This window comes from Solea solea, chromosome 13, assembly GCF_958295425.1.
Source record: "Solea solea chromosome 13, fSolSol10.1, whole genome shotgun sequence".
NCBI classification, from domain to species: Eukaryota; Metazoa; Chordata; class Actinopteri; order Pleuronectiformes; family Soleidae; genus Solea; species Solea solea.
The window spans coordinates 8,048,626-8,120,714 of record NC_081146.1 but is presented as its reverse complement, the minus strand read 5'-3'; the positions used below and the strand labels follow the sequence as shown (position 1 = coordinate 8,120,714).

Sequence of the window (72,089 nt, the reverse complement as noted above, 5' to 3'; positions counted from 1 at the left end):
TTCACTACATGTTATTATGGATTTAATGTTTTGATTCTATGGCTGTTTTATATATTGAATCATAAGCGTGTTCTTTCTTTTGTGAACAAACCCAGACTACTACTTTGAAATGGTGTGCAATATCATCCTGAATATGTTTAACTTGAACATTGAAGTGTTGGACTTGAATAAAACAGACGAGAAGTTCACTGTTCCCCTGGTCAATGGTGTCCAAACTAATATGCCTAAATCACATGACACATGGTGCACTGGGCACGCTGGTGTAAACAGTTGAAGTTCAGTTTCACCTCCACAGATGTTTGCTTAGTTTCAGAGAGTGTTACTGAAAAGGTCTCAATTTTTGCTCATCTATACTAACATTTAAAATGAAAATGGAGCCAGCAGCATTTTCTTTTAAAGTTCTTCTCTAAACTTCTTTTAGACTCTAAAACCCTGGGGAAATACGAACAAGAGGCATATTGTTGTTTCATATGTTTTTGTGTTTTTGAAAACAGAAGAGCTTGTATGTTTCCTCAGTTTCCCACCACATCAATTCAGTCCTTTATCTCTCAAGGTCAATTGTTTTGGGGTTTAAAAAAAAATTAAAAAAATCCTGAATACAGTTTTGTGGGTCTTAACCTACATAACCGGAAAATTTCACCCAGATTTGTCTTATACATTATACAGTTATGACGCTGACAATCAGACAGAAAAACAACGAAAGAGGCAAATTTGACCAGAAACAAAACCTCCTTGGCGGAATGTAATAAGCCAATCATCATTTCTGTAATTAGTCTACAGACAGAACAATTGTGACGACAACGTGAAGAAACAGAAGTGGTTTTTACTGCATCTGGCTCTACTTCAGCAAGAGCAGGGCAACGTGGGTTTAGGCGACGCCAACACAAGTGTTTGAATGGCAAGCAGGGAGCGGGGAGAGATGGAGGGGGATTGCGTGAAATGCATTTATAGAAGGAGATGACAGGACTGTTGTGTTATTGTGTTTTTGTAGCGAGCGGTGGATGGATCCGAGTACCTGCCATCATTTAACCCCACGGTCTGAAATGGCTTTCCTGCTTTCAGCATCTCAGCAGTCAGTCAGTCAGTGTGACAAAAGACTGCTGGGAGTCAGCGCCTGTGTTTCACAGCAACACATCTCTGCACACGCACACGTGAGTGCAAATATTGTGCACACATGGGTTACCATGCATAAAAAAAACCCCAAAAGCCCAAAGAGGTAAGCTGCAGTAGTACACACACTGTTGCACAAATCAGGTGTTATTTATTATTCGAAATAAGGAATAAGAAAAATACATTTAAATTGTGTCCTCTTGCACACAATTGTTGTGTGTTTTTGTGTTAATGTGCTTGTGAATACTGATGTTCTGGCTACAGTCTGCTGAGAAAAGCAGAAATGGCTTTTCATCCTCTTTGGTTTTGACACCGAACACTTACTTACACCTGTAATGTACCATCACAGCCCAGAATGCTATTCATCCTTTAGATGTGATGGCTGCCTGTGCCTGTGCCGGGTCAGATAACCATCATGCTGCCCAAATGGAAAAAAAGGCCCAAAAATGCACACAGTCGCCACACTGATAGCAATTACAAGCCAATCTGTCCCCACCTCCTGCCGAGGGTCAGAGGTTAATCTGCCGGGTTTTTACCTGGCAGCATTTCTTCACAGCATCTGAGCACAGGGAAAAAGAGGGAGGCCGAGAAGGAATGGGTAAATAGAGATATGGAAGTGAGGAAGGAGGAATCAACGACCAATAAGGTGACAGAGATAGCGGGAGGAGACGGAAATGTGGGGATTGCATGGAATGGGAAAGATGGAGCTACAGACAAGACAAGGAGAAACAGACAGACAGGCAAAAGAAGAAGAAAGACGGCAAGCAGCAGAGATGCAGATGACCGTCTTACAAATCACCATGGTCCAAATGGGCAAAAGAAATGATATCTCCCTACTGTTCTTTCAACTTCCTGACCAGATGTGACGTCGCCATCTGAAGCTCCGAGTAACTGTGCCTCTGGGCGGAAGGTGCTTTTAGGTACTGATGTCCGATCAGCTTATTTGATAGAATAGCTAACCTTTAACAATAAAAGGGAAATGCAAATCTGACCTTCGATAACAGCGCAAGTTAAACCTCCTCCCACTCTCCTAATCTTGGTACCCACTGGGGCTCAGCGTCACCTGTGCTGCTGCTGCCGCTGCACATGAAATGTAGATGTTACAAAGAGCGGGTGGCAGCTGGCTTTTCCAACCTGCACCTGTTCTGTGTGTGTGTGTCTGTGTGTGTGTGTGTGCGTGTGTGTGTGTGTGTGCGTGTGTGTGCATGTAGTGGCTGTCTTCAGTGGTTCTCGGCTGTCTGCAGAAGTACATTCCCAGGGGACGATACAGATGTGAGACTTGTGATATATGAGACATTAGGAACATTTGTCTAAGTACAGTCGCCTCCAAAGCCCAACTGTTCTTACACACAGGGTCACACCTGTGTGCACATATGCACACACTTTAAACATATTGCACTAACTATTGATTTAAAGATAGATCGTTTTCTGGAGCATTTTTTTTTACTGTATTGCTTCAAATCCTCATCACAACCTGATTGTAACCAATTAATGAATGCATTGATACAAAAATAGAAAAATTCAATCACCTGTGGAATGGAAAGGTCTGTAAAAACACCATCCGATGCATTAATCTGACCCCCCCCCCCCCCACACACACACACCTCTTCGTGCACTAATCATGCAAAACGAAAGACGATTTTTGGGAAAGAAAAAGGCTGATGCAGAGTGATCCGAGACCAGAGTGAACATCAGTGCTGCGTTTGAACGGCTGCAGAATAATGACATGGTGGTGCTGTTTCTACTGGACCGCTAGGTTAACTTTATGTCTTTCATCATCATCACATTGTCATTTGAACAAGGATCCAGTGCTCGTGAATCCGTGTCTGTTTTTCCAGGACCTCCAACCCTACCTTTAACGGGCATAAGCTTTGTACCATGGGCAGGTTTTTTGTAAAGATGAAAGATGACTGATATAGACACGTCAATGCAATGAGAATTCATATTTACAGACAATATATTTCACAGTAATGCAGATGTGAGAGTTTGGACTGACATGGCCACACCCACTAATCTAAAACAACTATAATATCTCAAAATTAAAATAAACTGTGTTCATGTAGACTAAATTCAGTTGGCCTCAGTGGGCTTTACAGTGTGTGACCTCCTATGCACACAATTATGACAATGTATGGTAATGTATTATGGTTGTTAGTGATGAGACTACAGTGACTCTATAGAAGGGACGGGCCTTGGTTTTGCTTCCTGCTGATGGAAACAGCTCTTGGTGACTAAAAGGAATGAAGGTAAAGCTATAAGACAAATGTGTGTACACTGTAAGTCTCTAATTCCAATCTACCACAGTTCAGTGTACTGTTGCCTTCCTTGTGTTTGTGCGTGTCTCTTTTAAGGCCTTTCAGTTCTTTTCTTTTGTAATCTTGTTCTTCCACTTATACAAAAATATGACATGGGAGACGTGATACATGACAGTAGATGACCAAGATAACTGTAGGTAACTGTAGGTTTAGTTGTGTTAAATTAAAGGCAAACACGATGACATTGTGTCATCTCTATGAGGCTGCATTACCGCAATAATCAATAAATGTGTTTGTTTCTGACAGAAGACGCATGATCATGATTTAGAATGTTTAACTGTTGGTGTACAGTATTATTCACTTTTGTGTTCCTGTTGTTAGACTGTGTGTTGATGATGAAATACTGCAGCTGCCCTTTTTATGTTTCTTTTCTCTTGTTGTTGTTATTGTCCAGTGTGTGTCATTTATGTGTGTTGTATTGCTGCACACGTACGCACAAAATCAACAAGTTGACAATGTATGCACTATTGATTCTGTAAGTCATTACACTCTTTTAGAAAATGTTAATTTAATCTGTTCTGTATTCATTTTAGATTTTTTTTCACCAAAAATAAAGATTTTTTGGATGCATATTTTATTCTTTCCCACTCAGAAATACCTGAGTATGCTCAGGTGTACAGGTCAGTACATCCACAGTTATTCCTGCAGCTCTTCTTCCTGGATTTCTTCTTTTCTTTACCCTCTGGAAACAAATCTCTCTTTTCAGTGATGCACTATATCTGATTTATGTCAGGATCACGGGTTAAAAATGCAGAGAAAGTGAATACAGGAGTCTCTGTGTGTGTGTGTGTGTGTGTGTGTGTCTGAGAGAGAGAGAGTATGATCGTGACTGAGGAATGATGTGAGTTAAATATTTCTAATATAAACTAACACAACAGTGCTATTGATAAATGATAGACCTCATGTTTACATTGGGGATTAAAACCCCCCAAAGGCTTGCACTGAATGAATTAGTTAAAATAGCCATAAATCATTATATTGATACACATATTTGCTGTGTTAACAGTGACACTCAGCAGATTCTGGGTTTCTGGGTCAGTGTCGGTCTCGTGCAATTTGGGATCATTGTCTCGGGGCTACGCCGACACTGTACGCTGACGTTGTAAATAAAAAAAAATGACTTCTCCCCGTGCACGTTTTCATCAAACCTGCCAAACGTAGCCTAAATATTTGACATGGAGGGAGAGGAGATCTGTGAGAAGTGAGATCAAAGGAGGTGTGTGCGTGTGAGAGAGAGAGAGAGAGAGAGATTCTTTTTTTCCAACATCACCAAAATTCCACTCCACCTCCTGCACACATGAGAATAATCTGAGAGAGAAAGAGAGAGAGAGAGAACACAGCCACTAGCAGCTATTCTTCATATTCCTGTCACTTACTCTTCTTCTCTCTCATCTTCCTCTGACACATACACACACACACACACACAAATGATTGTATTTGTCTTTATTAGTCCTTCCATTTTCTTTGCCCCTCCTTGTGTTCGGTCTCTTTCATTCAATATTTCATGTTGTTGAGAGCATATCTATTCTGAGCTCTCTCTCTCTCTCTACACACATATATATGCCCTCTCTCTCTCTCTCTCTCTCCATCCCTCCCATTTTCCTTTTTAGAAAAAACCCTTCTCTCCACACACATCACTCTCACTGTCCTCTCCCTCTTTCTGCACCTCTATAAATCTCTCTCTCTCTCTCTCCTCAGTCTCTATATCTCATTGCACTCCTAATGTTCTGTGCCCCGTCTAACTCTTTCGCTCAAACCTGACTTACATTCTCTTCCTCCTTGCACTTCCCTTTCCCCTTCCCCTTTTTCCTCTCCTCTCATCTGCTGCCTCACTTCGCGTGACTATTCCAAAGTATCAGCTCCTCTTCTCCTTTCCTTAACCTCTCACTATCCCCCCCCCCATCCCTCTTCAACGAAAACACAGAGAAAGCCCTGTTCTCTCTTTTTGCACCTTTCATTTTTCCCCCCACCTCCTCCCCCCCGCCCCTGCCATTCTCTTCCTCTCGTCCAATCTTAGCGGCACCTCTCCTCCACATCCTCCAAGTCTCTTTTTTCTTCCTTCCAACGGCGTGTTGCACTGAGCTCCATCTCCACCAACCAACCAACCAACCAACCGTGCCCCTCGCACCCCTCCCACCTGCCCCGAGTCGGCTCCTCGCTCTCAGCCTGTACTCGTGTTGTTTTAGGCACAGCAGTGAAAGGTAAACAGAGAGATTGAAATTTCGTGTCAGTCAGTCGGGTGAGAGGGGGACAGGGAGGGATGGAGAGCAGCAGAGGTGGAGAGGGAGTGAGGGGAGGCGGAGGGAGTGTCAGTACAATTTACTAACACCACAGTGAACAGCGAAGCAGGCTAAAGACACTCAGAGAGAGTGGGAGGTGGAAGGAGAAGGACACCCCCCCCCCCCCCCAGTTCAAGAATATCACTGAAATGCAACATACAAGTGATCCCAGTGTTTATGGTATATATTCACATGATGTCCATGCACATTCAAGGGTCTTCTGCTGACTTGCTATGTGCTTTACTTGATTCCTGGGGCCCCAGAGAGTGATGCGTGCCCGACAGGGGCCTAATATCGAATTATCAGTGCGATGAGAAAGCTCCGATTAGATTTCGAGGTTGCAGAAAGGAGCACTTGACAGATGTGTTGTTGGCCAGTTCTGGGTTGGAAATGTCATAAGAGCCTCAGTGTCACCGCATGCAGTCAGCCTCGGGGTCGTTTCTCATAATAACCTCAATACAAAAGTAATCCAATAGCACTGCAGCCCATGCCTGGAAAATCCACCTGGATGATTAGAATTGACAGCAGTCTTTGCTGGAACAGAACATGTCAGCGTCTTTTTCAAAGACACCAAATGGAAAAGTGACAATTGGATTTTTTTTGTTATTCAAAAAAAACAACAGAAAAAATAGGAAAAGTACTAAATGACTGCTTTCACTTTTCCAGCTTTCCAACTTTGTCTTCTTTGTGTCTGATTTACAGTTTCCTTTAAGATGTAACCATAAAACACATCCACACTCTAACTCCCCGTAGATTCCATACAATCAATCATCTGTGCGCCATAGACCGGGATTTAAAGGGTCAGTTCACTTAAATAATAAAGAAAACATTCTTTACCTATTGAGTATCTATGCAGCTGGTTCTGGTTTTGAGTTTTTTTTTGTTTTTTTCTTTCTGTGAATGTGTATTACTACTACTATTACTACTACTACTACTACTATTATTACTGCTGCTATTACTACTGCTACTACTACTACTACTACTACTGCTGTTATTACTACTGATACTATTACTACTACTTACAGTGATCAGAGTGCAACTAACAATATAAAATTAAACAATTGATCAATTGTTTTGAAACTGTTTTTATAAATAAAATTAAAATACTCCCCCATGTTTATTCTTTAGTTTTTAACCATAGTCCATGATCGTCTGATCTTACTCATGTATGATCACATGACATTGAAATTTGGTTGCATGATAACTGAGTCTCACAGCAACACATGGGACATCCAGCATATTTGCACAAGAAGACAGTGGGATGTGGTCAAAAGCCCCAGAAAAATAATAGTTAGCAACCACTGACTTAATTTTGAAACAGATTTGAGCTCAAGGTCACGAATGAACCCTGTTTCTCATTATCATCTGGTGAGTACAAAAAAGTCTGGGTTTTCTTAAAGGAACAGTGTGAGCTTTTGGGAAATATGTGTTCTTGTTCTTGTTGTGCAGAATGATAGATGAAAAGATGGATACCATAAGTATTTCTGTTGATTATGAAGCACACAGTGATGGAGAGCCAGGAGTCAGAAATTCAGAACCACACAGAGCAGTTTCCCCTGTTTTGAATCTTTCAAAGTCAAAACAATCCCTTTAATATTTTTTTTAATGAAAATATTAACAACAAAAAAGACTTGTCCTGTCAGGCTGGGACTTAAAACAGGACTCAGACGCAGAGATGCACGGTAAGGCAGGCTTTATTTGTCACAAACACCCAGATCACCTCTTGAAACCTTAACAAAATGAAAACCTCTCCTGAGGAGGAAAACAAACGGCTATAGAATTAACTGAAGCTATGGTTTTTAAACTAAAGACTTCCAAAACTTACAACAACAAAAAATCACTCTTCGCGAAGAACAAACAGGCTTACGTGATCGAGCAATACTGTGGCTATGACGAGGCTTGAATACAAGACGAAACACTCTGGCACAAGACAAGCGAGACAAAGCCTATTTAAACTCATGAGGGTAATGGGGAACAGGTGGAAGCAATAGGTGATCAGGGATGAGGAAGGGCAAGTGACCTGAAACGAGAGGGGAGTTAGTTTTCAAAATAAAACAGGAAATGACAAGACAAAACCCCAAGACAGGACAAACCTCACCACGGTGTGACATGTCCAAAGTTTTCTTAGGATGTAAGAAACAAATAAGGGCTTTACAATACACTGAGGACAGAATTAGGGAGACTGAATATAGTAGTGTACACACACACACACACACATGACTTCAGAGGACATTACATTGTCTTACGTTACACAGTAGCCTAACCCTAATCCTGACTCAAACCTCAGACTAACTTTAAAACATGTCTTCACCTTAATATGTAGTAATTTGTCCTATTCTTCATAGGACACTGCATTGATTTATTAGGACAGCCAAACAAAACCTTAACCACTTAATGCGTAATCTTAACCTTAACCTAACCAAAATTCCAATTTTAGGAAACTTCACCAGTTCCTCAGAAATTAGGTTCTGTCTCATTCGGACCAGGTTTTGGTTCCTCTGAGGACTACTGGTCCTGACAAGGTCTGCGTTGATGCTAGAAAAGGTCCTGAAGAGGTAACAAATACACACACAAACCAACTTGTTATGGCCCTGGCACACTTCTGTGCACAGCGCACACAGACTCGCACCCAAAGAGCATGTTGGGTGCCTGTGACCTGTAGGTATAGGAGTATTAAGCCCCACTCACCAAGCAGAAAATCCGTTCCACAACAGAAGAAGTAGTCGCCAAGGACAGTCATCCGACCCTCGAACCGGCTGACATCCCCGACTCTCCCGCCCGACGGGCCTTTCAGCTGTGAGCCGCTCAAACCTGTCCGAGGGAGTTGTAGCATCGTTCTCTTCTCTTCTTTGGTTAGATTGTGTCCTAGTCCCTGCATCCAGACTTGTACGTCACCCGATGGTGAAGTGGGATACTACAGCACCCTGACACCCTTACCCTAACCCTAAACCCAAATCTAACATTAACCCTGAAAAAGCCTTGTAAATGGGGCCCTGTCAAAAAATCCCCACAAGGTCAAACATGTATGTTTTTTTTTTGGGACCTCACAAAGATATAAACACAAGTACACACACACACACACACACACACTAAACTGACTGCTGTGATACTACAAACGCCGTGATGTGATGAACCGACATACAACGTACAGCAACTGGGGAGAAATGATAGACAGAGGAAAGGAGTCATAGGGAGGAGAGCTCATTAAAAAAGTTGCCGGCCCGCTGTGATGGAGATGGAGGAAGAGGTAGAGGAGCAGAGACAGGCAAGACCACAGGAGACAGAGACAGAGACAGAGCTAACAAAAGACAGCGGCAAGGTAGCAGGGACGGCAGAGTGGAGGGAGTTTGCGTTAGAAAACCAAGAATAAGGTGAGAGGAAGAGAGAATGGGGTGGGGTGGGTGGATTAAATGGACAGCTCATGAGAGTGCTGGAAGGACTGGAGAAGACAGAGGGATTCCCCGATGGCATCTCATCTCTCTCTCTTTCTTGCTCTCCTTCTCCTTACATCCCTCCTTTTTTTCTCCCAATAAATCATTGTGACTTCTCCTTAACCAGCTCATTCCCAGCAGGCGGCAAGAAAACTGTAACAATCTCACAATCTCTCTGCTGTCTTTCTTTCCCTCTCTCTCTTTTTCTTCTTCTCTCTTTTATTTTTTTTTACACGTTTTAACATGAGTCTCCTTCTTTGGGACATTTAGCACTTTATTGAGAGCTTTTGGAGAAATCATCGCTGGACAGATGTTTATTTTTGGTGTCGCTAAGAAGAAGAAGAAAAAAAGGTCACACACCAACTTTGATTGATGGGAAATGAATCTTAGTTTCTACGGAACAATGGACAGTTTTTAAAAAGACTTGTACGAGCAAGAGGTTTGTAAAGGCTTCAATATCATGTCACAATTGTATCATAATACTGGAATGTGTGGGCTTTTAGATGACTTCTGTAGACGTCTTAGGCCGTTTCTCAATACTCAAGTAAGCAAGTTTGTACTGGCTTACTTGGGAAGTATATACTTGAGAAGTACACTGGGAGTATATACTTGCCAAGTATGGGAGTACACAAGTATACAATGACCGTGCGACTTTAATATAAATCTAACATTCAAAGTTAAAATAAGAAAACATTAATAATATATGAACTTTCAAACTATCAGGTCAAAACGTTTCCATTAAAAACAAAATAACACGTCAACAACAAATCTATGGATCACACCGAGCATCTAATGACAGCGACGTCTGAGCCAGCGGATCATTTCATCAGGACAGGCCGAGGTAAGAGGCGGAGCTTATCACCGGCGACAAACGTCGCTGCCAAACTATAAATACGTCATGTCTTCATACACAAACCACATGTTTGAATTCTAAATGACTAATTTCTCGCCTCAAATGATGTTAAAACTTTGTTCCGGGACACAGAAAAATATTTATTTCAGATTTATATTTCTATTATCTGCTGCTATGCTCCGCCGAAATGTATTCTGGGATACATGGCCATCCCAAGTACGCTTAAGTCACCTCCGATGCATACTTGGTAAAAATGGGCAAAGCGAGAACACTTCCGGGTTTGAGAACCGTCCTCGCTGTTTGCTTACTTGAGAATTGGAACAGCACTTGGACTGAGGCTGATGACGTTTTCACAAGTACGGGAGTACGCAAGTACGCACAAGTATGGATATTGAGAAACGGCCTTAACTTGTTTAGTTTTTCCACCTGGGGCCTATGCTTATAAATGAGGGTGTGTACATGAATAGTACTTTCTGAAACAAAAACTTTCAGAATTGCTCCAGTAGGTCGCGACAGATGGCAACAGCTGAAGTGTAATCTTACGGGGAAACAGAGTTATCTCCATAAAAAGTGCTTGTTTTCGCCAATAAATGGCTCGGATTGATATTGTGAGCAAGGGAGTAGGTTTGGTTACAAGACTGGTGGGGACACTGCGCCGCTGTGTTGTCAGAACAGCACATCGCTCTCTCTCTCATCTCCACTCTGACTCGCAGCAATGTTTCGGCTGGGCTGTGACACGTTCACTGACGCTCGTAAAATCCGCTCTCTCGCTCTCGCTTTCCTCTCCAATATTTGGAGAATCCCAGATTGTCCTGTGGGAGGAGAGCGAGAGTCAGCGAGTGCATTTTATGAGAATCAGTGAACACATCACAGCCGAGCAGAAACATCACGGTGAGCCGCAGAGGAGACGAGAGAGAGCGGGTGATATGTTGTTCTGACAACACAGCGGCGCAGTGTCCTCACCAGTCCTGTAACCCAACCGACGGCCACGCTTTCAATAACAATCGGAGACATTTATTGGGGAAAACAAGCACTTTTTTATGGAGATAACTCAGAATGTAACATTACACTGCAGCACATTGCCTCCCGAGGCGATCTACTGCACCAATTCTGAAACCTTTTGTCAGTATACTATTCAACTACACACCTTCATTTATAAACATAGGGCCCAGGTCAAAAAAATACCGGAATTCCCCTTTAAGTGGTCCACCCAGTTGCTTTATGTTACTGGGACAGTTTAGCTAAATATAACACAACAAAAGCAAACTTCTTATCAGCAGTGAGACAAAATCAGTACATTATATCACAAGATAATATATGATTTGAATATTTACCCTGTGGTGCTTTGAGATAACATGCAGCAGTGATAGAGAGAGAGAGAGAGAGAGAGAGAGAGAGAGAGAGAGGGGAAGGTGGTGATGATCCATGGATGTTTCTGAGCTCTAAATGCATGTGTGTGTGTGTGTGTGTGTGTGTAAGACTATAGTATATGTATGAGAGGTTAGTGTGGGTGTTAACACACTGCAGATAGATGGTGGCTGCATACAGATGTGGAAGAGGAGAGGGATTCAAAGATGTGTGCATGGACACAATCACTGTAGGTCGAAGAAGAAGAAGAAGAAGAAGAAGAAGAAGAAGTAGAGAAGGCGTAGTAATGTCTGCTGCTGCTGCTGCTGCTGATGATGATGCTGACACTCGGCTACGATATTGGAGGAATGCGCTTTTGTCGCTCGCTGTGGGCGGAGCCACAGAGTGAACGAGTGCTGCCTACCAAACAGAGAGGGGGAGGGAGAGAGGGAGGAGAGAGAGGGAGAGAGAGAGAGATAGAGAGAGAGGCTGCTCGCCGCAAACGATGGTTGTTGGATAGAGTCTTGAAGAGCTAATGAAAGTGGTTGGTTGAATTGTTCGCAGAGATTACAGAGCTCAGGAGCCTCGCGTGCTTCGCTTCACTCGGATCCAAACAAGGAGACAAGAAACTGCTGCAGCACAAAATAATAAAGAAACAAGTACAGTTTCTTTTTTTTCTTTTTCTTTTCTTTTTTTTATTAGGAAGAGGACTTGTTTTTTTCAGCCATTTCTTTTCCCATCCTTGATCCACTTTAAGCAGCACACTAACTCTTCCCCAGAGGACTGGAGCATCTCATGCCCGGAGGAGGAGGAGGAGGACCGACCTCCCGCTTGGATCCAGTGCACCGGCGTGCCTCACTCCTCCGGCGGGCTCAGAAGCTGCAGTTCCCGGTGAGAAGAGAGGAGCTCCACAGGCACAAAACCCCCTTTTTTTCCTCTTGAAGCCCCGGGATTTGTGAGGGAAGGAGGGAGGAGGAGGGGGTTTGGTTTATGGGGGGAAAAGGAGGGACCTAAAGTCACTTCACACCACAATAGAGCCCGAGTTTTACAACACTTATTAACCAAAAGTCTTTATGTGGTCTTTGAAGGTATGCGTTTGAATGCCGTGCATATGAAGCTCTTGTTTCCCCCTCCTCTCTCCCGTCTGTTAGGCGTTTGCTGGGATGTTTGAGTCGCGCTGTTTGGTGGAGGGGTGAAGGGACCGAGAGAGAGGACGGAGACACCGAGGGAGAGGAAGAAAGAGTGGAGGAGAGAGCATGGCTCTGGTAGCGCTGTCTCTCCTGGTGCTAACGAGTCTCACCTGGGCGGACCTGGTCCAGGTGTCCGCCAACAGACACTCCGTTTACTGGAATAGCTCCAACATACAGTAAGAGCTCATTATTATGTGTCACTGTGTCTCTCTCTGTGTGTGTGTGTGTGTGTGTGTGTGAGAGGCCCAGGTTAAGGTTAAGGCTTTGGTTAGGTTGTGTTTAATGGAATGGAAGTCACTGCAGTGTCCTCACAAGAATAGCAGTGCAAACCTGTGTGTGCGCGCGTGTGCGTGTGTAAAATCTCTATTCTCCACTTTTTACATTGTCATGTCCACATATCACATGTCACCAGTGATTTATGCTTGAACATTTCAGTAAAATATCACATGTGTGTGCTCTTCTGTTCACTATTGACTGTGTTAAAACAGATGGAGCATTACCACATCAGTATAATTTGAGTTAAAGTACTATTTATCATTAACTAGTATTCACTAATGCACTGTACTCCATTCTAAAGACATAGAACAATATAGAAAAAAAACAATGATTAAACTGCAGCCTGTGCATTTGCTAATTGCATTGTCACAGCTGCCTCTTTCATCTGTACCTCCTCCTCCTCCTTCCTCCTTCTATGTGGTAGAAGTTATTTACATCCACACAAACTATTTCACTGCTTCATCTTCATGCGTGCAGTGGGGAAAAAAAAGCTGTTTTTTTGGAGTGCCGTCCCGCTCTGTCACGTCCTCGGCAGACTGTGGAAGTCATGGTGGTTCAGTCCCAAACTGTCTTTCCATCATCTTCACACACACACACACATGCACAGCTGCTCAGGAATATGTATGTGGCTGCACCTCAGGGTCACACTGTGCATGCACACAACACATCATTGTCTGGGGTCATTCAGAGCTGAGGAGTAGAAACAACAACAACAACAAAAAAACAAACAAACCCACATGTGATTCGTTTGCCCTCCACTCCTCCTCTCTCACTCTTCCTGTCTTCTCCCCTATCTGGTTCAATTAGGAGCACTTCTTCATCCTGACCCCATTGTGTTGTTGCAGTGTCACTATTCAATCTCTCCTTCTCGCTCCCTCTCCGGCTTGCTCACTCCCTCTACCTCCTCTAACCCCCTTTCTTGTTTACACTCAGACCGTTGGCCTTTTTGTTATCCCTCTAATCCCTCGCTCCTCGCCTCGATCTTGATTCAATTGAGAAAAAAAGCTTTTTTTTTTTCTCTTTCTTGTCTTTTTTTCTTTTTTTTTTAATGCTGTTCTTGTGAGTCCATGGCTCTGCTGCTGGATTGTCAAAGAACGTAGTGCCAGTCTTGTAGTAACTCACCGCAGATTCATCCCTCCTCCTACAATTAGTCAAATCCTGCACCATCTGTATTTCGCCGTCTTTTAATCTGTTCATCTATATCTGGTTTGTTAGACTGGCAGGTGCTCAGGGAAAGTGATCGCGAGACTGTCATTTTTAAGGTTTACCGAACAGTTAAGCGAGTTGTGATCCATTTGGAGTTTTCAACAAGGCCATTAAACAACCTCATTTGTAAGTTGCACATTTCACACACTGATGCACAGCCTCCATTTCGTTCCCCTGGTTTTTCAGTGAAGTCTGTGTAAATGTAAAAAAAATAAGAAGTCTCCTCAGATCAGTACATTTTATGATGACACTTATTAAAGACATAAACAATGTGAAAACAAATTTTGTTTTCTGACAGTAACTCAAGGCCACTGATTTTACTTTACAGTTTGAAATAAAACTACGAGAGGAAACGGGATTTATGCCTCACAGCAGAATTACTATATGAAGTTCTGCATGAAGTAATAGGAGAGAGGGGGGAAAAAAAAGGTTATTGGTTGTGGTGCGATTCTGTAAACGATATTACTTTTCTTGAATGCAAGGGAAATTGTTTCCACACATTATAGGCCGACTAATATTGTGTGCACAGTTGCTGCGAGTCCATCGTATCTGATATTTCTTTCTGCAAGTCTCACTGTACATTTCTTTCTTTTTTTCCATTGAGAAGTGATTTTATAATAAATGGAAATGAAATGCCACCTTTGGTTTTCATAACAGAGACAGAAGTTTATTAAGATAAAACGGGGGGGTGAGAAAAAAACCCAAAAACAGCCTGAAGGCATAAACGGGAACGAAGGTGAACCTGGGAACTTTGTATAATCAGCTTCACTTAACATGAGCAGTTTTAATGTTGTTAAAGATTGTATCTTTAGTTAAGTAATATATCAGCTGTGCTCCGCTGCGTTTTCTGTGTTAATACAAAAAAAGAGAGAAGAAGCTGCAGCTGGTGGTTGAGACAAAGCAGAGGGAGGACTAAGGCAGTTTGGGGAAGCCTAACCTTTAACCTGACTGTCCACGGCCTGAGCCGCGCAGAGCCCCGCAGTCTCTCATCTCTCACTCCACACGTTCTCTGCCAACACTGGTTTCATCCCAACGGCCAAATATTCTTAGCCCCTGCAGTGTGAGTCTCTCTGTGTGTGTCTTTACTGTGGTTAATTAAAGAACAGTGCATCTCAGTGGACCTGCCTCATCCCTGGTCTCCTCCTCTCTCTCCCTCTCACTGCACACATGCACAATGACAATGTATGGGGGCAGTGAGCGGGAGTCACTTTCTCAACTCAGTCTACTTAGTGAATTAGCAGGCAAAGGATCCATGGACTCACAAAAGCCCGATAAACAGCAGGGTAGCTCGTCCAATCTCACTTTTTCGAGTCATTTAAATGGATGAGATCATACCCACCGCTTTAATTTTAATCTCTCACACCACAACAGCACAACATCCAACATTTGTGGCGTTGGCTGGCGCGTCTCTAGCTGCTGGCGATGGGCCTCCCTGGATTTTCTCTAACTCACATTGCAGCGCTGAGGTTTAGGAGGCTGTAAAATAGCTGTCGATGTGAGTGGTAAACACTTTGTAAAGCCTCGGGACACTGCAAGTTTCTCAAACAGCTTCTGACCCCGAGCCACTCATCAACCACTAGAGACAGGCTGAAACTGTTACCATGGATTAACTGCTTCACACGCGCACACGCTAGCATGTTCACATACGTTTACTATTGTGCGTGCACACACACACAAAACGTGCAAGTCCCTGTTGTGTACTCTTTTTTTTGTTTTTTTTTTAAACTTTGAAAAGATGGATTATGTCCCGTGTTTACATCGTGCACAAAGGCTGTTGCCACTGCCTATCAGTCACTTGTCACTGATATCCCTGGGCGCAACTGTGCGTGTAGTGGTGTGCGTTTTTCTGTTTCTGTTTCTCTGTGGGTGTGAGACCTCGTGTACGTGTGCGTTTGCCCCGTTACAGATGTCTCTGTTCATAGATGTGTGACCGAAACAAAAACACATCCATCAGTGCGTTAAATCACACATTATCTCCCACCACCTGGCAATTAACCACTGCTGTGAGTGTGAGTGTGAGTGTGCATGCATAGACGTGTGCACGGGGGTAATTTAATAACGCAGCAGTGCAACTGTTCTGCATAATACATATCTGATGATATCTTTTCATTTATCAGCTGTACATTTCAGAGGCAATTAGGTTTTGAATAATTGTTTAGTAATTACTGAATAATAACTGTTTGTGCGCCGCCTGTGTGTGTGTGTGTGTGTGTGTTTCCATGACACAAGTCACCTCGTTGATACCACTGGAATTGAGTCAGCTATCGCGAGCAGAAATGCCTCCTCATATGAATTCACGCGCATACGTGTGGTAATCGACACCGAGGTGGAACTTGTTTTATATTCATCCAGCTTGTCAGAGTGCACGGAGACGCGTCACACAGGGCAGCAGAGAAATAATGCAGGAATATGAGAGGAGAGGAGCAGCGAGGAGGAGATACTGTGGGGCTGGTTAGAGGAGGGGGGAATTGGGAAGAATGCAGATTGGTTTTGTGTTGAATTATAACGGTGGGGGTCATAATAATGATAATGCTCGGCCGGTCATCTATACGCTCTTTGCCTGTAGATGCACAGTCAACCGTGGCTTGACTGCACTGTTCAATTCAACAACTGTTGTCTCAGTGTACGAGCACAAGTGGGGAATCGATTTATTGAGTGAAGTGTTTCTGCCTCCACTAGGGGGCAAAATGTCCCCTGTTCAGCTTGTTAGTTTTAAGCGGATTCCGGGGTTAGCTTGTGGCGTGTTGCCATTCAGTCTTCCTACCATCCATTAACTTCAAAAAAATCCGATTCTTTAAGCTGATAGAGCATAAAATCAGTCTCCTCATCATCTGCCCCAAAACAAACATGTTTTTTGTCGCAGTTGTGTTATGCGTCTGTGAACTGGCTTCTTCTGTTATTTCCAGGTTTAAGCCGGGTGTTGGGAAGTGTGGTGCATGCACAGAGCCTCCAGGCCAGCTTCAGTCCTACTGTACACGCAGTAGTAGCTCCACTCCCAATTGAATTACCCAGGTGTGCGAGTCTGACTTTGAGAAATTTGTTGTCACACACATTGCAGTCAGATGAAAATGTTGAAATGTATTTTAAAAGTCTGTATATATAGATATCTATCTATATATACATAGGTATATGTATATAAAACAGGTCAATTAAGCATCCCCATGACAACACATCTGTCTCCCAGTCCCATTTAGAACATCTACGTTTACATTCATCAATATCCACACAAAGCAGAGCATTACTCACTCACGATCACAAGACCTGCCCGTGTGCGTGTGTGTGTGCGTGTGTGTGTGTTTGTACAACCCATCCATCAAAGACATTTGCGGTGCTGCCACGCATTTCATCCACCACACGTGTGATCACAGACCCAAACACACCATCTCTCACACACACACACACACACACACACACACACACACAGCCTCAGTGATTTTATACTTTACACTTATTCAGACCCAGTAATCAGACCAATAATAGCACTGATATGTAATAAGGCCACATAGTGTATGAGTGAATGGATGGACTGGTTTGTGTAGTGTTGTGTGTGTGTGTGTGTGTGTGTGGTGTGCAGACAGTAGCACAGAGACATCATTAATTAAAGGCAATAGAGAACACCTGTGTGATAGATTACCTCTGTTTGCATAATAAGATCCAGTTGTTTTCTCTCTCTATGTGTGTGGTGTTGGAGTAAATAACATTTTCTGATTGGACAGGTGAGGTTTGTCTGCTCCGTGTGCACAACAATAAGGGACATTTATCCTTTATCCTTTTTTTTTTTTTTTGTCTATTTGGGGATGAGCTATATTTCAGGTCCCACGCTCATCCTCCCCACTGCCTGGTGGGGAAAGCACTCTTGGGGTGGTGGTATTTTGGGAACTGTGTGGTTTCTCTTTCTCTTCCAAATAAACTTGGACTAAATCTTTCCAGTGTTAGAAAATATGTTGCCTCGTGTTGAGGGTCTGGTTTTCCATCAGCTCAACTCCCTTCAGCAGCACGTTCCCCTTTCTTTCGCCTTTGAACACCCAGCGTCTTTGCCTCTCACCCACTATGTTTTGACCGAAGCTGCCTCTGAACTCCTTTAACACGGACTCCTCTCACACACATAAAACACTCACATTCATCTACATGATTAACTGTGAAAAATGGAGCTCTGGTGTTTAGCGGTCATGCTATCTTGATCTCGAGTGGTCAGTGTTATGGTTTAGACTCAAAGAGTCTGGTTGGTAGGGATTTTGGGGATGTAATGCCGCTAAGGTCAGGCTTATATGAGAGTGAGACTGAGTCTCGGGGCAATTTCAATCAGGCCTGACAGAAAGTCTTACAGGTATAAATGCCCAGCCGAGGATTGGTATTGATTTAAGTGACTGCTGATTCCATGCTTGTGGCTCAGTGGATACTTTGCAGGTTGTATTTACCAGGTCTTTTGGAGTCACTGCTAGAAAACACAGAATTGTAACTAATCCACCTCAGAGAAGGATTAATGTGTACTTTTTTTTATTCACACATCGTCCTAGGAAAGACAAAACCATCATAACATGATGTACAAATGGTGATGAGTTAATTTTAGTTGTTACGATGTAGACTCAAGACAGTTTAGGGAATGACCAGGTGATCTAGATAAAGCCATTTGTTGCAGGCAAAAATGAAATAAAACAAAGCAAAATAGTGTCACTATGTGTTTCTCGTCTTGTGAGAATTTATTTTTGGTCGTCGTCCTCGAGGGAGGTGGAAGTATAATGTAGTGGGCTGCAGTGAATTCACAAGCTGAGGACTGCACATGAATGCTGTGTTTTGGCATACTTTTCCCTCAATGCTTCATTTCAGCCACGTTTACACAGATAAATGATAAATAGAGCAATTGATGATTATAAATGTTTTGTGTATCACATTTTCCTGGACTGATGAACATGAAATACGGATGATACTTTACTTTTATATAAATGTGAATGATGTGGCCTTGTTAAAATAATAATCATGATTAGTTGCTGCTCTTTTATCCTGTTTTATAGTCTGGGCTTGTCTGTGTGTCATTCATCCAAAATATCAAGGACAATGAATGCAGAATCAACATGTGTTGATAATCTGGCATGAATCTAGTTGAAGCATATCAGTGTTCCCAGTCCCTATCAGTTTATAGAAAGATAGGAAATATAGCAATTCATTAATTCAATCCATTCACTCCCGTGTAAGTGCTGTATAGGTTATGGATGGAGCTCAACTACAGTATATCTCAGATAAAACTAGTTACATTCCATTTTAAATTGAGTGATTCTTGTTCCAAAGCAGATATTCTTTATTCAGTACTTTTGTGTCTACTCAAATGTGCATGTGTGTTTATCATTTGCCACCTGCTGGGAACCCCTGCCGGCTCAGAGCGTCTCCGAGGCTCAACTAAATCCTGGAGCAGACAGACTTTTTGTCAGTTAAAGGCTGATAAGAAATTGGTTTATGTCGATATGCCTGAGTATGACTCACTCTGAGGCTTCTGATTTGGTCGGGACAGATTGATCCTGATCAGCGATTCTTGATAAACGCCATCCTCGGTTTGGTTCTTGTGTGGAGTTTCCTGTGCCATTTGTTAAATTGGACAGTCTAAATCACCCAAAGGTGCGACTGAGACCGTGAGTGATCGCTCTCTCCTTGGCGTAGTCTCAGAAGTGCTGTGTCTGAAAGTGATTAAAAGCTCCTCTCGCTGGTGTTTGGACAAAGCAAAACGACCATGAACTACCATGAGTGTGTTGTGTGGAGGTGTGAGCAGGTGCGAGAACGGGGTGACAACACTTCTGCCATCATCACCTGCCCTCATTAACCGCTGCATCCCCTCACTCCAGCCCACGTTGGCTACAACAGAAAGGATGTTTGCTTTCATAGAAAAGCCAAAGTCACTCCTGAGAAACAGCTGGCACAGATATAAGTCTACGAGGGGATAGGCGGACTCTCCCTGCGTCTCCAGTTTCGTCTGCTCTGTGAGTTAAAGCAGGCCAACTTTTTTTATGTGTTATACATTCATTTGCTGAGCACACAACTACTTCCACTTTACAATCCCGTGTCTCTGCGTCGTCCGGGTTTTATGTGCATTATAAAATTCCATCCGTGACGTTCTTGACGTGATTGATGATGGAAAGCTGGGCTTTTCAGAGAGAATATAATCCATTAATGGTCGTTTTTTTTGCTTCCCTTCCACTCAGTTATACCCCACATTCGCACATAGTGGGAATGTGTGCATGCAGTATTTAATTGGGTTTGGCTCTAATTAGTGACATTAGTGGAAACGTAAAACCTGGGTGAACATGCTAATTTCCTCGTCCTCTGCATTTGTGGCAGTGTAATTCCGATATGTCGGGAGTGCTAAGGCCGATAACAGATAACAAAATATAATTTTTTTCCCCTGCGCTTAACTGTAGAGATCATTTAGTCTCTTCTGTAGTAAAATGAATATATTTTTCATACAAATTTCCCTCATTAAACAAAATAAATAAACTTCAGGGTCATTTTAGTATGAAAGAGGCTCTAGAGTGACCATCAATAATCAGGTTTAGATGACAGTGTCTCTATGATCAATATGTAAAAGCACATAGATCAGATCAGGTCACTTGGAAACTGTTTTTCATTTAATCTCAACAATTAATTCCAATATCACACAAAGAGGAGACGTTTTGTCAGATTAATGCATTGTGTTAGTTCAAGTAAAAAACGAAAATGTGGCTCAAATCCAAAGACTGTATTTTAAAGTGGACGCAGTCGTCTGGTTTCAAAGGTGAAGTCCAGGAAGTAAGACAGAAGTAGCACTTATCCACTGGTTGTAAAACAAAGTCTGGAAGTCTATGTGAGAGTGAACCTCCTTCTCCCTTGATTTATAACGTCAGTAAACATTTTCCTGAGGAGTTAATGGTCTCATTCGCTAGTTTCATGTCTCCTTCAATAGAACGTGATGCCGGGTTTGTGAATTATGTTCCCAATTAGAGGGAAAATAGACGGTGAAGTGTGGCACACGGGTGTCAACATGGGTGTGACTGACAGGTGACGTTTGTGATTAAATAAAAAAACCCAGTCAAATGTTGAGGCTTCACAATGGGAGTTTGTTTGTCAACCGTCCAGTTTTATATACAGTCTTTGATAATTCTGACAAAACAACTAAAGATGAGCGTTCTTGGAAGCCAAATGATTGAATATTGTCTTGTTATCAGTAGATTTGAGGTTAAAACATGATGCAAAACAACAAGTAACCTTCCCCACCCACGTGTTCAATTTAAACCAAGCGTCCATGGAGAACAAATCCCACAGCGTTGGTCTGGAGGTGCAACACAAAAGCACTTTACAACACACTCAATGTTGTTGTTGATATTAACATTATTCTCTGAGCTGGTTGCTAAGCTTCAGCAGCGTAATCAGGTGCTAATAACAAGGTTTACAAGCGGTTTCAAAGCACTTAATGTGTGTGTGTGTGTGTGTGTGTGAGTACTTCTGGGGCTTTTTTTGAGGGGGTGGTATGAGCTGGTGAGGGAACTAATAATGCATGCTGTCAGCTCTTGCTCACACACGCACCAGATGCTCATACGGTGTTTGTGACGCGGCTAACGATGGCAGCGTCGCAGCGATCTGAGGCCATATGCTGAGCCAGAGCCGCGTAGTGCGGCGTTAATAAACTGTACTGACGTGACAATTAGAAAATCCTCCACATACAGGCAACACAGTTGCAATGCGAAGAAAATGCAGCTGTTTTGATCAAACCCACTCACACACCGGGAATCAACCGTCTCCACTGAGGACAGGACGGAGGAGCAACAGGGAGCGGAGCCACAGCACTGACAGGAAATGTGTTCATTGTCACTGCTCGCCGGGCAGAAATCATGCTTATTGTCGGGCCTTGGATATGGATGTTATTATTGCTTCGTGAAGACGTGAACAAGTTCGGATGTGAATTGCGGACATGCTCTTTATTCTGTTGTATTTTGAAGGTAGCGCCTGCGTAAGACAATTGTGGCGTATCATGGGGGAACTCTTGATTGTGACAATTTGATTTGTAAAGGTTTTTCTCACAAACTGTAGAGGACACAAAACCGTGCTCATTCCATTCATAGAAAGCGAGTGTGTGGCGGAGAGGGAAGGAGTCTTTAATTGAGGTTTTATCCATTTAAGCTGTCAGTAAGAAGCCAACTCTGAAACCTTTTAACCATTCTCCTCTCAGTAATGACACAAATCAGAGAGGAAATGTGTTTGTGTGAGTGTCTGCGTGAGCGTGCGCTCCGTGCGCGTGCAAGCATCCATGAAGCGGGAGGGTAATTATGCGGAAATTGGGAAATGGCTAAGTGAATTATGACCTTGTTTCAGGAGAGGGCTTTAATCAGTCCCAGCCAGACCAGAGAAGGAGGCAGAAATGTTCACTACATGAGCGCAGACAGTCGGACAGAGATGTGTCTGACTGGAAACCAGTCACTCAGCCCCTGATTCAAAGACCGAGTTTATGTAGAAGGAAAAATCAAATATTGTCATTTGGCTGAAATGGAAAAGAGTGTGTTCTGTGTGTGTTGTTCCTGTATGAAGGCCTGTGATCAGAGAAATGTCTGTGCAGAACTCCTGAGAAGTCCTCACAGGGCATGACCGCATTTCCAGCACGGACCACGCCCCCTTCACATTTCTGGCCAATCACACGACAGTTGTCGGTCCCAAACAAGGGCTGCGAGAATAGTGATGTCATTGCTTTCTGGCAGCCCTGTTAGAGAGAACACGAGAACATGCGTCTGTGGTCACGTGTGGAGAATGTACGCGTCTTTAGAGTGATGGTCACGTGTGGACGACTGTGTACCATTAGTTTTTATTCTTAGTTAATGCGGCCATCATTAATTGCTTAATGTGACAACAACAGGGCAAATCCTTGTTTTATATTCATTCATTTCACTGACGACTGACTGTAAAGTTCATTCGGGTATAAATTCCGTTCAATAACTGTTTGCATTGATTATTTGCAAAAAAATAATAAGATCACTGGGGTCGCTTCCAATTATTATGTACATACTTTTATTGATTTATAGTCATCAGTTACTGTGACAATTTAGCAACCTCAAAATGTATTGGAACCAGATTAAACCAGTTCTTTTTTCTAATCCACATTTCCTGTGCTTTATATGTGACTTTTATAATCTATCAATTATCAACATTGCTTATTTTCCTGTTGCAAGTCAGTTTAGCCTTGTATTTCATATGTTGCCAACAGCAAAGAAAAGAAGAAAAAATATACATTTTTCTACAAGTGAGTTATGATTATTAGCGTTATACCCAGCAGATGAAATACAATATATACAGCACATTATAGAACATTGTGTTTAATGTCAGTGATAATGATTCGAGCCATATTTTCCAGACCTGAATTTGTGTACTTTGTGTATATTGATGAGTGCGACGCCCCTGTAGACACGTACACAGTCTGTTTCCTGCAAGAACGTTTATGTCAGATTGGAAGCGTGTGCTCAAATGATCAGGTAAAGTACCAGAGTTGAGTTACCTTTTTTTCTCTTAATAGTCCCGCTGTGGGTCTTGTTTTCTGCGTGTTTATCTAAGTGCACAGATCTATGTTAATGTAAGTGCACAAACTGTCTCGCGTCTCCGCTCATTCTAGCCTTAAATTGCTGAACTCACTCATCCTGGAATGAGTGCAGAGAACGGCAGTTTGTGCGGATCAAGGTGTAAACAAAGTGAGTAACCGTGTGAAGCTGCAGGTGGTGCAGCACACAACGACGAGGCCACGCCATCAAAATAACAGGGAATATTTGGCATGTGGCATGTGCACGCTGTTGTGTTTGATGCCAACAAAAACATGGCATTGTTGTCTCTTTTGCCAATGAAAACATGTTCGTTTTGTTGTGGCACATTTCCTGAATTTCGACTTGTTCGACTTGTTGGTGTGTGTGTGTGTGTGAAATGAACGTGTGGATTAAGAGTGTGTGTGTGTGTTCATGTATGAATGGCTCTTGCTGCTCAGTTGTGTGTCGGGTCAGTGTTTCTCTGTTGGTGCTGGTCTGGCTGTCTATTTCTGTCGGTGTTTTGAATCGATGGCAACCTACAGACACTGCACTCGTCTCCTGGATGTTTCAGCCCGCTCCTTCTCTCCCTCTCTCTCTCTCTCTCTCTTGCTATATATCTGTCGCTCTGCCCTCCCTTCCCTCACTCTGCCTCTCCGTCTCTCCTGTTGCCTCTCTAGTTGGCACGGTCTCTCTCTATCACTTCCTCCTTCCCCTCCTCATTGTCCTCACTGGATCATCGTGCTACTCGAGTCTCTCTTCAGATCAGACAATGAGCTCTCAGTGTGTGTGTGTGTGTGTGGGTGTGCAAGTGTAGGTGTGTGTATTTTTTGATTCTCGCAGCTTCTTGTTGAGAGATTCCTGTTCTTCCCATTTTGGCCAGTTTGAGTTTATGAGCTGAAAGCCAGTATGTGCAACTGATTTGTATTGTGTTGAAATACTCATGGCGATCAAGCTTAGACAAGAGATTTACTGGTTATCTGAGTTTCATATGTTAAGTCAGTTGTTTATAAATAAGTCCACACAAACAACAGCAATGACACAAAAGATTCTCAAAAATGTGAGGAGTATTGTGTGATTGTGGCCTGTCTGCAGTGAACATAGTAACGTTTATTAGGACTGCAGTGATTCATCGATGCATTTTTTTTATAATTAAAACAAATGTTCTGATTTTCTGGCGTCTTTGCTCCATATAACAAAGACATCATTAAAACTGACTATTCATGGTTCGTCTCGTGGACAAAACGAGACGTTCATCATCATTTCCACGTTTGGGAAACACAGATCAACATTTTGTGGACCAAACGATTACTCGATTAATCGTCGGTTGCAGCCCTAATGTGCATATATTACAGTATATCCATAATATTCCATAATATTCAACTAACGATTATTTTCATAATCGATTAATCACTTAATCCATAAAATATCAGAAAACAGAAATGGTGATGTTCTCAAATGTCTTTCACTTTGAATGATTTCTTTGCTATCCAGAGCAAAGAAATGAAGAAAATACTCACATTTAAGAAGCTTAAACAATTGGAAATCTTGTTTTAATCATGAAAAAAGCTTCAAACCGATGCATCGATTATCAAAATAGTTGTGGATTCATTTAGTAATGGATTAATAATCGATTATGAATTGTTTCAGCTCTAATTCTACTGTTTGGTAGCTTGTATGAGCTTGTATGGTCTTGGAACCTGATATGCAATGCGACTCAGATAGGCTATGTTGCAGGGAAAGAGTTGTTTTGCAAAACACCAGAACGCTTTGGCAGGACAGTTCGGTCTCGAGGGTCATTTCCAGGAATAATGTTGGCTACCAGAGAGATTTTACCCAAATATAGAGTTGTGTTGGAACAAACTCAGCTGTATTAATGTGACTGGTTTGTCTAAAGTTCAAATCCATGTCACAATAATTACCTTGTCTGTTTGAGACGTTCACCACCTCTGATCTCTTCAGAATGAATTATGTATGTTTGGATTTTTAGATGGTTTGACAGACAAATGTTACTCATAATGAAACTGATTGAATTAACCTTAAAACAGAGGTCTCAAACAAGCGGCCTGCGGGACCTCACGTTACCATGAAAACGGTGAACACTATTTTTACAATACATATGCTTATATTTATCACACCAATAAATATAGAGTGTTTTTATTGCAGTTTTAATTTTTGATTCTTCTTTGTTTCTGTCTGTTTGTGTTATTTAAATATTCGTTTTTTTGTTTTTTTATATAGTTTCATATCAAAAGAAATACTGTGAAAGATCATCACAAATAACATAACTGTGATATCATGGTGAAACCACTTTTTTTCATTTTACTGACCCTTCTCTTGACCAGACTAAACATTCATTTGCCCATAGGTCATTTGAGTTTGAGACCCCTGCATTAAAACATAGTTTTATATTGTAATATCCATATAATTATACATAATTATATGGATAAAACACTTGAACAATTCTCTCGATAAGTTGTACTCAGAAATAATAGAGAGAGTTCAGTGGATCAACAGTATGCAGGACTTTTTCATTAGTCCATGCATCAATACATACACATTTTGGAGTGAATCGCCTGCTGAACAAAATGAACAGATAAAAAAAAGTAGTTTAGTGTCATCGATTGACTTAAATACCTGAAAATTCAAGTTTCTTTGCAGCTGAAAAAAAAAAATCGAATACTACCATAAAGCAAACCCAGTCATTGATTTGCAATATTGCCTGTGATGACAATTAACACATCTCTATTGATCTGGTGTATTGTTCATTTATCCGGCATTATCTGCAAAGTGTTCTGTATACGTGTATGTGTGCGTGTGAGTCCTTTGTTTATTCCATTGTTTATTTTTTTTATTTATTTATTTATTTAAATGACGGCTATGTTTACATGGGTGTGAGGGGAAGGTGGAATCGACTGAGCGTCTGTAGTGTTGGCTGGCCTTCGTGCTCGCACTCACGCCTACTATCTGTAGGCTTTGCTTTTAAGCTTTAAAGGCACAGGAATGTGCTCGTGCCATAGTAAGACTGCATATGAATGAATATTTACTATCGCACGCAGCCCACGTCTCGCTCCTGCTCGACTATCATGTGAAATAATGAAAGTCCAGAGCAGCTGGCGGAGTCCGGTCTGTATTTTGCTTGTGGGGGGGGGGTTGCAGGGTTCCTGTAATGAATGTACTGCAGTTTAAAAGAATTCTGTGTCACTTCCCGGGAGAGAGAGCGAGAGAGAGAGAAATAAAGGTGGTGGAGGAGAAGGAGCTGTGGGAGGAGATGTTGTGAAACAGGACGTGTTGTGTTGGGTTGTAGTTCTTCGCAGACGAGCAAACTCTCCTCCCATGTACGAGTGCATGTGCTGCGGAGAGAGAGAGAGAAGACGGCATGTGAGTGCCCCACAGCCTCCGAGCATACCACCCACACACATTACCCACATGTATTAGAACCCATACATATGCATACTACCCCCCCCCCCCCCCCCCCCCCCATACACACACACACGCACACACAGAGGGAAAACTCGTTTCACAGGCACAATATCTGTCATTACCTCCTACAGATTCCTCATGGGAGCACATTGTTATTTTCTCCCACCCCTGATCAAATAAAGCGGAGAAAGTAGTGAACACACAAACACACACACACACACACACACACACACACACACTCACACACATTCACTCCTCCACACACAAACGTATAGAAAGACATGAACCGTAACACCTATGCGTCGCAACCGCATGAATGAATAAAACACGGCAGGATGACACCCATCATCAGCCCCCACGCTGAGTGTTTCTCCTCCGTGAGGTGAATAGTCAGTCCCAACATATGTATTGTCATTTTTAGTACAATATCAGTGCAGATAATCAAAGGCTCCTTGACAGCCTCCTCTCGACAGTGCGGCAGAAATGGGAGCGGACGAGGCGAAGACACCAGCTGGACTTTGGTCGTATCTGTTGGCCCCTTGTTGATGCTGAGGAGAAAAAAAAGGACAGAGACAGCACAACAACAAGAAAGATCTGCCAGACTGAGAAAGGAAAAAAAGAATCATTGATAGAGGGTGAAGGGGAAGAAGGGAAGGGCACCAAAGAATGGAGAAAAGAGGGCCCTGCAGAACAGTACTGCCAAGACCGAGGTCAATTGTGATGAAAATGGCCGTTCACATGTCCACAATAGCGGCTGACTGACAGCACTAAAGCGGCATAGATGGGCTTATCCTGATCACTCAGGGCCTTGACTGGGGGATATCACAATGCCCTGGAGATCTGTCCTTTTTGGGGCTTGGAGGATCACAGAACGCCTTCGGTCCCAAGCTTTGGCCCCGAAACGTCCCCGACATTACCATATCAATGCTGCCGAGGCTGTTCCGCCAAGGAGCAGGACAGCTAGCGATAGCGCCTCCCGGCTAGCATCGCGCTGTGCCCTCACAAGGCTATTCAGTGGGGAGTCAATGCTAACTCAATGCTACGTGTGAATGAGAACAGGTCCAAAAGCTCACTCCTGTAGCATGAACCCGTGTCTAGCTGTCCATTCAGTTTGTGTTTGTTTGTATACGAGTCTCTCAGCGTCTCTTTTCTCTGCTTTATCGCTCTGGTCCACCAGAGTAACGCCTGGGTGTTGAACCTCAAAGGGCCTTTGGTGCTAAGCAAAATGCGTCCTTACCATAGAATACTCCCAACATTAGCTTTGAATGCTTGTTTGGTCCATTATAGACTTTTTTAATTAGGCCAACTTATTCACATGAATATGTGTTTAGTCTTTAATAACTCCTACACTGTTTTTTTTTGTGATAAACTTTTTATTGTCATTTAATTGCAGGTAACAAATACCTTAACGACACTAGGGAAAAGGACAGGGAAAGAAAAACAAAAGTAAACTAAAACCTGCTGTGGCGATCCCTCCCTCCCCCTCTATGCACGGTTGTAAACGCAGGATAGATTACATTTCAAAATTGTAGTCAGGACGTAAGTAACATGTGTTATAACATGCAATCTGGGTCAAAAACATTTAATATGTGATTTCATATGGTTTAGAATCAGTAAGACAAAACCAGTTACACTAAGCAAACAGATCTTGACTTTAAAATCGTTTTAAAATAGACAAAGTACAAACAACATTTTTTTATCACTGATTCTGACATGCCTGATATTATAATTTTCTTCTACCTCTGGTTTAAGATCTGAAACGATGACACTGCTTACAAGATATTGTTCTCAAGTTTCTCTGCTTGGTCAGGCCTGTCCACATGGAGACAGGTGTAGGTGAATACGGATGTTTTGTTTATTATAATGGAGTTCATCCTCAGTATGATTCGTTTTTAGACAGTAAATATGCTATTTTAGGAAAACGATGATTAGTGATTAGTACCACCTCGGTCATTGTTTGGCGGTGTTTTAATAAAAAGTGACTAATTTCAGCCTGAAAAGACACTAGATCTCACTAGAACACGTCCTGTCCTCAGTGACTTCAGACATCGTGGTGAAGAAAAAAAACAATGTTGAAGATTAATAGTGAAACGGATCTGTAAAATAAGGCGAGGAGGAAACAAAAGCTATTTTCATGGACACTATTTTACTTGGATGAACAACACAGATGAGTGAGTGTTCCGCACACGGTCAGCTCTGCTGCACATCCACAGCTCATTCTCGTCTGTGTGGTCACAGTGTTTCTCTCTCTCTTCTCTGTAAGTAGTTAGGGTTATTCCGGAAAGATGCGATTCACTAGATTTGTCGCTTGTCGCTTTTTTGAAGAAAGCAGAGTCACAGGGGCTCTGTAAAGTCGCTAAATAAAGCAACAAAGTCACCAAGTTGTCAACGCTGTTGTTTGGTCTGTTTGCTTTATGATAACGTATTTTCTTTCTTTATTTCCCTTTTCTTCCCCTGGCTCGGTTCATTCTGTCTCCGTTTCTGTTATTTTATCTGCAGTGTGTACAGCGTCTTTGTCTCCGTTTTTTTGGTGTAACGTTACAGCGCTAATTACAGGCCTGGCATATGTACTACAGCGTCTTGAAGACATTTCCTGAAACGAAAAGCTTGTTTTACATTTTTGTTCCATTTTCCGTGTGAATGAGCGTCCATTGCCAGTCGTGACTAATCACTTCTGTAGGACTGTGTGTGTGTGGTGTAACCTGGTTATTTTAACAAAGTTATGTTTCAAGATTGGCGTGAGCAAGGACGGCCCAAAGGTTACCATGATTAACATTTTCAAACGTGCTCTATCGTCCAGCCTTCAGTCACTGTGGACTGTTTCTACACGTAGAAAACGACACAAACAGCAGAGTAGAGAGTGTGTAAGAGGGTGCAAAATAAGTGCGCACAGGTTACAACCTTCCTGTGTTGTGAGAATATTAGATGACGTGGCTCTCAGAGTTGATGGCCTTTGATATCATTACGATGCAATTAGAGATATTAGCCAGTCAGAGTACAAGCCACAATGCAGTGCTAACCTTATTATTATGCCATGGGGGAGGAAATGGATCATCTGGAGAAGGAGAGCTGGTTTTTAAATGATGCAGAAGGGAATGGAGAGTGAGATAGCGAGAGAGAGAGAGAGAGAGAGAGAGAGAGTGGAAGGATGGAAGGATGGAAGGAAGGAAGGAGAAAATCGATGGCTTAAAGTAAGGGATGGGAAACTAAAAGGGCAACAAAGAGAGGGAGATGAGGAAGAGAGGTGAGATATTGGCCGTAGACTTCTGCGTTGTCATTGGAAATCAGAGCCCTGGGGGAGGGTGCTGTTTGATTTGCTGTTCTTGTTTTAATCTGTCAGTCAGTGACACGCACGCACACACACACACACACGCACACACACATGCTGATATCCTCTAGTCTGTCACTTAGTATTGACAGAGAGCTGAGAGGTTATCATGCGTCGTCAGGTGCCAGACTGACTCTTGGTAGCAGGTTTGTCATTTGTAATTAGAGAGAAAATGTGAGCTGGTTTTTCCCACCTCGCTCCTGCCGAGGCGCACACACACACACACACACACACACACACACACACAAACACAAACACATGCGCTGACACGTGTTTGATGGTCCAAGTTTGATTCCATTAAGAGGAGTTTGTCAGTTAGTCACTGAAGTGTCGGGGTGAATGCTGATGGCCGGGCAGAGCTGAACAGGATCTGAAGCAGGCTGTTCACACACACTCAAAACGCCAAGGGTGACTGAGCAGTGGCAGGCCTAACGATGACTATTTTATGTCAGTCACATACACACACACACACACACACAGAGACACAGACAGACACACTCACATAGCCTATCTGGTGTTGTATGCCCATGTGGTCACGGTCCACGCAGCTCTGAGTTGTGGTCACGGTTAAAAAGGCTTCCTTCTGGAGAGGAGGAGGGAGTGGAGTCTTAAGATGGAGAATGAGTTGAGGAGGTGGGGGGGGGGGGGGGGGGAGTAAGGAGTGGGAGATAATAGGAGAGGGCTAACAGCGGGGGAGGAGGGCTGGGATGGACGAAAGAGGGAGTGAAAAGGGGAAGATAGAGGCTGAAGGTGGGTTTTTGGAGTATGAAAGCCTGCGTGCCTCCATTTCTGTGCCATTGATGTATTCTAATGCTAAGTGTGTAATGCTGGGCCTCGACTGGTCTCTGGGAGAGACGGGCCTTTGATAGGCACAACCAAGCTGTGGGACAGATCTCTCGCATGCCATTCATATGCATATATATATATATATATATATATATATATATAAATCTCCCTCTCTCTATATGTGTGTGCTTGTACTGTGCTCTGTTTTGTTTTGTTTTTTTTAAGCTATTTAAGTTGTTTCTAATCCATTTGCACTACTGGTAGATCAGTTACATTTACATATCAATGTGTTTTAGGTTGTTTTGAGAAACTCACACCCTAATCCCGCATTACGCTGTTGGACCCTGCTGGTGGATGTTTGTGTGTTTTTGGAATTGATTGTGAATGTGTGTGTGTGTGTGTGTGTGTGTGTGTGTAGGTGTGCATTTTCCGTAGAGGAAGAACGTGCAGCATTTTGTGTGTGGCCATGAGGTAACGCACCACGTCTGATCATGTAATTGGCCAACTGCAGAACAGGCCAAAGAGCAGGAGCTCGAAGCTGACTGCATCTCTCCAGCCTGTCCTGTGTGTGTGTGTGTGTGTGTGTGTGGGTGTGGGTGTCTGTAAATGAATGTGTGCCCCTATGAACTGTGTTTGAGTGTGTGTGTGTGTGTGTGTGTGTGTGTGTGTGTGTGTGTTTGTGTGTGTGTGTGAAGGCATGTTGTGCGGAACGCTTTGTTTGCCGTGTGTTCCGGTCCCCAACCGATTATAGCATGAAATTCCACACACATTGTGTAGCAATGGGGGTCTCACATGTGGATAGACACGCACAAACAAGTGCATACACACAATGTCACACTAAAGTGAGAAGTCAGAGAGGCCTGTTAATGACTGTCGGAGACAGAAAGGGAGCAGGACTGTGGTGGTGTCAGGGCTTTGTGACAGATGCTGGTTGTAAAATGCCTTGCTCAGAGGTTTATTGTCATTAAAAAACGTAACAATCAGACTCGGAAAGATTGATGTCATTCCTTCTTTCTTTCTCTCTTTTTCACACCCTCGCTAACCCACCCACCCACACACAAGGATGTGTCACGGTTTCTAGCCCTAACCGCTACTATTTAGCCTGGGTGAACTCAGCCGAGGCCGCCAGCGATTTGATTTCACTCTGCAGACACGTCTGGCAAGGGCGCCGTGTTGTCCAACTTCAGAATCTCCTTCAAAAAATAGGGAACCAATCACAAACCAGGCTGCAGCTAACATTTGTTGTTTTTATTTACTGTCGATTAGTAAATGGTAAATGGTCTGTGTTTATATAGCGCTTTTCTAGTCTTGATGAGCACCCAAAGCTGCTGTACACTACAGATCCATTCACTCACACTGTATTTGTTTTGCTGTCAGTCCTCTTTCATACCCGTTCACACGCTGCCGGGCACAGCTGTCCGGCTGTCAGGAGCAACGTGGGCTAGAATTAGTCCCTGATTAGCCTGTCGGTTATTTTCTTGATGAATCCATTTGTTCAGAAACTGATGAACAATGTCAATCAACTTATGACGCTTTTCCACTACACAGCTCCGGAGCGACTCGCCACGTTTTTTATTTTGCTTTTCCATCAGGGTTAGTACCTGGTTCCAGGTCATTTTGTAGTACCTACTCTGACAAGGTTCCAAGCGAGCTGAGCCGATGTTATACGTGACGTTGACAGACTGCCGGCCACTGATTATTCAGAGACAGAGTCGGCGATCGCGAGCCACATCACGACCCCTGCCGCTGTATTTCAGTTCAGTGACTGTGTCAGACGGAGTCTGTGCTCCAGTCATGCAGGAAGTACTGAACGATTCTCTGAACAAATCTATTTAACGAACTGATTCTTATGATTCATTTACACCCAAAACAACTGCTTTCCAAGTCACTAGTCACTCGTTTGCGTGCGTATAAAAGGACGTCACGGCAGTTTTATAACGCGACTCCGCCGAGGTACTATATTGTAATGGAAACCGTGTAGCGTCGAGCCTCTCGTGTGTGGTTCTCTTCTTCTTTTTGACCGGTGGGAGTGGGGCCAAATGTCACTTGATCCTAATCCAGCTCTCGCTCATCAGTGACCCTCCCTCTCACTTCGGTGTGTTTCTCTCCAAAGTGCTCTTCTTCAAGCCGGAGAGGAGGAGGAGGGTCTACTTGTTCATCTTACTCCACCACCTCTCCGCCTCATACTTCATGGTTGGCAGTGTATTTATCTGCGTGTGCGCTCCCCTGTGCGTGCGTGCATGCAGGCTTATATGTATTTTCTGTGAGACACTGGGTGGGGGACTGTGTCAAAGAGCGCTCGCCTTTATACTTTCATTGCCTTTTCTTTCTGCTCAAGAATATGATGGATGTTTCAAAACAGAGGAAGCCTGAATATCAGTGCCAGCCGCTGATGGTGCTTTGTGTGTGTGTGTGTGTGTGTGTGTGTGTGAGGCACTGGAGGTTATTTGATCTCATTGTGTTGTTGGAGAGGCACTGTTCTCTTGCTTTATGACCAGAGCTGTAGGGAGATATTCAGCTTCACCTGCTTCTCCTTTACAATCCATCATGCCTCTCGCAGCAGACAAACGCACTCCACTCATTTTATTACTTCCTCTCACACTCGGAGAAAAATTTAAGTTGCTCCGTTGCTGTACCTCACACTCACACACACACACTGTATGCACGTAATCTCTCACCTCTCTCCCCACAGTTTATCTCCTCAGTTGAGAGGAACGACCCTAACTCATGCTGTATAAACGAGTGACAAAGCGAAGCGCGCGCACGTGTCGTAATTCTGACGGTGTTTCTGCAGCTGACTGCATGCTGCTGCCGCGTGGAAGCAGCGATGTTAAGTGTGTGGCAAACTGAGCAGGGACGAGGACTCGGCTAATGACTGTCTCTGCACACTTCATCAGATTGCTCACCCGCAATATTGCCTCATATCAATCCCGAGCACCATTGGTGCTTAATGGCGTGTGTGCGTGTTTGTTATTGTTTGTGCATGTGTGTATTTCTGATCACAAAAACGTATATTGCTCTGTAGAGCCATTACAGTTTAATAGGCAGCGTGGAATGTGCGGCGTGTTAATGCTCCAGCAACGTGAAGTAATGACACAATAAAACAATTAAATATGGTGGAGGAGAATTACTTTTTGAACAAGCTGCACCTAGAAGCTATTTGGACTGAGACAGAATAAATAGAAAGGACTGATCAAGCTTATTAAAGGAGGAGAGGGAGCTCCACCTTGCGCTCTCTTTTTTTCCCTCCAACTCGCCGTCATCATGACTTAATATCAGCTGATTCATAGACTGATAAGAGAAATTCTCCTTGAAATGAGAGAGTAGTGATTAAATGCACGTTAACGTGAGAGACTTGTGATGAAAGGTCAGGGTGGTGTGTTGTTGTCGAAGATATTACAGATTTTCAGACAGTTGATTCTTTTTTTTTTTGATTCATTTAATCCATAATGTGGTAAAATGTGAAGAGTGGCGTTGTATTTTTGCAGAGCCTGAGCTGAAAAATTGCTTTTTTTGTATCGAGAAAAAGTCCAAAACCTGAAAATATGAAGATGAAGATGGAAACCTGAAATGCAATAACATGCACAATGTCACCTTTCATCGGTTTGTATGTGTTTACTTCTATCAAGAATCGGTTTTACATATTAACCTTTTTTAATATACATATTTATTTTTATGTGTTGTTTTTTGCGTGTGAGTGTGTGAATGAACAAATTGTATGTCCAATGCAATGGCAATAATAGCATTCTATTCTATTCTATTCTATTCTATTCATTTGAGAAGCATTTTTCTTGATCAGTGACTTGACTTTGAGTCAGAACTATTCAATTATTTACAGATCAGGTTTTTCTCTCCGTGTGGTGTTTTTTCCACTTTCTGTTTGGGTTTCCTCATGTAACTCTGGTTTGCACAGCTGAAAATGTGCACTCATATAAGTATGTAAGTTCCTTGTTTGCTGTAAAACGTGTTGGCGTTTGTTAATGATAACTCCAGATGCTCAGATTTTATTGTAGACAGCTCAGATCCGAGGAGAACTGAGACACAATGCCTGACATCTGAACGGGGAGGCGTCATCACAGATTCTGGCGAGCAGCGTGTGCCAGGTCTGATACATATAGAGAGTAAGACTTGAGATAGTGTATCCGGTCCAGATGCCTGGCATCTTAGGTATCTAGTGAAATACTGTACACCAGGTCTGGTTATAAGAATATGTGTATATTTAAACTTACAAGAAGAGGATGGAGGCATTGTTATTGGCTCTCGGCTTAAATAAAATCTGTCATAACCTGTGAATAAAGTCTGTCAGACTTACCAGTTTTATTTTTTCTTATGTAGCACTGGCAACTTTTATCACAATGTTCTATTTGTGATGAAGAATAATCCACTTTGCACTTGCATAAGCACACTAACTGATGAATTATAGTTCACTAGAGTTGCATTGTGGGAAATAGAGGCAGTATCTGGGGTTCTGCTGCATTGATTTTGATTCCATTTTTTCTATTTTAATCCAGAGTGAATTTGTCCATGTTACAGGAGGGAAATGCTGTAGTGGTTGAGTGCTCTTTCAAGGCCACGAGGTGAATTGCATTGGTCTCACAATGAAGTTGTTCTTAATACGACAATTTCTGGTGGAGTTTTGTCTCCTTTTTCTTTCTTTCTTTATCTTTAAAATGCATCATTTCTGTCAGAAATCCGTGCTGTTTGTGAGTATAATCCGTGCATATTCTGTAATCTGTGATGACACAAAAACTTCCCTCTATGATTTAGTGTGGCAGTTCCAAAAGTAATGAGCTCAGTGCGCTTCAGTTGTCCTCACTTAATTATATACTGTACATTTATTGTACACAGAGAAGACGCATGGTTCCGCTCACTTGCAGACATCCTGGCCACGGAACCTTTAAGTACAATAACAGAGTTTGAGTTGAAACCTTGAAGGAAATAGAAAAAAATAACAGTCTATGTCAACACAGATTATGTCTGTATGAGTGGAGACTCCCAAGGTCCAGCTTATCCCAAATCCGGAACAGGATGGTATAACCTGACTGTAAAATTCAACATCCTGCTTTGGCAAATACTAATATTAGACACATTAAAATATGTATTAGGTCACAAATTTCCCCGATGGTGTTCCTCCCTTTTAAAATGATGCAACACCCTCTTGAGATTCTCCATTTCCGAGGCTGATGTAAAGCACTTCGGCGGTGTCTGGAGTTCATTTGTGGTCAGGTTCGAGGGAAACAAACAAATAGAACAAGACGTTCTGGGGACACAATCCAACCATGTTTGTGTGGATGAGAACCACCTGTGTGTATCTGTGTATGACTTGTTTATGCGTTGTTAAACATAGGAGTCATTGTGAGTGTAAAGAACCACCCGGACATTCTGAGGGGATTTGTCAATTTTAATGTCGTCTTTCATTTATGAGTCTCTCTCTCTCTCCCTCTCTCTCTCTCTCTCTCGTCTTCTTCTTCATCATTGTCCTCTCTTTATTTCTCGTTTTGTCCTCTATCTCGCACGTCTCTTTATGTAATCGTTTATAGAGATCTGTTGAGAATTAGAGATCGAAAACCCATTTACAGAGGTTACCTACGTAAAGTCAGCCTATTTGTCTGCTGTGAAATCGAAACCTTACCCTCTGCCATTCTCTCCCATTCCTCTCTCGCGTCGCCCCTTTCTCAAACTCTCTCTCCCTGTCTCAACCTCAACCTCAACCTCGCTCTCTCTCGGGGGGGGGGGGGGTCACAACTCCACAAAGTAGAGGCGATAAGAGAAGAGATTAGATGATTGGGCAGAAATGAGGGAATTTGTTAAGAAGCGAGAGATGGACAGAGGGGTCGTTAATGGAGAATAAAGAGGGGACAAAGTATCAGGGTGAAACCATATTTGACTAAGGATGAAGGATGAAGAGTAAAGGAGTTCTTTTTTTGAACTCTATAACCAAGTAGATGATAGCACATGATGGAATTCAGCATAATGAAGGGAATGTTTTTCTTGTAATCATTGCAGAATTGCCCCAAAAAATTGAAATGAAGGATAATTATTGGCTTGTTTTTTGTTTGTCAATCAGTATTTCCATGGACGGTTACTGCGACAGCTGTGGTGCAACTTAATTGCTACTGTCCATGTCCCAGTATAGAAACACTAGCAGGGAAAGGATTTATGGAATTAAGTGTGTCTGCCTTCACGCCGCCATGTGGCAAATCTGGCAACGTGCTGCATTTCAGCCGCATGTTTGTATTTATCAGTTTCTGATTTAGCCGGCAGCTCGTTGGAATTAGATGAAGAGATTGTTACGGATATTTTTGATAAGTTGGAATATTTTATTGTAGACACAGCTCAGATCCGAGGAGAACTGAGACAAACACCTGACATCTGAAGATAGCGTATCTGGTCCAGATGATCTAGATCTAGTGAGGGAACCAAGATTAGAATTCTCGCTCACACCTACCAGTCCAACATGTTAGCGTTTTTCTCCCTGTTATGGTAAATAGTCTGTATTTATATAGCTTTTCTGGTCTCGATGACAAACTCAAAGCTGCTTTAAACTACAGTTTTACTTCCCAGTGACTCTTATTTCCAAGTCCAAGACGAGAATGGAAAGTATGGAGCATGCACAGAGTCGTATTAGCGGTAATTTGACTCTCAATTGCATTATCTGAGCATGTAAGTCCGACTTTGAGAAATTAGATTTAGTAGAATTTCACGAGTGCAAACATGTGTTTTTGAAAGTGCGTTTCTAATCGCACTAACGCAATTATATGTCTTTTTTTTGTTTTTTTTTGAGCATCATGCAGTTGTTCTGTGTGTGCAGTCTACAGTGTACTGGGGACATTTGGCCCCAGAAGTTGCTGCAGAGTAAGCGCTCCTCTCCTCAGAGGCAGCTCAGGGTGAGGACTTGGCCTCAATGTTGCCGTCACACTGAACAGTCATCTGAACCGTGTTCAAAAATCGTGCAGTTCAGTTCCATAAGGCTTTGCTTGGCAAGTATTCATCCTGAACATTTGAAGTGGATCCCTGAAAGAAGAAAATACAGATTCAGAGTCAGATCCAGCCCTACACATTTCTTCATAATACATTTACATCCAAGAATCCACAATGTTTTGTCTCTTCTTTGGCCTGAAAAAGTACATCTAAGGCATTGAGTTTGACAGTGTACGGGTAGAAATAACATGATGTGAGTGTAAGAAAAGAGAGCCGAGTGATGGAAAACAGGATTAGATAGACAACACCGTGGAGAAGTGGTTTGAGCCTGCAGCGAGGAAGAGTTTGAGCGAGTTAAGTGATGGAGAGAGGCCATGTAGGGGGAGAGAGAGAGAGAGAGAGCATGTGAGAGAAAGATGGAATCTGAGTGTAAAACCCAGTCTTGGGCAAGAGAGTACGAAGGAAATGTGAGTGGGAAAGACAATGAAGAGAAGGAAAGAAAGAGAGAGAGAGAGAGAGGAAGAGGAAAAAGACATGAACTCAGTGTAGCTGTAACACCTTCTGACACAAAGCTCTGACCTAAGCTAATAGTCGCTCTATTAATACCTCCACCTAATGACTGCCACACCCTGTCAGTGGACGGCATAAAGTGAAACCCTTACTCATCACCTTTTCACTTTTTACTTCCTGAATTATGAGCCCAATAAACAGTTTAATGATGGTGTATGGAGAAGAGAGAGACCAGCTGTGTGACCATTTCAAAACAGACAGAGTAGGTCGGGTAAAATGTCACAACTTAATGATTTACCATTAATTGCTTGAGCGTCATTAAGAATTTAACCATTTCATAATGTCTGGTAAATTAACCAATGTCACTTGCAGCGTCTGCGGAGGTTGTACATCAACCAAAGCACTGACACAGTTAGAAGGTGAGGAAGTTGGAAGTGCGGGGAAACTCTGAGCTGTGTTTTTGATGAACAGAATTCACTTCTCTGTATTTTCACTCAGACTCCATCCTGTTTCCAGCCGTCTCGCTTTACTGGAGAATTAATGATCAATAAATTGAGGAGACAGTTGACAGATTAATTGACAGTGAAGAAGAAAGTCAGAAACCAAAACACACGTTTGCTGCCTTAAGCTAACAATAATGTGGACGTTGTCTTCAATCAGCAGCTTGTTACGAAGACACCGTGCGTGTGAGATCGTTCTCTTACTGTTAATATTTATTGTGCATCATTTCAACAAGTATGAGCTAATTATTTAATTATTATTATTTAATCCTCTCCCGGGCCAGATACTCATGCAGACGGGCCACTTTTGGCTCACAGGCCACCAATTGCTCCCCACTGGGCTACAGTATTATATAGAATTATTTAGAACCCAGAGATTGTTAGTAACACACATCCTTTTGTATTTTCTTTAAACAAATATTCAGAAACAATACCTGAATGAGTTGCATGAAAAGCCCAGCAGTGAATGTTGTTTTTTATGCTCACCAGCAAGGCACATAATGTGTGGTGTTTTTTTTCCTCATTTGACAATTTTCATCCCTTTGTTGTTAATTCTGTTTTCATACGCATGGTTAAAGGCATTTTTAAGTACTTCTTGCTCATACGTCTCAGGCTCATTAATTCCCATTCAATTACAAACAGCACAGAAATCCTCAGTGGAGACATCTAATTCAGTCAGTTTAAGTAATCAGTCAGTGTAAATGGGAAGCCTGTAATTGTTTTTTAAAGTGTTGCATTAACACGCTGGAATTATACTATGGAGTAGTTTGATTTGCCTTTTCATAAAATTCGACACGCTTTTAGACGACCTTACAAAAATGAACACATTAAAACGGAGAACTAGACCCTGAATTCATGTTTGTTCCTCCTGTCTAAATAAAAAATAAAGGCTCAACACACGCATCAAAGGTGTTTTTGATTACTTTGTCTCATTAGAGCTGAACAGGTCAAACATGGATGGAACTACATGGTGTATGGAATTAGAAGCAAGCGGAACTTTATGAATTGAGCAAACCACAAACTCAAAATGCACAAATTGCAAATAAAATATTGATTTAATCATTAAAAAATATTGTTATTATTATTATCAATACACTTTTTTTTGTGCTCCCTGATTTGTTTCTGCCGTGTTTTTTTGTTTGCGATTCTGACCATGGGCGGGCCTTAGGAAGCTGCGTGCTGATTGGCTACTAAGGTTTGTAGCAACAGCTCAATGGACCAGTAGTAGTCACAGGCTTGGAGTCGCTGTCCGTCTGGAACTTAAAATTGTAAATAACTTAACGTTTATAATCTGACAAGATTATTGTCGGATGTCGACGGGGAAAGCATGGAGAACGAGTTCCAGACAAGTGAGGGAGTGCAAATAACAAGTGAAGGAGCACGAAGAACAAGTGAGGGAGTGCAGAGAGTGCAAAGAGCAAGTGAGTGAGCGCAGAGAGTGCAAAGAGCAAGTGAGGGAGCGCAGAGAGTGCAAAGAGCAAGTGAGGGAGCACGAAGAACAAGTGAGGGAGTGCAAATAACAAGTGAGGGAGTGCGAAGAACAAGTGAGGGAGTGCAAATAACAAGTGAAGGAGCACAAAGAACAAGTGAGGGAGTGCAAATAACAAGTGAGGGAGTGCAAATAACAAGTGAGGGAGTGTAAATAACAAGTGAGGGAGTGCAAAGAACTTTTTGAAAGATTAAATCGCTATTTTATTTATATGTATTTTGATTTTGTGGCACATTTTTGTTTGCTCAATTCATAAAGTGTTGTTAGCTTCTTAAAAAAGTGTTACTTGCTTCGTGAAAAGTCTTGTTTGAAAATATTGAATAAATCTAATTCCATACTGTTGAGAATTTAGGATTCTGAAAAAAAAATCTAAGCACCGATAAGAATCACAACAGCTTGTGGAGTGGAGCCGCCAGTCAAATCTAATCTGTCCACACCCACATAGTCACTTTCTAATCAGAACACAAGTGTGTGGGTAGACTATAGATGTGCAGAGGCTTTAAGAAGATGGCGGTGGTGCGTAAACTGTGAATTAGGGGGAAAATATTTCCCTTTCTGTGTTTTAGAGGCTGCCTTCTGTAAAAATCACAACATAGTAGACAGAGAGTGCAAATCTATAAACAGTCCAAAGCAAGATGCTTTTATCAGTTAGTTACATCTAGATTTAATGGCTTGAAATGCATTACATTACTTTGTGTTTGTTTGTTTTGGCACATGCTTTTGCCCAGAACCACCTTTTTCCCCTCCCCACATTTCCCTTTTGTGTGGAGGTTGAAAGTTTTCTGAGAAGACGTTAAACAGGAAAAGCCAGAGACCACGGCCACTGCAATCAGCTGCTGCCATCGCCCTACAACCATGTTAGAAAAGAAAAGCACCAGGAAGCAATCAAAAGTATTGCAAAAGTAGGCGACTGCAACAATTCAGAGGAGAAAACTTTCTTTTCACCCCGCACTAACTCCACTGATCAGTGATCAGCCGTGTGGCTGTGCAGCCTGTTTTCTTTATCAAGATGGATGTTTCGTCTCACTGGAAAATTAAAATAGCAAAAAAAAACTAACTGCAAATGGATGCACAACACAATGTTTCTTCACAAAAGAGTGCACATTTTACAGACATTTTAATTGCAAAAAAAAAGAAATTTCAATTTCAGGGAAAAATGGTTCTCATAATCTATGAAAGGGGCCATTTCAATGAATAAAGCCTTAACATTATAACCACTATCTTCCCTCTCATCTCCTAGAGTTTATTCACCTCATGCTTTTATGCCTCTGAGCTACAGTCACTTGCATCGTGTTCCTTACCCGATAATTCTGCCCACTTACAAAAGGAGACAGACGTTTCCATTTTCTGTTCGGTGTGATTCTGCTACGTTTCCTTCATTTTATAATAACTGCATTGTTTAAACGTGGACTCCAGGAAGAGGAGCTGTTGCCTGGTGTAATGGCTTATGGGGATCCTAACTAAACACTTCTTTGTTAAGGAGCACATTAAGTGTTTGTGTCAAAGGTCTAACAGATTCCAGGAGTTGTGTGTCTTTTCTCCTGTCTTCGCACAAAAAAAAGAAAAGAAATCCTTATCCCCTGAGAACTGGTTGAAATGTGCTCAGTAGAAGAGTTTCTTGATTGATTTTCTTCACAAAAGCTGTAGGATGGTGTGATGGCGATGAAGAACTGAATCTCTTCGTCCTCCATTCCCTCATTGTCCAGACTGACTGTCTGTCTGTCCTCCTACATTTTTCTCAGCATTTCTCTCCTGTCAGTCTTACTCATGACACACACACACACACACACACACACACACACACACACAAAATCAGAGTATGCGAAACCCAGAACACACACTCGTCTAATGTGTTGTTGTCTGTCCTCGCACAGTGGTTATGTAAAGATTTCACTCGCGTGTACTCACTGGTAACACTTTACTACACACACAGACACACACACACACACTCTCACACACACACACACACGTATTGTAATGTCATCGTGTCACTGCTAAATGGTGCGTTTACGTCTTTTTAAGGAGATCCACACAGGAATGACATCATGTAGGCGCAGTTGCACTGGATCAACATGAGGCACAGAGAAGGAGACGCGGTGCAAGCGAGTGGGGGAGGAAGGGAGGACAGAGAGAGGTGGCGAAAAAGTGGAGGGGAAAGTAAACAAGTCGAGAGAGAGAGAGAGAGAGAGAGAAAGACAAGGGGATAATAAAGGGGAGGCAGAGGCATGAAGGCTGACACTGCACATTCATACTCAGTGGGAGGTCTAATATGTGTGTGTGTGTGTGTGTGTTTCTTACACCTCTGGAGTTGCTTTGTCTCATTTGGTCTTTCATAGCACAACACTGGTGGATGTGTTTGTGTCCGTCTGTGCATGACACGCGTGTCTGCACTGTCTGCCACACACACACACACACACACACACACACACATCTGCTACCTATAAATGAACAGCAATCTGTTCCTTGTTACAGCTAGCATGACTCATTGTAATGGTGCATTGCCTCAGACAAAGGGTCACACACACACACACACACACACACACACACACACACACACACACACACACACACGGGAACTTCAGCTAAGCTTGAAGGTTCATGCTACAGGAAACATCAGCACAGTCCTCAGCATCCCCTTCATTCTCTCTCTGACCCTGGCCTCTCTCTTTTCTTCTCGCTTCTCTCGCTGCCTCCCCCCACTTCTCTCTCCCTGTTCTGATCACTCTAACTTTTTCCTCCCTCCATTCCTCACTCACTACGTGTCCACGCACAGTTAAGCGTTCAGTTGGACTATACTTCCCTTGTCCTTGCACTAATGTGGAATCGATTGACTGGATGAAATGTGTCCACCTCCACGTCGCCCATGTGGTGACACGCCCTCTTTCTCCTTGTTAGTATGAACCGGTGGATGGTTTAGCTGCTGGCTAATTTCCACTTGTATTATCTGGATCTGATTTAGCACCATTTCAATCAGACCGACATGTTTACGAGTATTTTAAAAGTCTGGTTTTATTTGGACTAACGGAATAATTAGATGTAGTTTCTAATGTCACGTATAAAGATCCCTCTCTCAGCTCTGGGTCTGTTTTTTCTTTTTTTTTTTTCCAATCAGCAAACTCACAGATAAAACAACAGCAGCATCGCAGTGTGTGGCATGTGCTCACAGAGACACACAATTTAAACAAGGATTTAATTTGTGTGTTTATGCAAAGCCAGCGTTTGCTATTCAAACCAGCCGACCTCGACCAATTACAACCAATCCAATTACTTTCTACATGCAACACTTGATATCAAGAAGCGTTCGGCTGCTTAGACCTCAGCCAACAATCCAGTGATCCAAACAAGCACATGTAGCTGATTGTGTGTGTGTGCGTGTGTGCATGTGTGTGCATGTGTGTGAGCTGACCTGCAGGTTATTCCCTGGTTGGCTCATCGTCATGTCTGATTGGCTGCCTGCTGGTTTCATCACATTGCACCAGAGACAGAAACAGACCTTGTGGCCTCTCACCCACGGGTCTCTTTCTTCCTGTCTCTCTCTCTCTCTCTCCCTCTCTGTTTGTCGCTCAGTCCAACTGAGCTGAGCTCGGAGCTGAGTGTTGGCTGACTTGGGTTTTGTCTGGCATGTTGAGCTGTAGGGAAGCACTTTGATTGAAGAGACAGAATGAAAAAAAAAAAAACACACTGCCATCTTTGAAGCAGCTGCCCATGACAGTCTCACACACACACACACACATGCTGGATAGCTTTACATGGATACACCAACCTGTACTGTATGTACACACACACACGCACACACACACGTGCAGGTATACACACAAGAATGCTTCAGCATGCAGGGGCAGCTGTGACACCTATGTGTAACCTCTTTGCTGCATTAGCACACACACACGCACAGACACACACACACCATCTGCTTATCATCTCTTTGTTAACAGCCAGTGTTGTGGTCACCAGAGCTTTACTGTAATCTGCTCCTGTGAGTGACAGGGCATTCAGTGTAACAACCTTCACTCTAATCTTTCCAATTATGTAAAGACTTTATACATTGGTGAATGATCCGGAGAGAAATTCTGCTGAAACTACACATCATTTTTTTTCCCGTCATTGCTGATTCAACTTCCAAGTTCATTTTTAATCAGTTGTGCAGTTAGAAACAACATTTCAATGTTCAACTCCCCCAGTGTCGGGTCCAAAATGTACACAAAGAGTTGCTTGTTCATTTCACTTTACTGAATCGTGCAGTTACAGTGAAATAATATGTAATGTTAGTCAGAGCTGCAACTAACCATTATTTTCATGATCGATGAATCTGTCGATTATTTTCTCGATGAATCGTTTGGTCCATAAAATATCAGAAAACCTTAAAAAATGTTCAAACCTGGAAATGATGATGTTCTCAAATGTCTTGTTTTGTCCACAAACCAAAATGATTCACTTTTAATGATTTATTTGTTATTCAGAGCAAAGAAATGAAGAAAATACTCACATTTAAGAAGCTTAAACAATCGGAAATCTTGTTTTAATCATGAAAAAAGCTGAGTATTTTCTTCATTTCTTTGCTCTGAATAACAAAGAAATCATTCAAAGTGAATTATTTTGGTTTGTGGACAAAACAAGACATTTCAGAACATCATCATTTCCAGGTTTGACGAACACCGATCAACATTTTTTAAGGTTTTCTGATATTTTATGGACCAAACGATTAATCGAGAAAATAATCAACAGATGAATCGATTATGAAAATAATCGTTAGTTGCAGCTCTAATCACAACATATTGACATTACACTGATGTTACTACACACACACACATTGTAATGTACATTTCCTTCCCCTGTCTTGCTGCACCCTGGACTATTAAAATGATGGGAAACAATAATCTGAATGCATCAGAACAGGAACGATGACAAAGACAAAGCTGTTTTTAGACACAAACTCCACATTGCAGAGTCTGGACAGTCTCCACAGCTTGCCGTTCACATGAGACAAACACAGCGGGAGATTGTCTAGAGGAGATGCGTTCAGTTTGTGTGTGGATTCAGATTCAGAGTGGTTTTCAGCACAGAGGATTCCGGACACTCAGAAAGCTCCACAACTACTCAATGAATCGAATATGACAATAATTGTTAGTTGCGGCCCTTCATCCTCTCCCCTCTCATGCAGAGTTTTGGACATGACTCTGAGATCACTTTAGAGTGACTGCTGTAGACATTTGCGTTAACACGTCGAGTTCAAGTGCTTTATTTGATGAATACAGCCCCTTGTGGACTACGTTCAGAGTTCAGGCAGAAGAGGAGCCAGTGCTGGCTGCTGCCACTGTTCGCTCAGTGGTACGATAAACATTACAGGAAACTAATGGAAAGATGAGCGTAGGCCTCTGATACTGCTTTATCTTCTCTCTTAACGCCTAACACCAGATTGCCTACAACCTCCACGGCCTCGGACTGCAATGTGAGCTAAGCAAATAAGCGACCTCACAGGCCAACAATAAAGCTCAGGTTTGGATTTCAATCTGCCTGTGACCGGGAGGAGGGATGGAAAGTTAGTGGCAGCCAGGCAGAAGGAGAGCGCTGATGAGACACAGAGAGAGATGGAAGGATACAGCATAGCAGGGGAGAGATGGAGGGGTCAGCTCAGCCAGATAAGCGAGGGCAAGGAATGAAAAATAGAGCATAAAAGTGAAGGCAGATGAGATATTTAACATAGAGGCAGATAGGTGGATGACAGGGGGTGCAATGAGGGGACAGGGCAGTGAGATAATTACTAAGATAGAGAGGGATGTAAACGGCAGGATAAAGAAGGAAAGAGATTACAACTTTACACCACGGTGGATAGACTGACAGCGGCAGGCGGAGAGAGACAGACAGGTGGGGGTTGCAGTGGACGAGCAGGTAATGTCAAATGGAGACAGAAAAAAAGTGTGCTTTAAAGGGGAGCGAGGACAGTAAGTGAGGGAAGAAGTCCTTGCCAGAGGGAATGAGAACTTCAAATAGCAGCAAACACTTGATTAATTTCTCTTGTGTCTTTTGTCATGTCAGCTGTGCCAGTTTGTGTTCACACGCACTTTCCAGGCACATACGCCATTAGTCCTCATCCAGCGGCACGCGTACACACCGCCATCCGTAAAGGCACAACAACAGCCTCCCAAGACGTAAGAGCTTCTTTTCATATCCCTGGAATTGGCTGAATCAAAGTGCTGTTAACAAGGCAGGGAGTCAGTCTGTCAAAGGAGCCCCACAGCAGCTGAGGTGAGCAGGTGGCACATCTGGTGTCAAACAAGGTATTTTTAGACCTCAAACCAGAGGCAGCATCACACTCGTGACAGTCCAAGAACATTGCTGCATTCTTATTTTTCTGCAGCATCCACCGTGGAGACACACTGCAGCAAACTAGTGATGTATTGTACCTGAAGATTGGTGGTGGACTTCATGGCATTCAGGGCTCTGCGTGTAAGCCCTGCTCAGTTTGGCCTGTGGCAGCGTTGGTTGATCAGAAGAAGGAGCACATCGCTTGGAGGATGGGAGTGAACCTCTGGAGCTATCATTGAGCCGTGGCTGTTAGTGCTAATTACTGTGTGACAGGATCTTAACCCTTAGAACACGGAGCATTTAGGCTGTTTTGTTTCCATTACTGTATATACAGAGGCTATAAGAATGTGCATTATAAAGCGTCATATCCTTCTTTTCAGCACAACCTAGGCAATCTGATGAAGAAAACATAAACACACCTGAGCAAAAAGTACTCAAAATGTTTAAAATTGGATTGAATTTGTGAAATTTGGAATTCCGTCACAGTTCAAAGTTCACTTGGCTCTTTTTTATGAACAAAAATAAATTATTGCTACTTTAAATCACTACTAAATATACAAAATAAAATGAATCACAACTTTGACTCAACAACACATAAGAAGACGGGAAAAAAAAGGATTTGTTTTTGTGACCTAGAAACACCCACCCCCAGGATGTCCATATAAGGAGTTGTGTATTATTCCCACGGCTCTTTGCCAATGGCTACATGTGTGAATGATGGAAGTCAGAAATGTACTTTCCCCTTTGTTTAAATACTTTGCCTTTAGACTGATTTTGTAGCTGCAAAAACAACAAATCTGCAACTTCAAACGTTGACTTTCTTTTTTTTTAATTGCACCTGCAGGTGAAGCTCATGGGAACTGAATTAGAATAATTTACCGAAATATACTGATGGCTTTTGCTTGAATTGATTTTAATTATTGGCTATTATGTAACAGCAACAATTGTGTTATAATTGTTGTTGTAATTGTTTGTTATCCTGAGCAGTTTGGTGTTTCTGTGCTGAGAATCTAAGGAAAAATACTTCTGTAATTAGCATTTTCTCCAACCCTGCACCTCTGCACATGAAGAGAATTAGTGGTGAGTTATTGCATCTGCAGGAGGAGCTTCAGCACAGGCTGCATTTCCTCAACTTTCACCCTCAAATATTAAGGTGAAAACCCTCGGTCTTTCTCATATTCTTGCTTCTTTATTAAATAAAAATAAATAATAAAATGAGCTCATTGCTGAGAGAAACGTTCAGGCTGCAGTTGGAAGTAACAAGAGAGCAAGTGCCCATTAGCAGATTGATGTTGGCTGCACCTCCACTGACAGGTTTTAGGGGAAGCCGGATGGAGGGATGAAGGAAGGATAGAGTGAGGATAGAGTGAAGTAGCGAAGAGATTAGATAAAGACGAAGCCTGTCTTGTAGCTGTCCTGTTTGCATGTGCTCCTGTCTCTGTCTGCATGGGTGATAGAATATGACACTGACTTTGTGTCAGACACATATTGTGGAGATTAGAGAGATGTGGGAGAAAGACAGGGAGGGGAAAAAAGAGAGCGTGAGGAAGGGAAGAGGAAGAGATAAAAGACCCTGTTTAGACCTCGTATTAACAGCCATCCTGCAGTGATCCGCTCACAGGTCTGAGCCGTCCTCAGGTCCCATCACAAATCCTTCTCCAGAGGTTGTTTGAGGACACATGTGTCCACGTTCCTGCTCTCATCCTACGTTCATTTATTGCACTGATCAAGATTTATTTCTCTCCTCCTTAAAGTCATATTTACTGTTACAGTGGCAGGAGTAGAGCTTCTCTCGCACACACACACACACACACTGACGACAGACACGTGTGCACTGTGTGTACAGACATCAGTGTATTGGTTCAACTAGCTCCTTTTTTATCCCACCCTGTATTGTGTTGTATTTGCATGTTTAGTTTATTTTAAAGTTAAAACAGAGTTTTTCCTATTCTGTTCCACCCTGTGTTGTGTTTTATTGTTGTATTTGCTTTTTAAAAATTATTGTGAAGCACTTTGAGCTGCAATAAATAAAGTTTATTTGTATTATTATTTGAATACAGGATGGGGAAGCCAATTCTGATCTCATGTGGTCAAAGGAGATCCAGGACACATTTGAACACTGGCTAAGGGGGACACATGGATAGATACAGTGGTGTAAATGTTTTCAAAAAACAATGAGAATTCTCTCACTCTCTTCTTGGAGCACTCTGTCTGTCTGTCTGTCTGTCTGTCTGTGTGCCTGTCTGTCTCTCGCTCCCCCATCTCTCCATGTGAGTCTCATATTAAACTTTAATTTCTTGCAGTGTGGGTCCAGAGAGTCTGATAGTGACAGAGCTTGTCTGAGGTGAGCTAAAGAAAACACAGAGCGACAACTTAGAGGGGGCGACACATGTGTAACTAGTCTGTGTGTGTGTGTGTGTGTGTGTGTACGTAACAGAAGACTACACTGCCAGTGTTATGATCTGTGACAGCATGTCGGTAACGTATTCCGATTAAGACTAGAAATTTGACGTCCACAAATATTTCATCTCCTCACCTTCCCAATTGTGCCTTTTCAAGTGTGCGCGTGCGTGCAGGAGCATGGGAGTGCACCGTCAGCAGAAAGTTGGCACTGAGACTGATAAACCATTATGCACGACGTGGGAGTGCATGTTTATGTGCCATTTTGTGTGCACGTGTGTGCGCACGTGAGCTTGTGTGTGTTGGGTTTAATGATCTTTTTTGATGGCCCGGTGTAGCGGATATTGAGATGGATGGTCCATATGCTCTTTATGGTCCATGCATATTTCATATTCCAGCAGCAAAGCAGAGCAGAGCAGGCATTGCTTATATGGCCAGGATGTTGCACTGGGACGTGGGCTGACTTTATGAGAGCTCATATTCACATCCCACTGTTTTGTCCCGTTTGAATAAATGCCCGAGCATGAATAAATACCATACATTTCATAACGCTTTCACAGAGACACCTACATATCCATAAACCTTAATGTCAGCTTTAAACCATCACCTCTTTAATGGACCCTTGTGGCCACCCACTGTATGATTCACTGCTGGTGTCACTGGACCACATTTGCATGTCACTCAAAGAACAATGGTTGAGATGAAGTCGTAACCTGTGCTGGCTCCACATGAATAAAGGCAAACGTTGCTGCTACTTTTCATTCCTATTTATATATATATATATATATATATATATATATATATATATATATATATATATATATATATATATAAATATTAAAAAAAAAAAAATACAATAGTGATTCAGCCGGTACCTTTTTTCATTTCCTGTTCTTTCTTAAGAAATACCCATAGGCTTAAATAAAACACAATGGCTTTTATGTTTCCAGCAGCTGCATGGGTTTGTTTTGGAATAAAAAGATAAAGAGTTGGAGTAGACACACAGATAAAAAAGAGAAGAAACTACAGAAAATGTTGGACAAACACTCACAACAAAGAAAATCCTGGATGTTACGTACCAAACGAAAGAGTGAGGATTAATCCTAGTTATTTCAATACACACACCAATGAACCTGGGTCAGGCTTGTGTTTTGACTGAGAACAGTAACCTTTACGTAGCGTGACATTGTGACAATGCACAGTGACATCCAACATCGTGACACAACAGACAACAACGGAGGACGTGTTTTTCCTGCTTGGTCTGTGGCTGTTTGTATGAGAACGGACTGCAGGGCTTTAAAGAAACGTTGTAGCTTACCATTGCTCTGGTAACTCAAGGGAAGGGTACTGAAAAATGGAACGGTTGGGGCCGGTTATTTTGGTGCTATTCCTAATGGAAACACGGAAAAATACGTACGTTACCGTTCCACTCAAGTGATAGCGAATTTGACCTCTGCATTTAACCCGTCCTTATTACACACGCGAGCCAGGCACAGGAGTAGTGGGCAGCACTTATCTGCTCCCCTGGGAGCCTTGCTCAGGGGCACCCCAGCCCTTGATGGGTCCTGGGATTTGAACTGGCAACTCTCCAAAGTTACAAAGCCAAATTCATTTTCTCTTGGCCACGGGCGGCGCAGTAAAAATGAAAGCAGTAAATCACGGTCGAGCTGCGGCGTGAAAAAGGCAAAAACGACTCATCTCTAACGCACATATTCAAGAATAACGTTAACGTGTTTTTGCGCAGTTGTTATAAAATAAACCAATAACAGATGTGTAACCTCTGACGTCTGGACATCTTGATGCGCAGGAACGCTGTATTTCCAATATTTTATTTAGTGCACCTGCTCTCAGATGCACTTTGAGCTGCCCTCCCTGCACATAAGCACACATGCTCAACGTCCACATGAATGCACATTTTGCTGACTGTCATATAATGATTGTCAGGTTGCCACCACACGGAGAGGCATGTTGACTTACGAGAGAGAGAGAGGAGAGAGAGAGGAGAGAGAGGAGAGAGAGTAGTTGTGGTCACTGGATTGACAGGCCACTAAAGAAAGACCGAGAGGGAGGGAGGGGTGTCATCATCTGGTGAGGGGACGTCAAAAAGATTGAACCTGAAATGAAAAATTGAACGAGAGACAGATAGAGGGACACGGATAAGGATGGAGAGACAGTGGAGGAGAGTAGGGCAGAGTAAGCGATAGTGAGTGGGAGAGAGATGGAGAGGGGAAACGGGAGAGGGATGTTCCACTGATAGACTGTCAGGTCTGACAGCGTCTGCTCATGTTCAGCAGAGAGAGTCCACCACATCATGAAATACGGACCCAGGCGCACACACGCACACACACGCCTGTGAAATCAGCTGGATTTAGATGTTTAGTGTGAGTAATCGCTGACTAACTGGCTTTCAGCGAGGCAACACGTGTCCCGCTGTTGCTCGTACACGAGCCAAATATGTTCCTTTTGTGAAAATGTCTCCCGCTTCATCATTGTTTTGCTCCACGTCCACGTTGTTTCTTGTTACTATCGACTTTTGCAAGCTTTGCAGAACTGCCGTCGTCTGACAGGTAATTTACTGGAGTGTGAGGACACATCATGCAGCAGGACAGACTCTGAGCCCGGCTTTGTCTGCTGCAAGTTTTCAGGACTGGTTCAGGGGGGAAAGGGGATCTGTAAAAAAACACAAACTGGATGTTTCCATTGTGAGTGAGGGTATCACCACGTCCAAGCCTGGGTTTTATTTATTTTTTATGAGTTCAAACCTGGAAAAATCCCTCAGACTCATTCATCACCCAGTCCCTGGTGCTGCTGTGGAAGGTGTCAGCACTGAAACATCTGGAAAGGGAAAGGAAGAAAACTCACAACGTTTTTTTTGTGTTGTTTTTTTTTAAATTGAGATAAGCAGTGTGTCTTAATCGGCATGTTTTAATTGCAGGCCTTTGTGAATGAATATTTATGGAAACATTTCATTAATTACCCACGTCACGGCACATAGTGGTTTAAATGTTAGAGCTCAGTGTCTTTTGTGTTAGTTTACTGTTCATCTTACTGATGTGTGTGTTTACCTTTATTTGTTACCTGTGGAGGACCTTTTCTGTCATGAACACTGACCTTTTCAGGACTAGTAGTCCTCATGGAGACCAAAACCTGGTCCTCATAAGGCACAACCTCATTTCTGAGGAACTGCTTAAGTTGCTGTGTTTAGGCTCTTTTAATGAATGGTTGTGTGTGTGTGTGTGTGTGTGTGTGTTACTATAACCATCTGTCTTTGTGTTGAGTTCAACAGAACTTCTGTTTTCCTCTCAAACCCATGCACCTGATTTCCTTCTGGTCTTATTTCACTATTTTCCTTCCTTTTATTGTGAGCAAAGCAAACTAAAATAGAACGTAAAGGTCCATTTTCAGTCGCTACATTTTGTGTCTTCACTAAAAGAAAACACTTCACACTGTCTCACCTTTCGACGTCCAAAGTCAAATTTTGAGATGTAATTAAAAAAAAAAAAACGTGGAGAAAAAGAGTGAAAATGGTGCAAATAGATAAAAGCGGCTGCTTTGTTATCATGTGGAAGTGTAGTAAGTGGCACTTAATTAGCCATTAGTGAGTCAGAGGAGAGATGGTGGATAAAGAGGGAATAGAGGTTTTTTTTTTTTCACACAAAGCAATGAACCCCTGCAGCCTCTCTATTTTTTGTTACTATAGCTCCACAGCTAAGGCTTCTTCTGTCGCCATGGAGACTAATGTTGAAAGCCAGCTGTGGTTTTGTTTTGGAAGCCCATTAGGCTGGAGCTCAGTTGGCACTCCTCTCTGTCTCGCTTTTCTTTCTGGCTTCGCCTCCTTGGACTCACAATGGCGAAAAAAATATCCTATCCGTGTTTAACTTGTCAGTGATATTGGACATGGGTCAAATAATGGCTGCAAATCACTCGGAGCTTTTGTTTTACTCCCTTTCAAAAGCCTCTTTGGGGATAGTTTTTCTCGCGTTAGCCAAGTCGGCCACACAGACACACACTGCACGGAGGAAGAGGAGGAGCAAAGTGAGTTTTAAGTAGTTTCCTTTATCGTTCATACGTACGGTGCAGCCCACCTGTCCTGTAGTTCAAGTTGGTTAAGAGTTATATGTAAATACTATCTGACCCAGGTCTGCTTGATGGATGGTGCTGCTTCTAATTCCACATTGTCCATTCTGTCTGGGTCCAGATGCCTTATTAAGTGTGGCTCAGGAGGAGAACGATCTGAGTGAGTAATGTTGTTGTTGATGCTGAGGATGGTTTATACCAGCCCTGATATCCAAGCCTGCAGACCCTGACCCAAACACATCAGTCAGCAGGGTGCCATGTGACTCGGCCAGGAAGTGGGCTGCAGAGGGCAGGGAGAATCGCTGTTATGCAGCAGATTGATCAGGTTTCACAGGACACCGCCGAACTATCAATCTGTAGGACTGTTCACACAGACACGCGTGTGCATGTGTGTGTGCGTGTGTGTGTGTGTGTGTGTGTGTGTGTGTGTGGTTTTCACGCGGCCAGGGTCAGGGCCAGGGCTTTGTGTTTTGGGCAGCGTATAAGAATCAATAGCTGGGTCAGAGGGTAATGTCTCACTGAGTGCTGAGTCTATACACAGCCATCAGACAGGATCACTATCAATCTTTGGAGAGCTTAGGGAACATACACTCTTTCTTTCTTCTGTCTTTTTTGCCTCGGCTGGCCCCAGTGTGTGATGGGATCACTGTAGCACATGTAAGGGCTTTGGGAACACAGACAGAGGGAGATGTGAGGAAACAGAGGGATAGAGCGGCCCAGGCAGGATTGATGGGAGCAAAGTGATAGAGTAAGGAGGAGAGAGTGGTTGCTTTTGGCAGCCGAGTGGTGACACTTGGGATCAGAGGAAGAGAAGACGCTGTAAAGTGAGCAAACACTTTGGAGCGAAAAATAGGGCCGTGTGGGTGGAAAGGTGGCGATGATAAATTAAAGTTGAAAACAAAATCAATAAACACGCAAATTAAGGTAAAGACTGGGCTGGGCTTATTCACAGGTTCAACAACATTTTTCCTAATCCGAGTGTTTCTCTCGTTTCTGCCCACGTCTCCGATCTTGCTCTTTTCCCCTGTTGTGTTTCCTTTTCTGCACACGTGTAAACGCGGGTGTCGTCATGTGCTGTTTCAGGCCGTCGTTCATTTCCCCTTTCTTCACTTCCATCCATCTCTTTCTGTGCGTGGCCACACGAAAAAAACCCCGCAGAAATACTACATGCATGATGGATTGCAAAAACATACATGTGCAGGAGAACATGCTCGTCGTGTCCATAATGGCTCTGGAGTGTGTCTGCTGAACGGGCCTCTTTGTGAGAGCAAGACAGCTCGGTTCAAAGGGCTAATAACGCCTGCCATTAGGCCTCGTGCTGCTGCTGCTGCTGCTGCTGCTGCTGCTGCTGCTGCTGGTACACTCACTCTCACACTACATGGTCAATATTCACAGGCTGAGAGGAGGAAGAGACAGGGTGAGGATGATGGATGGAGGAGGAAGAAGAAGAGGAGGAGGGGAAAGAGGGAGTGTCTGAGAGCAATAGAGAGAAGTGAGACAAGAGCAGTGAAATGAGGCAAACAAAGGAGAAGATGTAAGAAAAGGCTGGAAACGGAGGGGAAAAAAGAGATTTGGAGAACTCGCTGCCTTGTGTTGTGGGATCATGCCAAACTGTGTGTGAGGCTGTCTGGCAAGACAGCCTGTAAGCTGTAAAACTTTGATCAATTACCAATGATGAACCATCGGTCTGTGGGACAGGTGTGTGTGTGTCGTGGCCTTGAGAGAAGGCAGCATATTCCAGTCTGTTGGACTCACTCTAGACAGGTATTGATTTCAATGGGGAGAATTTAGAACCTATTCAACCACTAAACACCACACCTCCCCCACTTCTCTCTCTATCACACACACACACACACACACACACACACAGTGGTGATATGATGGAGTGACAAACGGCAGAAAACAACGAAAAGTGAGAGAAGCTGTAAATAGAGTAACGCGGTGCTGCGATACTCAAGCTCACCAAATGATTCATTGATGACGTGGAATTCCCTTTTAACCACTATTACGTGGCATGTCGCAAACGTACGTATGCACAAATGCTTCTGATAAGACAATCAAGAGGGTCAGGTGGAGACAAAGTCAGAGCAGAGTGATTAGGAAGAAGAGGACAGAGCCGGAGTGACACCCGTGTGTTTGATGAGAGCCTCAGTCAAAGCACACATCGCCGGGTGTCTCCGTTCACAGGGGGTGCCATTCAATTATAATGTGCGCTCTCTTGGCTGATTGGAGTCCTCCTGGAACAATGTTAGCATCTCTGTACTGAACTGAGATGGGATTACGGATTCAGGCCTCCGGAGGCAGGGTGGCTTTTACGTGGTGATTGGCAATGATTTGTAACGCTGCAGGACAGGTTTTAATCCCGTCCAACCTTGTGCCCATCAAAAGTGTCTCCTTTGATTTCTTTAACCTTGATTTGGTTTTTTTGGCAGTCTTACTGTTACACACACACACACACACACAGACACACTTCTACCCCCTGTGCTACCCAATCAGCCACCTGCGTTCTTGTCCTGTTGATCACTGGGTAGTTATTTAGTGGTGTGTCCAAAGTGGCCCGAAGGATTTCTAATTAAAGTCATTCAAGGCTGTGTGAGGGAAAAAAGATAAAAAGAAGACGCACAAGTCACAGTAGTAGTAGATTGGATTCGATTTGTGCATTAAAAATAATATGAATGTCTGCTCACTGTCAAAAATGACCATTGTGATGTTTTTTCACATATAAAAATGTTGTTTACTCTGAAGTGGAACAGTGATAACGTAAACCGTGTGTGGGTTTTTATACTTAATTATAAAGCAGCTGGGGAGCAGTGGGTGGAGTGGTGTTCTAACTAAAAGGTCCGGGGTTGGATTCCCTTCTTCTTCATGACGATGTGTCCCTGGGCAAGACACTTACCCCCCAGTTGCTCCTGGCAGCTGTGTCTGCAGCTTTTTAGTAGGTGTGATTTGTGTGTGATATACAGTGGATGTATGTGTTTACTGCAGTGTTAACTGCTTTTAAGTGGTTAATCAAAGCTAGAAAAAGCATTATATAAATACGTTTCATTACCGTTCCAACTGTGCTGTGGAGGAAGATGCTCGCTGGAATATGTTTTCACAGAATTGGTACACTCTTAGTCAGAAGTGGGTAATTTCATTTATTAGCGTAACTGTTCTAAAGATAAACGTGCTTTTGCATCTTGTCAAAGTCATTTAGCGAAAGGCTCTTTCACTCAGCATGTGAAGCACTTGTTCATCACCTATGGCTTCGTACTGATCGAGTGTCACGGTGAGCGCTGACAGAGTGAGAGCGTGCCAGCATGCAGCAGCTAAATGAAATTAGGCCCGACTTGTTTTTGTTGGTCCTACGCGTTTTTATGTTCGTAAAAGCGGACTCTGCGTGTGTTATGTCTCAGACATTTGGAGGAAAAAAAGTTCAAATATTGCTCGACCGCATCCCTTTCATGCATGGTTTCCATGGCGATGTGCAAGGTCACTGATGAGATTAGTATATAACTTTTCTGTAAAGATGCAATTTTCTGCATTTTCTGACCTGCACTGAAATGGAGCTTAAATGACATGTTGTACAAAAAGTGCCTCAATAAGAATCTGTAATATATCCCACTGAGAACACACTTTTTTTGGGGGGGGTGGGGAGGAATTATTTTTTAAAACAGTCACAGATGACAGGCCAATGGTCGACAAAGGTCTGGGCACACAAGATTTATTGTGTGCAATAAAGTAACCCTGTAATAATAAAGCATTACATTGACCTCTGTGCGCTTTGCTTCAAAAAAACATGTTATTTTTCTAGGATGAATAATGAAATAAATAGAAAACATGCTCTAACAGTCATACGTGTAGGGCATGATATAAATCTTTTCAGCTTTTACAGTGGCCTTTTGTTAATATATATATATATATATATCTTTCATTCAACCAGCTAAAAATAAAATAAAAGGAATGATTTCTGTCACGTTCACAGTGTTTTATTCATACAAGGCCAGTCAGGTAATAGTGGAACAGGGGGTAAGTTTGTGGCATTATGACTGATTTATCTAGTTAGTGTGTGTGTGTGTGTGTGTGTTTCTCTCTCTATACTCTCTGATGTGATTTTACAGTGGCGACATTGATCCAGGCCCACTTTGATCTTGCTCTTAGCTGTTGCGTTGTCTTGCTCCCTCCTGCTATCGCGCTCCACTCCCTGGTGGCCACACTCCGCAGCTTTTAACCCTGACCAGCCCTCGTCTCGTCCTATAAAACCTCCTCTGGTTTGCCTCTGTCGTCCCTTCACTGTGTCGCTCTGGTGGATCCGATGGCGTTCCTGTTCTTCTGCCTTTTTTTTTTTGGTGCATGCTCCGCTTCCTCCTCTGGCTGCACACAGCATATATCACTTATGTAAGAGGAAATTAGAGGGGATACGGCGGCAGCCGAGGGGTGAGGTATGAAAAGAGAGCAGAGGGCAGCAGCACACCATGACATCTCATAAGCTGCTACACCTCTGTGTCTCTCCATCCATCTTCATTTTAGTGCTGAGGGAGCATTAGAATCCAATAAAGTCCAATATCAGGGCAGTGAGGGCCACACGGCTGGTTGTAGTGGTTAGCACTCTTGCCTTTGCAGCAAGAAGACCCGGGGTCTGCGAGAGACGAGAGTCTGTCTGCATGCAGTTTGTATGTTCTCCTCGTGTGTGTGTGTGATTAGGTGAATTTGACTCTCTAAATTCACTGTAGGTGTGAGAGTGAATGGTTGTTTGTCTCTATGTCGCCCTGTGATGGCCTGGCGACCTGTCCAGGGTGTGATTAAGTGATAGAAGATGAGTAGCTGGATCAAAACAGTGAATAGAAAAAGCCTCTGAAAAAAGTTAATAAATTTAATTAAAATATTTATCTCTATTTTCTTGGACTGAATCGACACACCGGTGATTAGACATGAAGTTTAAGTGATGACCATTAAGTTCTGTTGTTTAAATTGATAGAAATGTGTAATCGTTTGTCGGTGCCATTTTGCATATAAACAATAGACTTTAAGTAGAATTGAAAGATAACAAAGTACAACATTCTAATATCATGATAAAAGGGAAAATTTATTTTTGCACCTGAGTTATATTCAAAGAAACCAGATAACTGCACTTAAAAACAATATAAAATATTCATCTACAACATACAAAGCATTAACATTATATTGATGTATACTGATATTGAAGACAGTTGTGTTGTGATATATACTGTTATTGAATGATTGCCCTACTTTAAAGTATTCTAATAGGGTTGGTCAGTATGAACATTTTAATACCACGAAACTGCCTGCAGATTTTACTGTGGCATACGTTATTACCGTTACTATGTTGTATCGTTAAACTCAGAGGAATTGCCAAAATAAATTCATTTTAGAAGTAAAAGTAAATAAAGGCAGCAGCAGCAGCAGCAGCAGCAGCAGCACAGCTTATACTATCCACTGGTTTATTTTTAGGACCTATCAACATATATTATAATTACCCCCAGAATGTACATTTTCATATTTTTACTACCGTCTCTGCTTCTGCCCGATCCTCATGGTGCAGATGTAACCCAATGCCGCACACCACCTTTTTTTTTTGGGGGGGGGGGGGGGGGGGGGAGTTGCACATCTGCCTCCCTCGTCTGCAGCGTGGCCACTGCACCTGCGGCTTGTCCCTCCAGTCTCACCGTCTTTGTCTCGGCCAAAGCAGCATCATCACTCTCATACTCTCCACGGTACGCGGGTCCAGGAAGTTGCATCATTCGTGCGCCGGGCTTGCCTTTTTGTATTTGGCCTCCTGCTTGGCAACAATTCTGGCTTTTATTGTTAAGTTGTTTTTTTCTTTGACACTGAGTCGCTTGATGTGCAGATTTCCATTGTTTTTCTTTTTGTCATCTGTGAAGAAGAAGCGTCCCCACACAAACAAAAACTGATACTTAGATATTAAATAAGGTGTATTTATATCTTTGTATCTTCGATATAGTCAGTTTTATGACGGCGATGAAACAGATTTATACACACCCTAAACCTAACATACAGATATATACAGCCAACATGCACATACAATTAAAGAAATAGCTTCACTCTGCCATAAAATGCAATAAATTACATGAATAAAAAAAAAAATGTGTGCTTGAATCTGACAACACAATTATAGTCCAATTACAGTTGAGTTAAATCAGCACCTCTCTGACACACTAACACTGTTACTTTAAAGTTATGAACTTATTAACTGGCGCAATAGTTGCCATGTAGAACCGTACGTGATTTATAATTCCGATAAGAGACAGAGCTCTTTATGTGCACAGTTACATACGGGATCATTACTATGAGCCCTGGGGACTGCTCTATTCCACGCCGTCCCAGACACACACTGTGTTTGATGTGTGAACTCCATTCAAATGAGAATGAGATTCATTTTAGTTTTATCGTCTCATTTATGAGGATATAAGGGCTCTTGTTTTTAGTGAAATGTCCACTTTCTGTGCTGATTTCCTTGCATGGACGACTCTTGAGTCGTGCTTCAGTAAAGGAAGCGGCAGATTTCTTTTTATTGCCTGAGAAAGAAGGCGGAATTTTCAATTTAGAATCACAAACAAGTTGCAAAAGATAATTTTCTTGTTGGGATTCAGTGTAATAATGTAATGTCAGTTTTAGTGTCCTCTTAATCAACCGCTTATGTGTATGACATGAACATAAAATAATAATCAACTGGTCAGTTAAATAAAGTTAAAGTAGAAACTGACCCTCGCCACATGGGACAGTCTTTCATTCCATTCTTCACAATCCATGCACTATAAAAGTATTTAATGGTGACTACGTTTACATTATTATATTGAAACAGTCTGCATTTTGTAATTACAGTGAGCGTATACATACGTTTTATTGGATTGCAATAACTTGTACTGAGTTGTATTCATTTCTTTACAATAATGCATTAAAAGCACAGGGCTTGGTCAGCTAACAACACTAATATAATATTAAAAGGCATCCTGAGCAAACCTGGCACATGGTTGGCCATGCAAGTTAGACTCAGTTATTTCAGATTAAAGTCCAACGGAACTTTCTGCAGCTGCAAAATCACTGTCAGTTTCGAATAAGAGGATTAAAAATAATCCTTTTGACATGTTATTGATCATATCTGATTATCCACAGTTGTAGATGAACTTGTTTTGGTCTTATTATCATTGTTAAAGATTCTAATGTGTTTGTCACATTTTGGGAAATCATTCTTTTTTGGTATGTTTTGATGCTGGAATTTAGACACTGTGAGGTTGATGTACACTTTCTCACACACACACACACACACATACATGTATAACAATGTATGCATACACAGTGGGAATCCTAATCCTGTGAGAAGTGATTTGCCCTTTCAGATTACTGAAGATGCTCTGAAGGTGTCCTCACCCTCATTTTCACTCTTTCTCTTTGCACCATTATCCCTCATCTTGAGTTTGTGCTTTTCTTTGCTCTCGTAAAAACTCTCCAACTGCCTCTCTCTCTCTTTTTTTTCCTTTCTTTTTTTTCTGGATGTTCAGTTTCTGGCTCTCACTACTCTTTTGCTCAATTTGCATTTCCACCTCCCTGGTGGAACCAAAGTCATCCCTCACTGGTATTATTTTTCTCTCACCCTCCAGATCTTTCTCTCTGCTTTGCATTCCCTATAAATATAGTTCCCTTGAAGCTTTTTACGATTGTTTTCTACTGCTAATACCAGCGGAAGTCAAGTAAATCTCCTCTGCAGGCTAGTAAATGATGTAATGAGAGGAGAGGAGGGCAGAGAGTTATGGATGTCGAACAATTAATCTTGCGTTCATGTTGCTCTGAAATGACTCTTAGGAGTGAGATGGAGAGCAGGGAGACTAAGAGGGATTTGAGGAGAGTGGTAAGAAATGATGGAGAGTGGGAGACATTGGGAACAGTGTTTCGATCTTCATTTAATAATTGAATAATAATCTCCCTGGAGACATGACCTAGAACTGGCAAAAAAAAAAAGAAAACTAGAGGGGAAGCGTCAGGCTGAGGATGACACACTGCTGCCCCCTTGTGGTTTTACGGTGTCACCACTAGAACAGTTGAGTGCATGTGGGGTGGGTGTGTGTGTGCGTGTGTGTGTGCGTGCGTGTGCGTGTGCGTGTGTGTGCTCATCGATGTGTGTATGATTTACAACTGCAACCTGTCTCTGTCACACAGATATGGGTCTGTGTCTGTGATGGGGAGAAAAAGATGGCTTTTGGATGTCAGGAAAGAATCTATTTCACTTTGTCACACAAACTACACACACACACTGAGAGAGACGCACACATCTGTACCCACACATACCCAGAATCAGACCTTATCTTCCTGTCAGGCGGAGTCTTTTTTAGGTTTGACACTGATATATGAGCTCTGGCGGAGGAGAAACGTAGCCAGGACGTTGACGGCTGACTTGAGCGCAGCGTTGTGCTCGGGTTGATGTACGAGCACTGGGGTTAGGGGACAAAGCTACACTGATACCAGGAGAAGGAGCTGTGGCCCTGGAGCCTTGAGCCCATACAGAAAAGTCACCAATACACAAACACACACAAACAAAGATCTGTTTGACCCTGGGTGCACATTCAAGCAGACAGCATCTGTAATACAACACATCATGCAGCAATGACACATGCTGAGCAAATGCAAAAGTGTGTGTGCGTGTGTGTGCTTTCATGTGTGTAAGAGGAGGGGGACCAATTAATCGGGCCAATAGTATAATAGTAATAGTAATAGGATTTTTTGTATTTAATGTTTAGTTTTGGCATTGTTTTTATTTCAAATATATCAGCACTTGTTGAGTGTCTCACTAAATGTTCATTTTAGTGACACAATTGTGTGTATCCCTATCAAACTTGTGTGTGTTTCTGTCTGTAGTTGGCTGTGAGGACAACTTGAGATCTTTGTTAAGACATTGTTGTCTGGTCCTCACCATGACTTAGTCTTTAGGGTTAGACTTGTAAGTTGTATTGTTTAAGGCATGTTTTAGATGTCGCCCGGCGACAACACACCTGATTCAAATGAATGACTAATTATCAGGCCATTGCAGAGCTTGGTAACGAGCTGATTTGAATCAGGTGTGTTGGAGCAGGACAGTGGAACATGCAGGACAGTGGGTGTGTGAGGACCAGGACCAGGACTGGGACACACTGGGTTAAGGGTTAGGTGTGAGGGAATGCATTATGTTTCTGAATGTTCTCACAAGAATGTGTTTGTTTTTTTGTGTGTGTGTTTCCTGTCTAAAACATTGACCTTGTCAGGACCGGTAGTCCTCAAGTAGACCAAAACCTGGGCAGAACCTTATCTCTGGGAAACTGTTAAGCATTAAGATGGTTTAGTTGGGGTAGTAGTTAGGTCACGGTTATGGTTAGGCATTGACTAGTTATGGTAAAGGTTAGGGATAGTGCTTTGTTTAGGCTAGTGTAATGACTGGAGGTTAGTGCAGTGTCCTAAGAAGAATCTGTGTGTGTGTCATTATAAAAGTCATGATTGTAATCATTGTTTGTTAACATCACTTTGCAGTCGTGTTAATTCTGGCCTTGTTTATGTGTCTCCAGTTTGCGCAGGGAGGGCTACACGATGCAGGTGAACGTCAACGACTACCTGGACATCTACTGCCCTCATTACAACGACAGCCAACGCATCGTTGGCACCGGGGAGCAGTATGTCCTCTACATGGTCAGTTACCGTGGTTACAGGTACTGCGACCCCAACCTGGGCTTCAAGAGGTGGGAGTGTAACCGGCCTCATGCTCCCCACGCGCCCATCAAGTTTTCTGAGAAGTTCCAGCGCTACAGCGCCTTCTCACTGGGATACGAGTTCCACGTTGGACAGGAGTACTACTACATCTGTGAGTGCACTCACACCACTGACTGATATCGTGTCAAAACATGTTTATATTATGTGCTAGTGAGAAGAAAAAGGGTGATAAATGTTTTTTTTTGTTAAAAGAGGGCTTTTTATTATTATTTTTAAATTGATTTTGCCAAAGTTTGTCCTCAGGTAATTCCTAGTTGACAAATGACTACTTCACGTCTCGTCGTATCACACAGGACAGGCTCATCCATTTGTGTTGATTGCTAATCAAGTTAAGTCACAACACCATGTGTCAGTGTGACACAGTATAAGTAATGAACTTTGACGCTGCTTCAGACTTAAGATAAATGCTCCTTTTTTGCATTAAATGACTATTTAACGAGTACTTCAATCTATTCACAGTTTAACATTCAGCATTTAACCTTCACCACTTGGGAAAACGTCTCCAGAAAGTTGATACGCTCTGCACCCGCAAGATCAAACGGCTGCTTGAAGCTCACAACAAAGACTTTTGGTTGTTCATACAGCCAGTTAAATTTGCCTCTCAAGGAAAAAACGCTTAATATCAACGATAGGTCGATGTAACCACACTTTTGTATTTTTCAGCTTAAAAATGTCCCGCTTTGTATTTATATTAATTACCAGAAAATGCAAGGATTCGTTTTAAGACTGTTTATATTATCTGTGTTTCTCCAAAACATTGATAACAAGAGAATAAAACAGTTGGGATACAATACTGTCCATACTGTATAATGCATGTTTATATTCAGTATGTGATTAAAATACTTTTGCCTACAGCTGAGATTTTTAGTTGCTCTTCAACGAAGTCTGGGAATAAGTTACTGAAATGTTTTGCATGAAAAACAGCAGCTGAAGTGATACATTTTTATGATTCCACATTTGCTCTTGTCACAATTCATATTGTTATTCAGTGTTTCAGTTTAAACCCTTTTATAAAACTATATCACATGCGTGTTGCAGGTATAGGACAGGGGGACAATAGATGACAATAGTTAGTGTGGAGGAGGACAACTCTGTGTCCCACTCAAACCATATTTGGACACAAATCTTGCACGATTTTTTATCAGTTGTCCATTTTGTCTTACAGCCACGCCCACACATCACCACGGCCGCAGCTGTCTGAGACTACGAGTGTACGTCTGCTGCTCCACGGGTAAGTGTTCCACTTTGTGCACGTGTGTGTAGTGTGTGTGTGTGTGTGTGTGTTTGTGTAGTTTGACCTGTAATGTGAAGCTTGCTCCCACCTGGATGTGGACACAGTTGCTCTCCACATCTGGCAGGTCAGACACAGGGCTCCTACAATCACGCTCACGCGTGTCCTCATAGCAGCTGCATACAGATGCATATTCAACATAAATAAAGCCCAAAAGAGGCAGCGCTATTAATACTCCTGCTGAGTTTCCCCCTGCAGCACTTTCACTCACATAACAGAACCTCCCTATGTTCGTCTTTTCCTTTCCTTCTTTTCCCCACTGCTGTCTCTTCCTCTCTCCTTCCTCCATAGCAGCAGAGACGAGCAGATATGGCTTTGAAAGCTCTCCTCTCCTCTCTCCTCCTCACTCCCTGTCAGAATCATTTTATTCCAGTATGCGGTCAGTGGGTGGCTGTGTGTGTGTAGTGTTAACCTCTCACTTGCACCCCTGCCTTCCTTCAGTCTCTTGACCCTGACTCTCCCTCTCACTCTCTTTCACACACACACAGACACACGCACACACGCACACACACACACACACACACACACTCACTCACTCACTCACTCACTCACAAACACTCTTTGATCCCTGGCCTGTCTGGTCCTTTTAACTTCCACAGTCCTGTAGTATTAACCTCTCCTCCCTCTCTCACCCCCCCACCCCCAACTCGATTGCTCTCTATCCATTTTCACACACACACACACACACACACACACACACTGCCTCTGCTCTGTTCAGTTTGATCTGCCTTCTGCTCCCCCCCTCTCACTCTCTCCCTCCCCCCCTCTCGCTCTCTCCCTCCCCCCCTCTCTCTCTCTCTCTCTCTCTCTCTTTCCCAGGCTTCTGCTGATGTTATGACTTGTCAGTCTTTTTTTTTTCTTCTTCTTTTTTAACCTTACACCATTGCCTGGCTGCTCTTTTGCACATTTCACTCAAATGTCAAGTTGGATGTAATTAAACTCCTTTGGTTTGGAGCGATGGTTTAGCCTCTACTCCCTCACTCTTCGCCTCCCTTTTTTTTTATTTTTTAAATCTTACTCACTCGCCTTTCTTTCTCTCTCTTTCTCTCTCTCTCTCTCTCTCTGTCTCTCTCTCTGTCTCTTTTTCAGTCTCTGGCGTGGATGATGAGCCAGAGCCCACAGAACCAGACTACACACTTAGACCAGGCCTAAAAATTGATGACATTGGTGAGTCATACACACACTCACTCACACACACACACAGTGTTGTGTAAGTGGGGATCCACCGTATGTCTGGAGTTACAAAAACATATCAGATCACGTTAGTCTCATATGATGATTAAAAGCATATGATTCATGCTGTGTCATGTGGGCCAATTGCAGGATAATTATTTTTCTTTTATTTATACTTGTCATGTGATCGTTAAACCGCTCAAAACAACTTTCCATATCTACCTTCCCCGTCTTTGGCACAAAGCCCGTAGCCCATTAGTTCCATCTGAAGATTCGAAACATTAAAAACTGATCATAAATACTAAAAAGGATATTAAGCTGCTGATGCAGCTAAATAATACCGTATTTCAAATCCAAGTCAGCAATTACTGAGTTCTAATGGTTCCGTATGTAAGAATTTGTTCAGGAACGGAAAGGTTTCTTGGTAAGTGCTGGTTGTTTGTCGTGTTGTTGTCATTCAGGATTCCACAACAGAATGATTAAAAAGGTCCACTGTTTAAATGACAAGACTTCATATTATACAAGTACACATTCAAGGCTTATTCTAAACATAACTTATTCCACTTCTACTAATAAACCCTCATAAATGGTAGAAGTTGAGTATAATAAATGGCAGATATGAGATTGTCATCATGTACTTCTTACTGTGTGTTGTGTTACAACGATCACGCGCCACAGAATAATTATTGAACAACTGTCGTGTGACAAAATGACATTGTTAATCGAGTTGAAATATTAGTTTGATGTAATAACACATCTATTGTTTTGTGTTTCATGTCATTTAGTCACACAATAGATTTGAATTGCATCAACACTCGTGGACTCGTGGGTATAAATCCGAATTTTGTCAAGCTTTCACACTCTGTTCCGTGTTAGCCTGTAAAATGTGCTGCAGTGTTGGTAATACTGTATGTGCACACACCTGAAAACATGTGTAATCCATCTGTGTTCTCATCAGCGGCTGCAGTGAATGACTGCAGGTCATACAAGCTTGTTGAGATCCCTCTCTCTCTCTCTCTCACACCGCCCCTACATCCTTCTTTCATCTCTTTTCTCTTTCACTCCATCTTCTTCCTCCATGCCCCCCTCATCCTCCCACCCTCCAATTCCCATCCTCCCTTTCTCCTCCTGGAGCAGAAGTTGAAACGCAGTGGAGGGGAAAACCACTAAAACTCAGTTTATTCACCTTTTGATGTGTGAAATTGAGTTTTTGCCTCTCTTAACATTACCTTTTTTTTTTTTTTCAAAATCATATACATTTTTAAATTCCATACAATGCATTATAGCCACCACAGTGATGTGAAATATATGAAACAATATAATAAAATACAAATTAGGCTGTGTTTGTTAACGTTTACTCACTTTTAATACTAAAACAAATGAAAGAGTTAGTTAGTTCACCGGCACTATTACTGTACTTTTCCAGCTAATTCTCCTGAATGCATAGTAAATACAAAGGATGCTCATTACAATAACATAAAAGATTCAGTTTAACACAAACAGTGTGCAATACACAAGTAATTATGAGCAGGCGAAGATAATTTCCACAGAAGAATTTAATAATTAATTGAAAAAAAAAAAGTACATGGAACTACTGTGAATATGTAGTGAATGGCTAACACAATAGCAGGACACAAATCACCAGCGCTCCTGTGGGTCATTTTCACCTGTAGTGCTGTGTTGCCAATTAAATTAATTGGATAACCCAAGTGGTGCTGGAGGAAGTGAGGGAATCAGCGGGGAGCTGTGAAATGAAGTGAAAACAAAGAAGCAGTGCAGTTTTTCTATTCCCCGCCCTCATTCTCAGTCTCCCCGCCGCCGATTAGACTCATCACATCATAGTTTTAATTACTGCTATTCATATTTCACATCAGCACATTCACACAACCACAAGGCCACGCACAAGAAAACGGCTCCGTTGGAATCTGCCTGATTGCCATGTCTGAAAATAACTGAACTGAATGTTGCAGAGTCATATTGTAAAACACCCGTTTTCTCTCTCTCTGTCCTCCACTGCTCACAGTTTATTTCCTGGGCACTGCCTTATTCAATCAGTGTCTACAGCTCAACAGTGGTTCCCTCCAGAATACGGCCTCTAGTATTAGATTTCATTTAGATCTCATTTACAACATGGAACGGTGCGAGCAGCTCCCCGTGCAGCCATGTGATTACTGATGGCTTTCAGTGGGAGGATACTCATTTACCAAGCCTGTTGGCTCAGGTTACCGCATCTGACGATCAGGTCTGGCCATTAGTGGAGAAATCAGAAGCTTTTCCTTTAATGGGGTTTATTGTAGCAATTACCACTCCTTTAAGCGATAGTGTGTTTGGTGCACTTTGCCTGCAACATCGGGTCGGATATCAGGGTTAGAACAAAAACACAAAAGCTATTCACAGTGCTGTAATCTGTCTTTCTGGACACGGCTGTGTCTCTATAGTACTGTGAAGAAGTCTAAGCCTAGTTTTTGTCGTTTTTATGTCGGACAAATTCTGTGATCATTGGAGGTTTGGATTGGAATGTTATGAGTGAGAAGTGAAAGTCATGTTTGTCCTGAATAAACCAGGGTCGTACTATTTTTCAAAATAGGTCCAGACAGCTCACATGATGACTGCAGAGTTGTGCTTTCCTCACTCACATTCTGATCACATGGGCACCTTTTTTACAGCCTGTGCTGTGTGAAGTTTTTTCAGATAGTAAAAGTTTTTGGATTGTATCGGCTTTTATGATTTCATTATCTGATAACCAAATCTTGGGATCGTTATCGGTATCGGACCATTACCGACACTGGATATCGTATTGGCTAATACCTCGTGGTAACTGCTTTTTATACACTGCCGAGCTCAATATAGACACTCTTGGATTTTTGTGGGACGGCCTTTAGGTTTGATAATGATGCACAGCTTTGATGCAATGTCACAACATTTATTTATTTTTCACCTAGATCTTGTGTTAATGATGAGAGAGTTGGACCTCTGTGTTAAATCTTCCCAAAGATTTTCCGTGGGGTTAAAGTCTGAACTCTGCGGTGGATCAATCCATGTGTGAAAATGATGAGTCATGCTCCCCGAACCGTTCTTTCATAATTTAAGCCGGTTGAATCCTGGCATTGTCATGTTTAAATATGCCCCATAAACCTGGTCATTCAGTATATTTAGGTCGTCAGCTGACCTTGGCCCTGGTCACATAACGTTGCTGACCAACACTGCCCTCACAGGCTTGTATGGTTGGCACTAAGTTTTAGTGGGCTGCTTTATTTCTTTTTAATTAATCATGTATAAATCTCCTGGAAAAATATACTAGCTGCACCGAGGAGGTTACATTTTTGGCTGTTTTTGTTTGTCGGTCTGTAACACCATGGTTTCTATGTATATACACACACATACTGAATATCAGGGGCTGAACAATTAATCAAAATGTAATCAAAATCGCAGGAGCCCGTTTTCAAATTGCCATTTTTGAAACCCATCATATCCTCCAGACTGAAGAAAACATCTTTATTTCTCACAGATCTGCACAAATATCAGACAGTAATCCCTTTGATTATGTTATTGAAGAGAAAATGAGAATAATTATGTAAAAATGACCATGCATTCTCATATCACGAATCATATCGCAATCTAAGTAAAAAATAATCGCTATGAGATATTTATTGAAAATGTTCAGCCCTAACATATACACTGTATATATTGGACTGTAGATAGAAGGATCCAGAGGGGACTGACAGTTTGTGCTTTCTTCTCTAGTCAGGGATGTAGCAGTGGATCACCTCGCCCCATGTTTAATGATAGAAAAATGACAGCATCTGTGTAATTATACCCTTTAAATGTTACGACTGTTATTTTCCAAGAAACCAGTTTAGAAATATAAAACCAGGAAATGTTTACTTGCCTTTGTTTGGGCAGCCAGTGTGTGTTCAAGTACATTCTGACAATTTGTCTTCATCGTACACTCATTTTAAATGTCAAAGTCAGTTTACTGACTTAAAACAGTGGTGTTTGTTTGTCTTTGTTTCTGGGTCCTTGATGAGAGACGTGCGTATGAATAGTGAGTCTATAAATAGTCTTTCGTGCCAGCGTCTTATTTCAACTTGTGTCTTTATGGTTAAATGTATGTAAATAAAATGACCTACATGAGGACACCACAAATTATGACTCTACCACACAGTTGAATCAACACTTTGTGAGTGTTGACAACAATTCATTTCAGTATTTATTACACACATTGTACGTCACTGACGTTAATGGCTATGCTGACAAACATATACAGTCCTGCTCACACGCATGCCTACGAGCTACATGTTGATTCAGCAGGCTCTTATATTCAGAGCAATGCCTTATCCTGAAAAGCAGTGCAGGACATTTACCCTCACGAACACAATCAGAGACTGAAATATCTGCTGGTTCTTATCAACATGACATTCAGATTTCTTGACGCTTCAGGGTGTTTCACTCTCCTAATTATCTTTTGGAAACTGCCGACTTTTCTGCTCCAAAACGTGGCAGGTGCAAACACACAAGTAGACGCATAAGGTCACATAAGGTCACAGCCCTCCTCCTGCATAAACACTGTGCCATAAAAGCACACCAATAATTATGTCTTCATCTGTGACGGTAAGTGAGAGACGGGGGCTGTGCGTAGGTGTGCAGGTGTGGGATGGGACCACGAGTGCGGCCACACACACACACACACACGCACACACACACACACACACACACACACACACACACACACACACACACACACACACACACACACACACACACACACATCAGGACCAGTTGCGTGAGATACTCGGCAGCAGTCCGCTGTTTGTGTTCGTCAAAAAACCACATTCCGACGTTCTGCGAGTGCCAAATTTACACCGTGTCGCGACCCCCTCAGCTGCATGCACGGTTCCAGAGCGCTCAAAGCATTTAACCTGAGCTCCACTGCTGCATAGACCTCATTAGGTCATCCAGCAGAGCATACCAGAGGCAGCCATCTCTAAAACCAGGTGTCAGCCAGTCATTACTCTGCTGTCTGACCCCACAGAGCAGCTGGAAATACTGGGCTATTGTATACGGCGCTGAATGGAAACACTGAGAACATCCCTACTTTTACTTTGATGCCATTGAAACATAAATGCAGTTGTGACTTTTTTTTTTTTCCTACAGACAGTAAATTGTGTCTCTGTCTGGTCTCCAGTCTCATTCATCAGGTGACTACAGAAGGTGGGTCTGTGCAGGCATGCAGAGAGCCGCCTTGTGGCTTGTGTTTTCACACATCAACCAGACATCAATGTTCAGTGTGTAAGCGTTGATAATACAGCTATTTTCGGACGCCACCAGGTGCACATGCTGCCCCAATGGGATGAGGTGTTTGAGTATATACAGTCTGTCTGTACGTAAATGTGTGTGACTGGCAATGTGTCACTTTATCAGAACAATGAGGGCTCTCTGATAACAGCTGCAGTGTGCGGTGACACTGCTGTTGTGTTGTGTTGTGTCTTTGTGGACGAGCCACATTTCAGTGGGAGTAGAGACTGTCTGTGCCGATAGCTGCTGTTTGTTCAGGCAGACTGGTCATCGGTGTGTAGACGCTCACATAAACTTGAACTCTTTTCAAGTCGAGTGACATTCCCTGATATCTGTGATGGATCGTAAGTGAAGACGTGACTCTCAGTTGTCTTTTCCTCTCTCTCTCTCTCTTTTTTCCTCCAGATGAATTTAACCCCTTCATTCCCAAGGTGGAGAAGAGCGTCAGTGGGAGCAGTCCGTCCAGGGATCGCCTTCTCCTCACCGTGACGATGCTCCTCTCGGCCGTTCTGTTCATCTCCTAGCAACGGCCATTCCATCAGCGTCACCATGCCAACTAGCCTTGGGAGGCTGTACAGTATCAGTGGGTGGGAGAGGAAGGGGAGAGAGTGGAGGAGAGTTAAGATACAACAACTAGAGCAGGAGGCGAGAGAAGCAAGTCTCTGTAATGAGTTTGCAAACATTACAGTGTGATTGTATGTGTGTGTGTGTGTGTGTGTGTCTGTACAGCTGTGTGTTTGTGTTGAAATACCTTCAGGCACACAGATTGGTTGACTGTGTGTGTATGTGTGTGTATGTGTGTATGTGTCTTAACAGGCCACAGGTTGTGCTTGTTGGATCATGCACATCACAAAGAGCATTTATACAACTTGGGGGGTGTGGGGTGTGGGGGTGGGGGAGTCCTGAAATAGTAGGGGAAGAGGGAAAGGCATCAAATCCATCCAAGTGCAAACCATTTGAGTACTCAACCCTGGATCTGATTGGCTAAAACACTTCCTTAGGGCTAGTTGCCATAGTTTCTTGCAACAAGACTTAAGCTGGACTCAAATGAACTGAATCAAATAGATTTCAGCAGAATTGAACTGAAATTGCCTTTTTTTGTGTTGTTGTTGTTGATGTTATTGTTGTTGATCTCGATGCTGGGAACTCGCCCCCAGTTCACACGAGGGATGAACTGTGCGTCTCCTGTCTCAGAGACTGGTCAAAGGAGGAGATAGTCCACACACACACACACATGCACACACACACACACGCCCGGGGGACCTCCGGGCGCCATCTCCACTCTGCTGTGTCATCCTGTGTTCACCAT

At 42.6% G+C, this 72,089-nt stretch overlaps 1 protein-coding gene across 4 annotated transcripts; it reads left to right on the top strand.

Moving 5' to 3' along the window:
• Positions 1-11,803: 11,803 nt before the first annotated feature.
• efna3b (ephrin-A3b) lies at positions 11,804-71,658 on the top strand. 4 transcript variants are annotated; one of them, XM_058648265.1, is made up of 7 exons: positions 11,804-11,994; positions 12,096-12,226; positions 12,487-12,701; positions 62,820-63,112; positions 64,187-64,252; positions 65,402-65,479; positions 70,640-70,820. In XM_058648265.1, the coding sequence occupies exons 3-7, from the start codon at positions 12,592-12,594 to the stop codon at positions 70,783-70,785; spliced, it is 693 nt and encodes a 230-aa protein (XP_058504248.1). In that variant the 5' UTR covers positions 11,804-11,994; positions 12,096-12,226; positions 12,487-12,591; the 3' UTR covers positions 70,786-70,820. The 4 variants fall into 4 exon arrangements, with proteins under 4 accessions (XP_058504248.1, XP_058504247.1, XP_058504250.1 ...); XM_058648264.1 differs by having other exon boundaries at positions 11,804-12,226; XM_058648267.1 differs by lacking the exon at positions 70,640-70,820 and adding an exon at positions 71,186-71,658 and having other exon boundaries at positions 11,809-12,226.
• Positions 71,659-72,089: the final 431 nt, after the last annotated feature.

Excerpts from the sequence above, each read along its gene's own strand:
- efna3b (XM_058648265.1), top strand. The coding sequence starts at position 12,592 with ATGGCTCTGGTAGCGCTGTCTCTCCTGGTGCTAACGAGTCTCACCTGG. Across the intron at positions 63,113-64,186 it reads ACAGGAGTACTACTACATCT|CCACGCCCACACATCACCAC; the intron begins GTGAGTGCACTC and ends TTTGTCTTACAG. Across the intron at positions 64,253-65,401 it reads GTACGTCTGCTGCTCCACGG|TCTCTGGCGTGGATGATGAG; the intron begins GTAAGTGTTCCA and ends TCTCTTTTTCAG.